This window comes from Juglans regia, chromosome 4 (assembly GCF_001411555.2).
Source record: "Juglans regia cultivar Chandler chromosome 4, Walnut 2.0, whole genome shotgun sequence".
Classification (NCBI taxonomy): domain Eukaryota; kingdom Viridiplantae; phylum Streptophyta; class Magnoliopsida; order Fagales; family Juglandaceae; genus Juglans; species Juglans regia.
In genome coordinates, this window is record NC_049904.1 from 8,641,409 (window position 1) to 8,713,497 (window position 72,089).

The window sequence follows — 72,089 nt, forward strand, 5'->3', positions numbered from 1 at the left end:
AGTATGTCATGTTAAGTTAAGTATGCCATATGTTACATGTATTTCATGTCACGTAATATTCACTGTCACATGTCATGCCATGTTACGAAATATTGTCTGTTACATGTCATGCCAACTTATAGAATATTGCCTGTTACATGTAAGTCATATTACGTAATATTTTCTGTTATATTTATGTTTCAAAGTATGTCATGTCTGTCGTCTTACGTTCATGTCACGTTACGCTACGTCAGGATTTCCGTCTTTTATGTCACGTTTATGTCATGTTCATGTTACGTCACGTTATGAAATGTCATGTATGCCAGTTAAGTTATTCATGTCAATCACGACCCTAAGCACTAGGATGGGGTAATATCCTAATGGAACTCTTTTGTTCACGTTGGAGTGTCTAAATATGTGTGAAATTCCTTGGGTTGACGAAGTACAGTCAACAGGTTGCGAATGGGGCCTAATTAGCTGGTCACCAGAGCGCGCCAGGCACTAACACCGATGGTACCACACATTATGTTACGTGTGTCCACAGCAAGTGTGGCACAAACAAATAAGTCATGGGGCCACAACAACTGTGGAACATGAAGTATGGGGGGGGCCACAACAACTGTGGAGCATACACTACGTAAGACACATCAATTGTGACACGTAGAATACGTGGGGCCACAACAACTGTAGAGAACGTATTAACGCACTCACAGCTGGTATAGACACCTGTGATGTGATGCGGTAATCGACAGGGACACACGGCTCAAGGGGACCTGTGTAGCATCCATATGGTCACTTTAATGATTAAGTCTATTGAATAAGATTCCAAGTTCACGTCATGTTCCACATTATGTTATGTTCAAGTTTACGTTCACGCAATCATGGTAATCCCATGAGACAAGAATATGTTTCAAGTTCATGTTATGCTATGTTTCAAGTCCATTTTATGTTTTAAGTTCACGTACATGTCATGTCACGTCAAGTTAAGTTTAAGTCCAGTTCAAGTTACGTCAGCTCCATGTTATGTCAAGTTACGTTATGTTTATTATTTCATGCCATGATATGTCAAGATAAGTTATGTTTTTCCATTGATTCAATTATGCATTTATACTTTTACTGCCATACATGCATCATTAACTTGTGTGGAAGTTTTTTGTTAACTTACTGAGATTTGTAATCAAATCTCACTGTGGTAGTCCCAACTACCATTCCTTCCGAATGGTAGATCTTGTTACAAGATCAGAAGGAGAACCAGGAGTTAACCAACTAGAAACGATCGACTAAGCAACAAGGCGAAGTAGATGTAGTTACCTTAGATTACTACATGTATTAGCATACATCACAGAAACAGCAAAATACCGAGAATCCATACTCAAAGAAACAGTCACATGCTAAGCATTATAGCTAATCACCGATATAAGCCTTCTTTCCACAACAACCAAAGTTTACCACCAACACAAAGATTAGAAAAACAATGCTCAAAATCCAACAAATGCTTCAGACTAACCATTCTATGATCATCTGCAAATGGTTCAGCTAACATAATAAAATTCAGATGTAATTTTCTAACCAACTTACACAACCTTCTCTAAGATCATCTGAGGCCTCGGATATTCCAAAACATATGAGTGCAAATCATAAATTCATACGAACGGGTTTGCTAGGAACCCGAGTCGAACTTCTGAGCAATCTTCCCCCTTTGGCTAGGTTTTTTCCATTTTGGGTATCACTATCTAAGAGATAGTCTTTGTTTTTGCAAAAATGTTCCCCACACTCTTTTTCCAGATCAGACCCACAATCTTCCTTTCCTTCCATTCTCAAAGAATCCAAACCCTCTTGTACCGGGTTTCTAGCATCCTGAACATCCTATGAAGGCCCTACTAACACATTTTCTACCACCACATCGTCAATCAACTCCTCAATCACAATATTACCATGACTTTTTGACATCACGTGGTGATCCCCTGCTTTGTTACCAACCTCAGAGATAGGCAGTTCCAAAACGAGGGATTGAGCTTCGGCATTGGCAAGAGCCCCATGATCACTATTCAAATTCTGATTACTATGCAATCTTGAAATATTTTCAGTTGTTTGGGCCTCTATTTCATGATTATCATGCACCCCCGCTACAACATTCATTTCAGGAACTGGCACATTTTCCTTCCCAAATCCTTATGTATTAACAACATCATTTACCTCTTTCGAAAAACTGAGTCCAGCTTCACCTTCATGCTCCAATCTCACCAAGGACCCATTCGACCCTACCTCAATTGCATGTTCCTCTTTATGGTCTTGAGATTTCGACTTCCAAACCTGCAACTGCTTATTACCTCCTTTCAAATTCTAATCCCTAACTTTCTTTGTCCCCTCCTTCCATTTACACAATTTCAAATGATGACCCTGCATTTTGCATCTAGTACAAAAAGCGAGCAGAGTTTCATATTCAACTTCAACATACCAACTCAATTCATGATGAGGGGTACCGATCCAGATCCCATGAGCAGGTTCTTTTGCAGCATCAATTTCCAAACAAACTCTAGCCCCATCGATTTTGGTAGCACATTTTGTAGCATTATAACGATGTAGAAATCGACCAACTAGAGTAGTAATATTTGTCAAGCAAGACTCATGGTAAAAGTTAAGAGGAAATCCTAGGAGGAAAACCCATATCGGCACTGTCGAGGGTTCAAATGCCTCATCAAAATTTGGTTTCCAATGAAACCCACAGTATGGCACTCCAACTATGTCAGTTGCTTCCCTTGAAAGAGCCTTCACGAAGTCAACTTCATTCAAAAATCTCATGAACACATTACAAGCCTTGCACATCGCCGAGACAGCAGGTTGAGAATCCAATCCCCATCTACTTCGTATGAACTATCGAATCACATCAAGAGAAGGTAACTACTTGAAGAATTTAAGAACCAAGGAGAAAATCACACTCAACTTGCCATCTATCAATTTGGCTGGACAAAAAGGTATATCCACCTCCGATAAGGGCTGCGGAGTCTACGCCACCATGTCAGCAAGGTCCACAGTTGCCCAGACGACGCCGATGGCCCAAAGAGACCCCCGGCGGCAGCCATGGGGCGCGCACAAGCAAACCCTAGCAAAAGCTAATCGTATAGAGAAAAAAAGGTAAAACCGTCAAACTATAAGTTCCCTACCCTGTTTGAAAGATTTCTGGTATATCAATACCCGAATTTCATGAGTACAAAGGAAGCCTTAAGAGCCAATAAGTGGCTTATCGACTTAGGTAGAACTTTGGACATCAATGGATGTACGTTGAATCAGAAGGTCCAGTATGCTGAACATTTACTTCAAGGGGAGGCTGGCATATGGTGGGACACAAAGATATAACTTTTAGCACAAGAACTGGGCGATATTGCTACTCTCACTTGGGAGCGTTTTAAAAGGGAATTTGATAGCTGCTTCTTCCCAGAAACAACTAAACAACAAAAGTGTTAGAATTCACAAACTTGACCTTAGGGAATATGACAATAGAGCAATATGCAGCGCAATTCATGGAGCTAGGAAGATTTGCTCCACATTTGATTAGTACGGAAAAGATGCAAGCTAAGAAATTCCAAGATGGATTATAGCCAAGGATTCGGAACCAAATTGCCTCTTTGCAGATTGGGAGCTTTCAAGAGCTAGTAAATGTTGCTTCAATAATAGAGGCGGAGCAGCAAAATCTGATTTCCCAAGTTCAAAACGACCGTAAAAGAGGACTTGCCTACTCTCTAGGGGAAATTTGGGTAAAAAGAAGGCCCCTTACACTCTGGATAAAGGAAAGGGGAAGGCAGTCGAAAATGTAGTGCCTGTTACATTGCCATCATGTCATAGTTGTGGGCGAAGACACAGTGGTGAATGTCGATTCACCATAGGAGCATGCTTTAGATGTGGTCAAACTGGCCATATGACTCAGGACTATCCACATCATGTGACGGGAGGAGCACCTACAGCTGGAAACAAAGGAAAGATTCCATAGAAGGCTAAAGTCTATGCAATCACACCAGAAGAAGTAGACCTGAAAGCTGAAGAAGCTACAGGCACTAGAGTAATTTTTGTTAATGATCTAACCTTACTATGGATGGTAGCTTGTGTTGTTAGAAATCCCTAAGTAATCCTAGTAACCTTTGTAGGTAAGATTAAATTGATGCAACAGTTGGTTTGTGCTCTATTTGACTCGGGAGCTCTACGTTCCTTTATATCATATGATTGCGTAAGAAGGTGTACGTTGAGTGCGGAATCTTTATCCCAAAAGGTTCTAGTGACTATTCCGGATGGGAAGGTAGTTGGATGCACTCGGATAGTTAGGAATTATCCGTTGGAAGTCTCAAGACTGATTTTGATAGCAGATCTAATTGTCTTCCATGTAATGGAATTTGACCTGATCCTAGGAATGAATTGGCTATCTAAGCACTGTGCTAAGATAGATTGCCGAAGAAGGAAGGTGATTTTTGAGTTACCTTTGAAAGATAAGATCTGTTATTTTGGGGAAATAGTGAAGTCGGTTCCATCAACCTTGACAGTAGGACGTGTGAAGAAGGCTCTGAAAGAATGAGCTAATGCATATCTAGTATTCATGACTAGTAAGGTAGAGGAACCTAAAGGAGTCGAAAGGATTCCGATGATAGAAGAATTTTTGGAAGTGTTTGCCGATGATTTGCCTAGATTACCCCAAATCGGGAAACGAAGTTTGTAATCAAGTTGGAGCCAGCTGCAGCCCCAGTATACAAGGCACCTTATCGAATGGCCTCGATTGAGCTAGAGGAGCTAAAGGTGACTATCAAGGAGCTTCTTGAGAAGGGATTTATTTGCCCAAGTTCATCACTATGGGGTGTACCAGTCCTTTTTGTGAAAAAGAAGGATGACACTATGAGGATGTATATTGACTATCGGGACTTGAATAAAGTGACTATCAAGAATAAGTACCCTTTGCCACAAATTGACGGTCTGTTAGATCAACTGCCAGGAGCGTCAGTATTTTCCAAAATAGACCTATGGTCAGCATATCATCAACTGAAGATTAAGGATCAAGATGTACCAAAGAAAACTTTTTGAACTCGCTATGGACACTTTGAATTTTTGGTAATGCCTTTAAGACTGACAAATGCCCCAGCAACATTCATGGATTTGATGAACCAGTTTTTCAGACAGTATTTAGACAGCTTTGTAGTCGTGTTCACTGATGATATCTTGATTTATTCCCGAAGTGATGAAGAGCACAAGGAGTACTTGAGGATAGTATTAAAGACCTTGGCTTAGAGAGGTGAAATTTTTGGAACATGTCATCTTCAGTGAAGGTGTGGCAGTAGACCTTGCTAAGATAGAAGCAGTGATGGAATGACAGAAACTAGCCAATGCCCACGAAATACGGAGTTTTCTAGGTTTGGCAGGTTATTATAGAAGATCCGTTGAAGGACGTTCTAGACTATCTAGTCCTTTAAAGGCATTGACGAAGAAGAATGCCAAGTTCGTATGGAATGAGGATTGTGAAAGGAGTTTTCAAGAACTCAAAAGAAGATTAACCACGGCGCCAATGTTTGCTTTGCCTGAGCTACATAAGCCGTATGTGGTTTATAGTGACGCCTCTAAGATGGGATTGGGGTGCGTTTTGATGCAAGAAGAACGAGTCGTCGCTTATCCTGCGCAACAACTTAAGGACCATGAGCAGAACTATCTTACTCATGATTTGGAACTTGCTGCTGTAGTTTTTGCTTTAAAGATCTGGAGACGTTATCTTTATGGAGAAAAGTGTGAGGTGTACACTGACCATAAAAGTCTAAAGTAATTGTTTAGTTAGAAGAATCTGAATATGAGACAGAAAAGATGGGTCAAAATGATCAACGATTATCAGTTTGAGATTAAGTACCATCCCGGAAAGGCCAATATAGTAGCGGATGCCCTTAGTCATAAGACCCAGGCCGACAGGCAATTGCTTCTGGCTGTAATGAGGGAACTACTAATAGGAAGGCCCCCAAGAGATGTTAGACTAGCAGTGGTACAAGAGATCGTGCCATTGACCGACGAAGAAGTCATCAAGGGACAAGGTAAGGATGACAAATTGGAGAAATTGTGGCATAAAATTCTGAATTCCGAAGGACCGCAACACTTCTCGATATGTAAGGATGGGATGTTACATTACAAGGAGAGGAAATTGATTCCTAATGTTCCTGAATTGAAGGAAAGAATTCTGAAGGAAGCCCATTGTACGCCATATACTACTCATCTTGGTAGCACCAAAATGTACCGAGACTTGAAGGGACAATTTTGGTGGGATGGAATAAAAATGGATAAGGCCAATTTTGTGGCAAAATGTTCAATTTGGTAGTTAGTAAATGCTGAACATCAAAGGCCAGCAGGAGAGTTACAACCTTTACCGATTCCAGAATGGAAGTGGGAGGACGTGTCTATGGACTTCGTGGAAGGTTTACCAAGGACATCATCAGGAAAGAATTCGATTTGGGTCATAGTTGATCGTTTGACCAAAAGTACACATTTCCTACCTATTGCTAATATAGATTTGTTGGACAAACTCTCGCGAGTCTATGTTAAGGAAATAGTCAGACTTCGTGGAGTGCCTAAGTATATAGTATCTGATAGAGACATGCGGTCTACTTCATATTTTTGACAAAGTTTACAGAAAATGTTTGGCACAAATCTAAAGTTTGGTAGTAACTATCATCCGCAAACAGATGGATAGACAGAACGAACTATTCAGACACTGGAAGATATGCTACGTGCTTGTGTAATGAAATTGAGTGGCGATTGGGAAAGTCATTTGCCATTAATAGAATTTGCTTACAATAATAGCTTTCAGGCTATACAATATAGATGGCACCTTACGAGGCATTATATGGAAGAAAGTGCAGATCTCCATTGCATTGGGATGAAGTAGGTGAAAGGAAGCTGTTAGGACCAGAGTACTTGCAGGATGTGCGGAAGCAAGTGGAATTGGTTCAATAAAGATTGAAAGTAGCTCGAAGTCGTCAAAAGAGTTATGCCGACAAGCGATGAAGAAATTTAGAATTTGATGTGGGAGATTGGGTGTACGTCAAGGTATCACCTATGAAAGGAGTAATATGGTTCGGAAAGAATGGGAAATTGAGTTCCAAGTATGTAGAACCATTCGAAGTTGTGGAAAGAGTCAGTGTAGTCTCATATTGTTTGGATCTATTAGTTGAAATGCAAGGAGTGCATAATGTCTTTCATGTATCATCCTTAAAGAAGAGCTTTGGTGAAAAGCAGCCTGTAGTGATGAAAGGCGGTAGTATACGACTTTAGCCAAATTTGCCTTATGAAGAATGGCCTGCTTAGATTGTGGATAGAAAAGAATAAGAACTGAGAAATCGAAAAGTATCATTAGTAAAGGTTCTTTGGAATAATCCAGCTATTCAGGAGGCAACATGGGAAAGAGAGGATTGGATGAGGACTAAATATCCTCATTTGTTTGTAACCTAGAACTTATGTATTCTTGAATCTTATTATGAATGCTTGATTGATTGTATCTTGTTTCTTTAACAATGACTGTCTCTGTGCTATCTGTGAAATGTTTTTAATGATATGTGTGTACCTACCATACTCGTGCATAGGGCATGGCTCGTAATAGGAATACCCCTCGTATGTCCGTATCTTTGGTAGCACAGATAAGAGCGAGATGTGAATGTAGTCGTCAAAAGTGACAAATAAGGATAGATCGAATGATGAGAGCTCATTGGTAGCAAATGGAAAGATTCAAACATCATCTTACTCACGTGTTAGACACGGATCTTCGAAACAATATCATTTTAAGGAGAGCTCTACCACATGAAGAGCGTCAACCCCCGCATGACCCATTGGTATGGAGAGAAGCTAATAGGTTATGTCTTCTCGAACTTAACCCTGAAGCGGAATCCAGTTGCGCCGTAGAAGCTCGCATTTTGAGACATGAGCATTTTGAAACCTTAGATATATTTGTTGATCGTATCTGTTATTGTGAAGAAGGAAAACCTAGTGAAGACACTGAGCTCGAGATTAAGTATAGGCTAAATGAAATGCAAGTAAATATGTAATATGACTATGACTTGGACATGATAGTTTATTTCTCAGAAGATTCAGTGACAAATAAAGAGGGCGAAGTGCCACAACCATCATCATCTGAAGAATCTACTGCCGCTGTGCAACAGGTGATAAGGAGAATGGTTTAATTTCCCTCGCAAAATTTTAGTAAGACTATGATACTAATTTCGAGGATGAAATCTTTTTCTAGGGAGGGGAGGATATGACGACCCAAGACTTTCTAGGCTTTTGTGTGATTTCTACTTTTATTTTTATTTTTATTTTTCTTTCATAAGCCCTTGAGAGTTTTAGCCTTTGTAGGAATTAGTGTTTTGAAGCCCAAAGAAATTAAGGCACACTCCCAACTTAAGTTCTAGCATGTTCCTTGTCATCCATAGAGCTATGTGAAGGGCTTGATGAATCTAGAAGGAAATGAATAGGATTATGTAAAAGTCAAACCTTGGGAAAGGCCAACAAGCCATGGACGGCAAAAGTGGAGAAAGAGGATTGCTTTTCTTTTTCCATGTGTCATACATACATAAAGGTAGGAAAAAATTTTTCTTGGTAAAGGGAAAGATCAAGGTTGGAAGAAAGGCTTACACGCCTAGTTAAAGTTCCCGAAAAAAAATTTTGCGGAGATTTTTAACTATTGCCAGAAATAATTCCTTTTCTGCGACGATTTTTCTTGCAGGAATAGGTGTTGAATAAAGTCGCAAAAAGCGTGCCAAACCATGGGTAACAACGCCTTGAATACCTTTTCCAGCAATTTTTCTCGCAGGAAATATTATTTCTGGCGATTGATATGTGCGGCAAAAGATTATTACCGGCGCTGTTTATTTTGGGAAATAGATATTTGTGGCGGAGGTAAGTCACCGGAAAAAAATATTTTAAAAATTAAAAAAAAAAATTATAAAATACGACCACATATGTACAACTCTCTCATTAATCCAAATACAACCCTCAAAGCATAAAATTGGTTGTATGTACTTGTACTTGTGCATCTAGAATGTAGATACTTATAAACATGCACTAGTGCTAAAAATGCAATGAGTTTTATGTACTGGTAGTTGCCAAGTAAACATGCAACTAATTCAGCTAACATGTTTACCAATACAAGCATATAAATTACTATAAAGTTCTACCTAAGGAGAGACCAACTAAAAAGAGTCAAGTACAGTACTAGTATATGCAAGAATGGGACTGGTTGGCAGCCAACAAAAGTTCAAAAAGCTTTCTAATACATGAGGTTGACTATTTGCAGATATATCATATGCCTCAAATGTTTCTAATATTTCAGACTCGCCCTCTATTGAAAGTGAAACGAAAGAGGTGAGAAAACATGTATATGATTACAAAATAGATGCAATAGTTAAATATTGACCAGCCCATAGGGTGTTTTAGACATCCCATATATTGATGGTGATGGGGATGGGTCAGCAGGCCAGAACTAGTTATAGAGCAAAAACTAGTTTTAGAGACCTAGACTACTAAAGAGGTAACTATTTTTCTCTTGCATATTATTTAGGAAGTAACATTCCTAAAGCATAAAAGACTGACACTAGTAAGTCTAGCATGAAAAGGCAGAAAAGACAAGATAGTATAGGTTTTTTCATGAATTAAATGCATTCCACATGTTAATAGACTTGATTCAACTAAAAGAAATAACAAATACAGAAACCATAGAGATCAGTTTTCCCAATACTTTTACTACCTAAAGCAGTCAAGTTTTCTAGAATGAAGAAATAATTGTTTTAAAGCATCAATCAGTCAAGGTTGGCTTATGGCCTACTCACTTGGGCTAACATGCAACAATTGCTCAATTGCTGAAAAATTTTGAACTAACCTTTAGAGTGAATAAGCCAAAGAGATTAGAGATATGTATTGAAGTTTTTCCTTCAGTGGTGATTTGGCAGTGTCAAGATTGTTGACAAAGAGCTCATAAAGACCCCCATTCCAAAAACTACAGCTGAGAAATCACAAAGTTACAAGTTGTAGCAAACTTTTTCTCATATTAAACTATAGCTAAGAAAGTTTAGAAAAAATAGAACTTAACAAAACCTTTCTTTATTCTACAATTCTAATCAAGATTATAACTTTTCCTGAAAACATGCATAATTAGCTTTAGAAAAAAAAACATTCATAATTAGCTTTAGAAAAAAAAAAAACATGCATAATTAGCTTTTCACATAACCTTTTCTGCAGAGCAGAAAAAGTCCTATAGGAATCCTATAGAACAGGATCTCAATACATTGCATATGATGTTTCCATCCATTTCTCAACCTAACAAGTTCAGCTTTTTGAAGATTTAGTAGTTGGAAAATTGTAACACCCCCTTCCCGTAGGCTAGGAGTATCACGTGTTTTTCATAAAATAAACCCGGCAAGAGATCTCAGATTTAATAAATGAAATTATGATTTATTTTATGAAAAAAATGTCTAATAAAACGTCTTTCAAAAATATTAAATGAATAAATTGAATAAAATTTGTCATAAAAGTAAATTTTATTCTAGAAGGCCTGAAACTAAATCAACTGCTCTTTCTAATCCTGGCATGCCTGTTCGTATTCATCATCCTCACCTAGGTGGTTAAAAACATGAAAACAAATTAAAATGAGTCGAAGACTCAACAAGAAATCCATCACAATGTAAACATAATAAACATAAGGTTTTCATAAAAGTTTTCATGCTGAAAGCTTAAAATTCATGTCTGTTTATACTGATGCTTATGCTATGTATGACTGATTTATCTGAATTAACTGACTGATATGACTGGCCAACACACTTAACCCTGTGTGCGAGGTTGTCTACCAGCCCCACGTCCCGCGGCTGCGAGGGAAGCCACTGATAGTATTATGGCATGCTATGGTGGACCACGCTTGAATCTGTGGCTTGCACATCCATCCTGATCTAAATTGCATTGGTACCATGCATCTGAATGGTCATCTAATTAACTGATCTGATAGCTTACATGTTTTTTATACACATGAGATGCATGACATAATACATACATAATTATAATTTCTGAATTTGAACATGATGTGGAATGACATGATCGTATACTATGCTGGATGACATGTTTGCATATGACATGAGTGGTGCATAAATAATGGTTGTCAATGAACTGGCTTGAATAATACTTATATATAAGCTGAATTGTGATGATTCTAATTTGTGATCAAATTACTTACCTCGCTGTGCTTCTTCTTGAATCTCACTTCGTAATTTGTCACCTATACATAGTATTAACTAAACTAATTCTGTCTAGGAACAACATGTACTAATATTCTACTTAATTAAATTCATAATCTAGAAGATAGTTGAATAAATCTTTTGTTTAACACCATAATCAATAAATCCTGATATTTTAAATTACTTAAATACTGATAACATATTATAATTTAGTAGAATACTTTGACTATTTTAAATAAGTCATAAAAAACCCCAATTCTTAAAATAGGTTTCCTTTGTTAACATAATTATTCAGAACTCATAACATGTTCCTTAATTTTTCTATTTAAAGTATAACATAATAATTTTATTAAAAATCCTATTAAATAGACAAAGGAAATATTAACTTAAATATTAGGCTCGGTAGTATACTTTAAAATATATTTCAAATTCTTTAAACACTTCCTTATAAAAATGAGGCATTGACTAATATATATATTTAAGTAAAACACCCACTTTTAAGATATTAAGCCCAACAAAATTACTAAAACAGTTGTTGAAATAATAAAGTCAAGCCCAGATTGAAATACAAGTTCATTTAAAGATCATTAGAATCTGTAAGAGTTGCAATCTGACCCATAATAATATTACTACATCAGTCCATCTGAATAAGCCCAGCACATGCACATAAGGGCTTAGGGCCCAAGGGCCCATCAAGAACTCAAGGGTTCCTCTGGAAAAAAACACACGGGAGTCGGGACTAAAACGAGAGGACTCGGGAGAGAGAGGCGTGCGATACTCACAGAGAGGAGGAGTTTATGCGCGGTGGTTCTAGCGACAAGCGGGGGTCACGGTGATGCAACTAGGTGGTCCTCTAGGATGGTGGTTCGACGCAGTGAGAGAGTGAGAGTGTTAGAGAGAGAAACTATTAAACAGAGGGGAATAGAGGGAGGCGAGGGTGGCGAATGACAGTGGGCTTACCGGAAGGGAGAGGGTCTCAACGGGGCTGAGCTGGTCGGTGATTTATGTGGTGGCCGAGAGGTGGTTCGACATCCCTTTAGGTGGTTGTTGACGGTAGCACAAGTACACAGCCAAAGAGCCACTGCCGATGAAGAGGGAGAGAGAAAACGATGGGGTTGGGCTGGTCGGCTTTTTCTGGGCAGCCGGGATAGTGCTCCAACGTCTTCTATGGTGGGTGGCGACATAACCTGTGATGACTCCCCGTGGTGGCTTCCGGAGTGAGACAAAATTGCTTTGTTCAATGGGTGCAAAACAGGGTTGCGTCCGTGCATGTTTTAGGCTCACAATGGTCGACTTTCAGAGCTGCTAGCGACGGAGGTTTACGTGCATGGCAGGGTGTCAGAGTTCTTCGACTACAGTTCAGATCACGAGTGGCTCACTGGGGTGGTGGTCGGCTTTTTCCATGGCATGGGTGTGCTCTGTGTTTTGCTTGTTCCATGCGACGGTGTTTTGTTGTGAAGCATGGCTGAGACGTGCATGGGAAGGTTTGTTGTTTTGAGTTGTATTTAATATAGAGGCTTCATGAGATTTGATAGAGGGAGAATGGAGGATTGATAATAGGATTTGTGAGTTTGTTTTCCATTAGGATGATCAATTAGGAGATAAGAATGAAGATGAGATTAGGATTATCCAATCAAGAGATAAGAATGAGGCATATGGGGGGAGATAGGGAGAAATAAGGTTCAAAATCAAAACAAAACTCTAATAGCCATTGCAAAAAAATCGGGTCATAATAAAATACCAATAATAAAATGATAATAATCTTATTAAAATTAACAATGTAAAATCTGGTGATAATAATAATAATAATAATAATAGTAATAATAATAATAATAATAATAATAATAGAATATTTATAGTTATATGAAAAATACATAAAACTTATCTTATGACCTAATTTTAGGATCAGGTTGTTACAAAAACCGACGAAAGAAAGACCTAACATATGATCAAACATTCAAGAGATTACATTTGGGTGGTAATATCCAGATATCATTCCAATCATCCATATATACTAATCAAGTCCATATCTGAAATGCCATTCATGCAGACATGGGAGATCTAGTTTTGCTAGATCGATATACCTAGTCATCAGAAGCAACTGTTAGCATGTGCAAAAGAAGGGGAAGAAGCAAATAATAGGAAGAAAAAGAAGAAAACTAGAATATGTAATAATAACAACAGAAACAATTACATGTAAACATATCTAGGCGAGAGAGAAATAGGATTGAGAGAGAATTTTTTCTTGATAAGTTAGCAAAAAAATAAGTAGGATTGAGGTAGTCTCTCTTCCAGGATGCGTGTAAGAATGACTCCCTTGAGAATTAGAATGCAAAATTAAGCTCATAAGAGTATTGGTGTATAGGTGAAATAATATATAGGAAGCAACTAATTAATGCTAATCTACAAAATAAGCATTTCATAGATAAGCCAAATATAATAGAAACAAGCCAATGCCCAAAGAGTTGAAATTGAAATTTAAGTGAGTGGTTGCCAAGAGAAGCTACATGCATTACTTCCACAAAAACCATATTCAATATAGAAATGTGAGTTTTACTATATGTAGGGTAGACAAAGTCTAATTAAACTGCTTGTCTTCTTAAAAATGTGTTTTTATCACTTTTGAGCCAAGGAATAATTTTTTGGCCTAGTGGGCTGTAGTCCATTATTGAAGTGGGCGGGGATGGGGCAGATGAGGGGTCCGGGAGTGAAAACCCCACCCCCCGCCCATGCAGGACAAGGGGGTAGGTAGGGGGTTACCCTGCCCTGTAGGGTGTGGCTAGCACCCCTATTTCTTGCTCGTCTAGATTCATTTTCAAAAACCACTAATCTTGTAACCATGTAACAATATAACGATTTAACAAAATAAAAAGGTTCCATTTCTCATTATTCACTTGTAATCTCATTCCATATAATCATGTAAGTGGAAATTTCATGGCTACCCCCAAGAACTATGGGCTTCTTGCTACTTACCACATCACATTGACAGCCCTTTGACCAGGTGTGAGTACGACTAATTCAATATGATATGATAGTTCACAATTTGCCGTCACCATATTTACAATATGATACGATAGTTCCCAATTCACCTTCACTGTATCATCAATGTGTTGCACCCACTAGCATCAAGTGCGGTTACTTCGCTCTATAATCGTTTAAAAAGAACGTATTCAAATTCCGTTAACTGTACTTCGTTAACGCAGGAGTTACCACTCCAATTTAGACACTCTAGAGGGACAGGAAAGTTTCATTAGAATATCCCTCCATCCTAGCATTGGGGTCGTGACACAAACCTTTTTCTTTCAATGCACAATCCAAAAACATGTGACATGTATTTGTGATGAAGCCATACAACTTTTCATCTAACAATCTCATGTATTTGTACTCAATATGCCAAGAATTGCACTACAAGAACGAATTCAAATAATTAGAACATTGAGACACATATGAATGGATATAACACATGATGACTCCAACATGGCATATATCACTTTCCAAAGCTCCAAACAAGTCATTTGAACCAAAAACTCTAACAAGTGTCATTTGAGCATAGAATGAATATACAGGGTATAAACCAATCATAGCATGTAAAAAAATATCATTTCATTAATTCAAGATAAGCAACCAAAATGCAAAGTTCACACAAAACAATTTTCATTGGTTGAGATTGAGTTTGATGATTAGATTCGAGCATTGATCCTATTAGTGTCATTGTCCAATAGTTGAGAGGCCATAAGGATAGCTGTGAGTAATTCTACCGAGAAGTGGAAGTTGAAGTTCGACGACATACGAGATCTAATCCTAGCTAAGGAGTTGAGGAGAAGAGATTCTGATGAGATCAAGGGTTCAGATTCTACCCTAAACATTGATATTGAGGATAGGGGACATGATAGATCAAGGTCCGGGATTAGGAGCAAGAGCAAGTCAAGGTATAGGCAACAAATGACTTGCTAGAATTGTGGCAAGATGGATCACATCAAAAGAGACTGTTAGAATCAGAAGACTAAAGATGATGCTGTGAACGTAGAAATACAAGATGCTCTACTTGTTGTGGTGCGTAGTCCTGTGCACTACATTTAAAAAAATGGATAAATGTGAGACCTACATGAAAAAATATGTTTTTTAGGGTGGGTTCTATTTTTTTAAAAGGAGAGCACGAAACTTGCACACTTTAAAATTGTATCTATCATTATTTTTCTTTCATCATGAAACATTATTTTCATAAACATAATCTTTTTCTTTCATTTTTCTCGTCTTATACATCTACATGAAGCAACATTGCTACAGCCCGTCAAACCGCGCATACTAGTGTCCTGGTTATGTCTATCGGATCGAAGTACATAAACCCCATGAACAGCCATTTTAACATGGTTCTCAGCTCGAGGTCCATATACCCTATCCATGTATCCCAATGTGCTTAACCACTTCTATTAAAATTATATAAGCCTAATTTACAAATCTCTGCCTACAAATCAGCATCTTCAGACTTTTTGTTACTTTTCGGTCTTCTCTCGTATTCTGTGTGATTAATGTGAAAATTATTAGTGCACGATTTTAATACTGCAAAAAGTTCTCTAAACCACTGGTTTTAATTTCGTATCATACCGGCCGATACGCCTAAAATTTTCCGTATTGGCCGTTGGGCCGGTACAGGTTCCATATATGTTTCGTACCGACCCAAATACTGGCCGATACCGGTCGTACCGGCCTCAATTTCAGCCTGTACCGGCCTATATTTCGGTCGGTACCGGCCGATATTTCGGCCTTCAGTTTTTTTTTTTCATTTCCTCAAATTACAAGCTTATTTTTTGACCCCCAATTCAGACTAGGTTATTTATAATTTATATAAATGTATATTTATATATAATTTATTCATATATAGACTATTATTTTAGAATATAATTTATATATATAATTTATTCATATATCGACTATCCCGAAACGGTACACGAAACGGTACCGGTATCGAAATATTTTGTTCCAGTGCCTTGACCAGTACGACTTCCAGTACGGCATTCAAAACATTACTCTAAACTTCAAAGGTAATGAAATAATATTTTTACCCATAAAGTTTTCGTTTATTTACGGTATTGCCATTAACATTTTTATTATTTGAATTTTGGCATCTAAACATACTAAAATTGCACACAAAGCTTTATCTTTACCATTTGTCATGAATCCTTTTTTTTACATTTCTTACATACATATTTCTTAATCTTATATCTTGTTAAGATTATACACCAACAGGGTTACAGGAGGAACAACCAACCTAGACAAAATATGTATTGTACAAAACAATCATGAGAACCAAGAGAATGGAATGTGAAAAAATTGCCAACATCTACATAGCTAGTAGTAATTCTTGGTATGACTACTCCTGTAACTTGAAATTGTAGAGAACCACAAGCCAACATACCCAATTAAGGGAGAGCAGTAGTACCAAGGAATGTCACGCTAACTTGAGTCTTCGCATGCATTGAACCTTGAGGATCACTGCTTATAAGATATAGTCATGTCTTCAGAAAAATAAACATGTAAAAGCTCAGTAAAGCTCCTATTGAAGGAATTTACATTAAATTACTTGTGAATGAAAAATGATATATGCTAAGGAAGGGTAATTTTGTATTGGCCTAAGTGATATGCTACTGCACAACACCGATGATTAGGGCTATATATAAACTGACCAAATCGGCCGTCACCGACGCGAACCGGCTGAAACTTGCAAAGAACCTATCGGCCGACCGGTGGTTGGAAAATGTTAAAACCGACGTCGGCTGGTTCAGTCCCGATTCGAACTTGGCTCAAACCACCAAATTGGCCGATAATATATATATTTTAAATTATTTGTATATAAAACGACGTCGTTTCACTTAAGTGAGTGAAATGATTACGCCCAAATAATAATGCGGTAGTTGCATCACAGCTTTGGGGTGTCGATTCCACAGAGAGACAAATTAAAAGAATTGTAGAAGGAACAAAGAAACTAAAGAAATATATTAAATAATTAATGAAGAACAAAGATTAATTTTAAAAGCAAATTAAAGTGAAGCAAAGTGACTAACGGAAAATGTACTCAAGTTTGACAAACAGTAAAGCGTCAGGAATCCCTTGCACAAGTCTGGTATTTTAATTATTCTTAATTCATTGAATAACTCAATTGAGAACGCAATTTCCAAAATTCTCAATCGAAAGGTATAGTTTTATAAACCAAGATTAAACCAAATGTAACCCTTTGAAAAAGCACTCACCACTTTTAAAATACGTAAATTATTATCACTATTGAGAAAATCTAACAACGACAATATACTCATGAAGCAATATTGCAGCAAAGAATTAAATCAATATAGAAAAAATAATTGATCCAAACATAATCAAAGAGCCAATCCATTCAATAGAAAAAGCATGACTGAATCTATAAGCAGAATAAATTCTATGATTATTCTGAGAATAAAATATCAACAATGAATTGAGAATGATGAAACAAATGTGATTTAGTAATTGAAAATCAAGTACATAAATTAAAAATATCATCTAATGTGCAAGTTCATCCATATCCCTACTTGAGAATTTAATTATCCATAAATATAATGGACAGCAAAAATCTCCAAAGAAAAATAGAGCAATTGGCAGCCATGGCGATTGGTTTTTTTTTCAGATCGCCCCTCTAGCGTACAACCACCCCCCCAAAAGAAAAAAACAAAAAAGGAAGACGAAGTCAAACCCAAGGTTTCTTGCGTCCACCCCCAAAAAGGAAGTAAAAAATCATTCAAACTCTTCCTTCCTTGCGTTACGCAGCCGCTTAAGTTGAGGAGCTTGATTTTCGACGTAGTAGTTAGAAACTTACCGCGGGTGGTTGGTTACACTTCATCCCAGAATTAGTTCAAGTTTTGAAAACAATCACCCTCCGCTAGCATTCCATCCATTTACGCCAACTTCAAATATTCAAAGCTCCATGCAATCCTTTCCACAACAAATTGCTTCTCACATCCAACCTTCATCTTCCATCAATCGTCTCAAACTCAAAAGATAAAGTGCCGTCTAAATTTGCCAGCCGTCCAAGAGGAATAAAGCTGCTCCGTGTCTTTTTGTCACACGTCCAAGTCAAAATGCATGCCCTTCAATTTATGAAATCTGAAATTAAATATAAAAAAATTTGTGCTTTAAAATATCTCAAAATAAATAAAAGAATAAATTTAATCCTATAAATTAATTCCTATAATTTCTACTCATATTTTAGCATTTTAGTCTAATAATAGGATATTTAGAGTGTACTTTCGTTCACTCATCACACCCCCCAACTTACTCATTGCTAGTCCCTAGCAATTTTCATGTCAAAACAACGAAAAAGACCAAAGAAAAATCACACAAAAAGGCCATGTAACACCCCGTCCCAGAGGGTCCAGAGAGTTAACTCATATCACCTAAAAATCATTTCCAAATAATACTTTTAAAATAAACCAGAGACTCCATAACATATTAACATATTCATTCAACACAAATATCCATGTTCTTACATAAGGGTACATCAGTGGTGTCTCATTGATATACATAAACCTTTCCACAAAGACTAGAAATATTCATTACTCTACATACCAAAGTCACATAAAATATCAACGCTACCAAAAGACTCTCCAAAAGTCATTGTACCCTAAGGCACTTAGTCTTCTACGATCCACAAAACTTGCAAGTACTCCCTATTCCTGATTCTCGGCTGTTGCATCAAAATTATCTGAAACACATTAAGGAGATAAGGGGTAAGTTATCAACAACTCAGTAAGCAGAGAACATATACTAGTATGTAAACATGAGCCTTTTCAGAAAGTTCAGTATGCAGAAACAAAAACATTTTATTTTTATATGCAGATCTCAGAAAAACGTGTTACTAGAAAATCAGAGCGACTTTTCAATCTTTTCATACTCAAAATCAACAATTCATATTTAAGGATCCATTTCATATTCAAAAGCACTTTGGCATAACATAACTGAACATCTGCATTTTATCATATCATATCATATACCATGTTTAACCCCCGTGGTAGGGTTGTGCTATCCCCGGTGGCCAAACCAGGCAGTATCATGTGGTGAACTTCCCCTTTTTCAATCTCGGAGCCCCGAGTGTGCACACAGGAAAGAACACGTGAAAAGACCACTTTGTTTCCAAAGTGGGTGCACTCATATCATATCATATCATGGTGGTACCAACCATATCACGTGAACCAGTATCATCTCAGAACCATATTCAGAACAGATAAGTATGTCAAAGTTTTATCATATCCATATCATATCAAAACAGGTGCGAAACATATTCATATCATTTCCATTTAATCAAAAACAGATCCAAATCATTTCATATCACATGCATAAAAATCTCAATGATATCATATTCGTTTTTTTGCATAATTCAGAAACATGTCAAATATTGCTCATGTCTACACATTTCATGTCAAAACATTTCTTTTCTCTTTCATACGTATCTCATGAGGGAATGCGAAACATATATTGAGGTTGTTTTTCACTTTTTCTTTTTAAAACAACATGCACATTTTTACAAACTAGCCTCAGTTCATTTCGTTTTATGCAAATCTAGCATAGGAACCCAGCTTACCTGGGCTTCTTAATTTTTCGAAAATTTCCTTGAAAGTGCCGAACAAAGGTTAATCGTCACCTATAAAATAATCACATAATTTTTTATAAATTTTCAGTCGATCATGTACTTCGATATTTAAGCCTAAAATTTTGGAATAACCTATTTTAATTCCTCATAAACTTAAATTTCCAATCTCTAAAACATCATCATCACTTTCTAACTTATCAATATCCATCTTAATAGCTTCGACTAAAACAACATTTAATTCTAACTTATTTACAATAAAGATCTGACTATAATTTATAATACTAAAGAATATAACTATATCGAAATTGTCATAAGTAGAAAATATCATACTTTACAACCCACGTATTATACTCACAATTTCAAACCCAAAGTACATAATATAAACTCTTTAAACTAAATACCCGAACCAATAAGTCTAGAGTCATATTTTAAGGGGTAAAAAGAAAGACCAAAACACCTTCATTTTACTGGGTTCACCGATATAAATATCTACATAAATACTATCTGCTTCCTTTTAACAACTAACAGTAACTAACAACAATAAACACACAAGACTCGAAATGGAGCTGCGATAGAAGCTCACCAATTAAGGATCGAGATAGTGGCACTGTGGAAGTGCAACGGAAGTTGGGCTGAGGTGGTGGTGATGCCTTCGACGGCGTCGCACTGCAAGGGAGGGAGAGAGACCTGAAACCGAGAGAGAGAGAGAGAGAGAGAGAGAGAGACGGTGAGGAAACGAGAGAGACCGAAAGGCAAGGACCACCACTAGAAGTGGTGCGAGCTCACCGTGGGATGAGGCAGTGTGCGGGCGGACCCAGGGATGGAAGGTCCTCGCCGGCAGTTTCTATGGGAGCACGGCGCGGTGTAGCTCCCGATGGAGCGTGACTGCAGCAGCTTGGATGTTGCTCTGTTTTAGGCAACTAAAACAGAGTATTCCGAGGCTTCTAATGGAGGCTACGGGGGCATTGGGAGGCGGCTACAAGGCTAAGGTTCCGCGTGGGCTAGGTCCGAGGGAAAGGTGGCGACTCGTTGGCTGGCTGTTGCTCTGCTTTTTGGTGGTGCACTGAGATAGAGTTTACACGATGAGGATGGTGGTGCACGGCTTGAGGAGTGTATTTTGTGTGTCTGTGGAGGTGATGACCGAACGGCTTGGGAGGCTGCGACGTGAAGAGAACAAAGGAAAAGCAATTAGGGTTGAGGAAAAACTTAATCTATATATTGGCTATAAATAGAAAACAGAACACTTAAAACAAAGGGAAGGAAAACGTGCATGAAGAAAAAGGAAAGATGGTGTTATTCGTGTGACGGAAATGAGAGACGTTATTCACGTACGTGAGTGAAGCAATGAGTCGGGTTTTACAGGCCACCAAGTCACACTTTCCAGATTCACTTATCAAAGCAATTTTAGGAATTGAATAACCCTATCACAAGCAATCCACCTATAGGAATCCATAGAGTGAGTGAGTGTGTGTGTGTGTGTTCCAAGCTATATCCATTTAATCAAATGCCCTGACACATGCAACATCAAAAACATCTCAAGTGAAAGGTTCAACTCCATAACTCACGGGTATAAAAGTGTTTCGTATGAGGACTCTCCATGGAGTTGACAATGGATGTACACACACTCTAATGGAGAATTAGGCAATTATATAGAAGCAACAAGCAAACATTGATCTTATGATAGGAACACTAACAAATGAAACTTCCACCACTCTTTCCAAATTCTTACTTAGGATCAGAACAATCAACACAAAAGGTTGTAACGTGGCTTAGGTTCTGGGCTATATAAAAATAAAGGATGAAAATGATTCAAAAACTTTCAAGTACATAAAAAGGGAATCTTATTAAACATCTCAATAAACCACATTCCTCACTTGATGTACTCTTCAACCTTTCAAATCATAGAATAATGCATCTTTTTTTTTTTAATAATTTGGTAAACAATTATGCCACACTCGTATTTTGCTATTTCTACCCAGTCTTGGTATTTTTGCCTTTGAAGCCCACTCACTTGAATACCTTGTAACTCATGTTCTTTCCTTTCCTCTCTCTCCCCTTTTTTTTTTATTCCGTGCAAAAAAGAAGAATTCCACATCTAGTACACACTTGGAAGTAACAAGGGTAGGGAAAATCAGTGTATAAGTTATACTCCAATGTGGAAAGGTATGGATAATGTGGGCATATGAAAAGAAAAAACTACATGTGCTTATTGGCTCAAAGTTGGCTACTAGGGGTCTATGATGAAAAGGGTTAGCTTGAAAGGCTCAAACGTTGATCCTAAGTCGACCTTCGTCATATCCCAAGTATATCTACCATCTTACCACAAACCATGTAACGATATTCTCAAAAGAAGTGTCCAATTCAACATATCAATGAACGCTTATCACAATTTACTACATTTGTAGTCTTTCAATCATCTCCAAAACTCACATGAATACTTAAGCAAAAGAGTTCTCTAGCTATATGTGTCAAACCACCATCTTACCACAAAGCTTGGATGAGTGCATTATGGGTTCTGTGAATGCTTTAGCAAAAACAATGATTATAGTGGGTTTGGTGAATTCACGAAGATGACTATGAATGAGAATGAGTGTACACATGTGAAAAGAATGCACATGTGATGCAAATTAAAAAAAGAATTGAAACATGAAAATATGCCACAGAGTTCCAACAAGCATTTTAAATATTGAATTTGCACCACCACCCCCAACTTAAATGAAACATTGTCCTCAATGTTTAAAAATCAAATTTGAATGGAAAGTAACTAAAATGGGTAGAATACACCAGATGAGTGACGTGGGTAGCTCGCTAAGCACCAAAGATGATAAATTGAAATAAAAAAATGAAACTAACCTGCAAACAAAAAAAAAATAACAACAAACAAAAAGGAAATGAAAGAAAATAAGAAAAAACAAAAATAAAACAAAAGAAACAAAACAAATAAAGAAAAACATACCTGAGTGGTGTGGTCAAGGTTGATAGACCAGATCCACAAGTGGAATGTCTTCCACTTCCAGAACTTGCCTATCAATTAATATTTTAAGGCGTTGACCATTTACTTTAAAGATCCGACCATCCTTAGGATCCTCTATTTCTACCACCCCATTTGTAAAAACATTCTTCACTACAAAAGGGTTGGTCCACCTAGATCTAAGTTTTTTTGGGTGCTTATGGAGTCTAGAATCATATAAGAATACTCAATCATTAGGCTTAAATGTTTTTCTCAAAATATTTTTATCATGAAATGCTTTCATTTTAGCCTTATAGATTCTAGATTTCTCATAACCATCATTTTTCAACTCCTCTAACTCGGTCAACGGAAATTTTCTAAACCTACCTGCTTCTCCCAAGTCAAAATTGAAATACTTGATGGCCCAATAAGCTCGATGCTCGAGCTCCACAGGTAAGTGGCAAGTGTAACACCCTGTATTTTAGTGTATTTTTATTTAAGGATTTATTATTATTAATTCAGAAATTTATTCTCTTGTTTTAAAATTGTTGGATTTTTAATTGGATTATTTTTATGATTTTAATCTTGCAAAAATTATTTTTGAAGTGCTTTCTTAAAATTAATTATTGTTATGCATTTAAATTTCTTCTCAAATTAAATTAACTTATTGTTGGGTTTAATTATTTATTTTCATTTTAATCACTACATTTGAATTATTTTATTTTACTTGCTGTTTTAAAACAGTTTCCAATGGATTATTTTTGTGACCCAAGATGTGGGGATTGGACCTCATTTCTTTCCCTCCATTTTCTCTTTCCTCTCTTTTTCTTTTCTTCTTTTCTTTTCTTTTTCTTCTTTTTTCTTCTCCCTCTACTTCTCACCCGCGCGACGCCCCCTCCCTCTCTCTCCCCGTGCGTTGCTTCTACTCCACCCAGCCCGCCGTCGTGAGCCACCGTCCTGCGACACCGCCCAGCCCGTTCACTCCCCCATTGGCCGGCGACCCCACCCCTCCATTTCCAGCCCCTCCCACGCCACCTTGAGCCCCCACGCGCATCACCAAGCCGTGGCCTTCTCTTTTCTCGCGCGCCGCCGTCGCGCCACCTCCGGCCACCATTTTTTCACCACTTCATCCTTGGCCTCCTAGCAACCCAATGCACCCAACCCCAGCTCCGATCCGCCACCGGTGAAGTGAAGTACATCCAACTCCATTTCCATTTTAGGTATTTTTGTACTTCAACCACCGTCCACGCCGCCACCCAAGGCCAACCACCACCACCACTAGCTTCACCGACATCCCTAAGTCCTACCCTATCAATCTCGAGTCTTCGTTTACACCCGTTCAAAAGTGGGTCTTTGATAACCATGGCCATAGTGCATTTAGCACTGTTCTGTAGCTGTGTTGTCACTTCTTGCAGCTTCGTGATCCCTCAGAAATTATTATATAGCGCTGTAAGTATTTTCCAAAGAACTCTTGTGATTTAAATGTATTTTTGCACTAACTCATTACACTGTATTGAATTATTGATTGGTTTTGCCGGACTGAGTCCGAGGAGTACGAGGGTCGGATGGATTGGAGAATGAAGTTGTTTGTGTGATTGGATTGTGTTGACATTGTTGGTTGTTGGTTATTGTTGTCATGTTGTGTTCATTTCATTTGCACGCATGTTCATGTTTGTAACTGAAAACTGGGTTTTCGCATGATTGCATGCATGTTCATGTGTTTATTTGAAAACTGAATTTTCATGTGAGAAATGATTTTGAGTATGTTTGAAATGTTTGGATTGACTGGTTTGAGAAAAAGGGAAAAAGACTATAGGGATGGTGGTAAGCAGGGATGGTGGTAGAGTCTCGCATGCGATTCCCGCCTATGGTGCACGCGGTAGGGATGGTGGTAAGCAGGGATGATGGTTGTGTCCTGCCTGTAATTCCTGCCTATGGTGCATGCGTTAGGGATGGTGGTAAGCAGGGATGGTGGTAGAGTCCCGCCTGTGATTCCAACCTACAGTGCTCTGATATGTATTCATTGTGTGGAAAGGAACTATAGGGTTGGTGGTAAGCAGGGATGGTGGTAGAGTCCTGCCTGTGATTCCCTCCTACGGTCCACGCGGTAGGGATGGTGGTATAGTCCCGCCTGTGATTCCAACCTACAATGCCCGAAAAATAGTTGGGATTTTGTGTAGTGTCCGATAAATGGTTGGGATTTTGTGTAAACCATTTCCTGGGAAAATTTCTGATTTTACATTTTGGCTAAAAATTTTAGCGTGTGTTGGAAAATACTCATTTTCGGGGAAAATGAAGTTTTGGGATCTGTTAGTTGGTTGCTTTAATGAGTTTATATCTCGAGGGTTGTTTGGATTTCTACTTACCTACGGTACCATTTTATGATATCGCAGATTTTGATGCAGATGAGGATGACGAACCTTAGGCTTGGGTTCCGTTGGAGGAGCGAATTGGGGTTGTTCTCATGTATCGAGTTTTGCTTTATTATCTGTTTATGTATTTTCCCTTTATGATATATTTTGGGATAACTGTATAACTTTTAAAAATAATTTATTTTGGATATTTGTATTAAAAAATTCTGATACTTAGTTGACTTACTTATATTATCCGCTGCGACTTTTCTTGTGCACTTTTTCATGTTGCACACACTTGAGCACATTTCGTTGGGATGCGTGACTCGTGTTGTCATCATCTCGACGTCACGATTTTCGCGTTCCTATACGTGGGAGTCGGGGCGTCACAGGTGGTATCATAGTTATTCAACTCTGAGTAAAACCACATGTCTTGTAGGTGTAGTACCATAAATTTTTTTTTTAAATTGTGATTTGAAATTATTTTGTTGGAAGTATTTTATTTTAATTGTTTTATTTATTTTATTGTACGTCACCTTGTTTGTTTATTTATTTTATTTTATGTTATTTTATTTGATTTAGTTATTTTATTTTATGGTAGGTTATTTTGTTTGTTTTAAATATTTTATTGTGTACTACTTCATTTGTTTTATTCATTTTGTCTTATGATATTTTGTTTAGTTGGTTTTATTCTAGTTTATTTATGTTATTTTGTTGTATGTTAATTTATTTTATTATAATTATATTTTAGTTCGTTTTAAGTTGAATATGGGGTTAAGGGTTACGCTATACAAGAAGATGGTACGACCAAGAAGGCCAACTAATGAGCCCGATGATGAATTACTGTGGGGCGATGGAAATTACACCATGGCAAGGGTGTTAAATAGGATGACGGAGTTTCTCCAACAGAATTTTCGGCCACACCAAGGTGATCAGTATAGAGCGGTGCAAGCCAGGTGCACCTATGAGCGCTTCCTAGCGCATAGGACCCCTACCTTTACTGATGAAGAGGACCCATTAAGAGCCACGAGGTGGATTGAAGATCTTGAAAGGAAATTTGAAGGTTGTGGTTGCACGGAGGCTCAGAAGGTGTTGTATGGAAGTTATCTGCTGCAAGGTGAAGCAGCTAATTGGTGGCAGACAAAGCGGCAACTCCTAAAGATGGAGTTGGGATCTTTTGCGACTGTGTCTTGGCAGCGCTTCAAGAAAGAGTTCGATGACCGTTTCTTCCCTTTTTTGTGAGACGGCAAATGGCACGAGAATTCAATAACTTGGTCCAAGGGGATTTGACGGTTGAACAATATGCAAAAAAAATTATAGAGCTCGGGCGATTTGCGACTCATTTGATAGCCACTGAAGAGTTGCGGGCTGAACATTTCCAGGAAGGGTTGAGCCCTCAGATCCGCAGGCAGGTCACGTGCCTGGAAATCCAGAACTTTCAGAGGTTGGTCAAGGTGGCCTCTATTGCTAAGAGAGAGCGAGGTGTCGTGGTAGGCTCCCCTCTGGGTAAGAAGCGATTGAACGTTGATGGAGAATGGAGCAGCTCCGGGTAACCACAGAAGTTTGTGCAAAGGACCGGGGCCCAAGCGCAGGCAGCCTCCGGTATACGTATTGGGGGCCGAGCTCCAGTTTGTGGCAAATGTAATAGAGCTCACGAGAGCGAGTGCCGTCAGGGTAGGAGCCAGTGCTTTGAGTGCGGTTAGACGGGACACTTTGAGTGCCCTAGTCAAGCCCAAGGGAATCAGAGTGGTCATCAAGGTGGTAGAACTAATCAGAGCCAAGTAGTTCAGGCTCGGGTGTATGCGGTGACTCCTGGTAGTGCTGGCGATGAGGTTCTAGAGACTCAGGATGCTGGAGTTATGGCAGGTATGGGTCTAATCTTACATTTCGTAATGGATGCCATGTGTGGTTTATTCTTGGGTTTTGTAAAAGTTATGCAAGTTGTACCCATGCCCGTTGGGTGTTTGAGGTCATGTGTTTTTCTTAAGTGTGTTCTGGTTGTATTTGGCATCCTGCCTTAGCGTGATGTTTGGCTCTACAAATTTTGAGGACGAAATTTTATTTTAAGAGGGGATGTAACACCCCGTATTTTAGTGTATTTTTATTAAATCATTTATTTTTATTAATTCAAAAATTTATTCTCTTATTTTAAAATTGTTGGATTTTTAGTTGGTTTATTTTTATGATTTTTAATTTTGCAAAAATTATTTTTGAAGTGCTTTCTTAAAATTAATTATTGTCATGCATATAAATTTCTTCTCAAATTAAATTAACTTATTGTTGGATTTAATTATTTATTTTCACTTTAATCACTACGTTTGAATTAATAATAATAAATCATTCAATAAAAATACACTAAAATACGGGGTGTTATAGCAAGGCTTTCCAAAAATAAACCTATAAGGAGACATACCTAATGGAGTTTTGAAAGCTGTACGGTTGGCACAAAGCTCATCAACTAGTCTCGAAGACCAATCTTTATGATCCGGGTTGACTATTTTTTCTAAAATTTGCTTAATTTCCCTGTTTGCAAGTTCTACTTGTCCACTTGTTTGGGGGTGGTAGGCAATAGAGATCTTATGTACCACTCCATATTTTTTCATCAAAGCCTCAAAAGAACGGTTGCAAAAATGTGTACCCCGATCACTAATGATAGAACGTGGTGTACCAAATCGAAATAACACATTCTCTTTTAGAAATTTAATTACCGTCCAATTATCATTGCTCCTGCAAGTTGCTGCCTCTACTCATTTTGACACATAATCTACTACCACAATAATATATTGATATCCAAAAGAATGAGGAAATGGTCCCATAAAATCAATGCCCCAACAATCAAAAATTTCGATCACTAAAATTGGGTTTAAGGGCATCATACGACGACGGGACATAACTCCTAACTTTTGACAGTTTTCACATGAGCGACAATAGATGTTTATATCCTTAAACAAGGTGGGCCAATAAAATCCACACTGCATAATATTTGCAAAGGTTTTCTTCATTGAAAAGTGGCCCCCACAAGCTTGGGAGTGACAAAATTCCAAGATGCTAGCAATCTCTTTATTAGGGATGCAACACCTTTAAATTTGGTCAGGGCAGTATTTGAAAATGAAAGGGTCATCCCAATAGAAATTATGTACCTCACTCAAGAACTTCCTCTTGTCCTGAGAGCTCCAATCCACTGGTATCTCACCTGCAGCCAAATAATTCAGAATGTGAGCAAACCATGGTAGAGAAGTAATAGAAAGTAAATGCCCATCGAGACAATCATCCCTAATTGGCAGGTGGTCAGATGTGTCCTCAAATGTGAGCCTCGAGAGATCGTCAGCCACTACGTTCTCCACTCATTTCTTGTCTTTGACGATGACGTCAAATTCTTGCAAAAATAAAATAGACCGTATTAGTTGCTCCTTAGCATCCTTCTTTGTAAGAAGGTACTTAAGGGCGGCATGATCTATGAAAATAATAATAGGAGAACCAATCAAATAAGCACGAAACTTATCCAAAGCAAACACAACAGGTAGCAACTCTTTTTCAGTGGTGGAATAATTCATCTGAGCACTATTTAGAGTTCTACTAGCATAGTAAATGACAAAGGGATTCCCCTCCCTTCGCTATCCAAGAACAACACCTATAGCAAAGTCACTAGCATAACACATGATCTCAAAAGGTAAAGTCCAATCAGGTGGCTGCATTATGGGTGCTGAGGTAAGCTTGCCAATTAGTGTTTTAAAGGCCTCTTGACAAGTTTGTGTCTACTTAAATGGGACATCTTTAGCTAAGAGGTCACAAGTGGTCTAGATATGGTGGAAAAATTATGTATGAACCTCCTATAAAAATCCATATGACCAAGAAAGGATCTCACATCCTTTACTGTCCTAGGTGTAGGCAACTTAGAGATTAATTCAATATTAAATTAATTAACCTCTATCCCCTAGAAGAAATAATATGCCCTAAGACAATACTTGAAGGTACCATAAAGTGGCATTTCTCCCAATTCAAAACCAATTCCTTCTCCTCACAACGAGTCAACACTCTCTCTAAATTCAGTAAGCATGCACCAAAAGAAGGTCCAAAAACAGTCAAGTCATCCATAAAAACTTCCATGCAATTTTCAACCATGTCACTAAAAATGCTCATCATGTAATGTTGAAAAAAAGCAGGTGCATTACACAATCCAAATGGCATTCTACGAAAAGCATAAGTATCAAAAGGACAAGTGAAAGTGGTTTTATCCTGGTCTTCTAATGCAATTTCAATTTAATAATAACCAGAATAACCATCCAAGAAATAATAGAAAAGATGACCAGCCACACGCTCAAGAATTTGATCAGAGGGGAAAATGGTCTTTCCGGGTGGCAGCATTCAATTTTCTATAGTCAATGCACATCCGCCACCCAGTCACAAGTTTTGTAGGGACTAACTCTCCCAGTTCATTCTTCACCACAGTAACACCTAACTTTTTAGGAACAACCCGTGTAGGACTTACCTATTTACTATCAGCAATAGGATATATCATTCCTACATCTAATAGTTTCAACACTTCATTTTTCACCACCTCTTTCATAGTAGGATTAAGCCTACGCTGGGGGTCTCTACGAGGGCTAGTTCCTTCCTCCAAATTAATTTTATGAGAACAGACCAAGGGACTAATACCTTTAATATCAGCAATGCTCCAACCTAAGGCCGACTTATGCTCACTTTGGGTCTGAATTAATTTCTCACCTTAAGACTGAGACAACTCTGATATGATAATAAAAGGAAAAGTATCACCTAGACCAAGGAAAGCATGCATTATACCCTTAGGCAGAGGCTTCAATTCAACTTTGGGTGCTTCCACACTTGAAAGAATTTGTTTTTCACCTTTCTCAGGCAACTCCTCAAACTTCGGTTGCCATGCCCGAGTGCTATAATCCTGAGTTCTATAAAAAATAGCACAAATATCAACTACATCAGATGGATCACTGATAGAATCAAACTCAGAATTAATAAGAAAATACTCAAGGGAATCAAAATCATGAACTATAGAAACTCCCCTATCCATGAGTGAGTCAATCATGTATGTCTGGTGGCTCTCGTCGTCATCTTCTAGCTGTTTTGCAATATGGAAAAAATTCACCTCGAGAGTCATATTTCCAAAAGACAGCTTCATGAGCCCATTCCTACAATTAATAAGAGCATTAGCAGTGGTAAGGAAAATGCCTACCTAAAATCAAAGGAATTTTAGAAGTAGTATTAACAACAGAGCTAGTGTCAAGGATTAGGAAAGCAACAAGATAATGAAATTTGTCAATTTGAATTAAAACATCCTCTACCACACCCCGGGGTACTTTGACTGAACAGTCAGTCAATTGCAATACCACAATCGTTGGTTTGATTTCTCCCAACCCCAACTGCAAATAAATAGAATATGGCATTAGATTCACCCTAGCTCCTAAATCTAGCAAAACTTGCCCAAACTCATGATTTTCAATGCTGCATGCAATGGTTGGACAACCAGGATCCTTGTAGTTGGGAGGAATCCATTGCTCAATTAGAGCACTAACTTGCTCTATCAGGAACGATGTCTTCTTCATATGGTGCTTTCTCTTAACCGTACAAAAATCCTTGAGAACTTTTGCATAACTAGGAACTTGTTTAATCACATGCAACAGAGGAAGATTGATTTTTACCTGCGTTAGATTCTCTAGGATTTCATTGTTAGGATCCAAAGTTCACTTGCTTGATTTTAAAGCTTGAGGGAATGGTACCTTAACAGGACTTTTTCTCACCTCAGGTTCCTTGGTCAACTCGGCATCACTACTATCTTGATCTTTTTCCACATCCTCTGATTTGTTCGTTGTTGGGATGTGTAATGACTTACCACTTCCTCCTCACAATGGCATTTACATCTTGCAAATTCTCTTGTGCCATGTGTTGACCATGGGGTGCAGACTGAGCTTGAGAAGGGAACTTACCTCGTTCATTCATACTCAAGGAGCTCATCAATTTGGACACTTGGCTCTTTATCTCCTTATTTTCTTCAACAACATGCGTAGTCAAAGATTCAAACTTTTGGTTAGTCTTACCCTGTGCCTCAATAAAAGCATGCAAAGTGTCTTCTAAAGGACTCCTAGAAGATGAAGGTGCATGGTATGGTGCATGATATGATCTAGGGTGTTGTGCAGGCGGCTGGTTTTCAAACTTCCAGCTAAAATTAGGGTGATAGCACCACCCCGGATTATAGGTATCAGAGTAAGGTGTAAAAGGCTTCTTGTACATACCTAAGGCATTACATTGTTCCTCATACATCCCTTTCATCTTAGCAAGTGTGGGACACTCTTGGGCAATGTAATCTACCACACCACACACAAAACATAGTCCAAAAGACTCTGCTCATGTGTTAACTTTAAGTCCTTAGTCTTTAACACATCTAGCTCCTTAGTGAGCATCTCAACCCTAGCCTTTAGGCTATCCTCTTCCCTGAGATGGTAAATTCCCCCACCATTTGGGTTTCCTGCAGGTCGTGACCTATTTGTGCCCTCAGTAGCACTAGGTCCAGTCCAGGTGTGAGCTTTTTCAGCAAGCTTATTGAGATATTCTATGGCCTCATCATGATTTTTCTATAAGAACTCACAATTACACATCATCTCCACAAATTGGCTCTCTCTAGGTGTAAGTCCCTCATAAAAATAGCTCACTAAGCGACAATTCTCATACTCATGGTGAGGACACATACTCAACAACTCCTTAAATCTCCCCCAAGACTAATACAAAGTCTCATTATCCTTTTGTGCAAAAGTGGAGATTTGCCTTTTTAAAACATTGGTCTTATGTTGAGGAAAGTATTTATTAAAGAAGACCTGAGTCATCTCATTCCATGACCCAATAGATCGTAGTCTCAGTGAGTATAGCCAACTCTTAGCTCTATCCTTCAAAGAGAAAGGAAAGAACTTAAGTCTCACAATATCATCAGTTACATTTTAACTTTGAAAAGTCACAACTACTTCCTCAAACTCCCTAATATGCACATAAGGATTTTCATTTTCCAAGTCATGAAAAGTAGGGAGCAACTGTATCATCCCTGTTTTAAAATCCAATTGGCAAGTATTAGTTGGAAACGTGATGCATGATGTGTGGTTGTGCGTGTAGGGTGGAGGTAATCATGAAGAGTTCTAATGGGTTGATTTTCGTGTTCACTCATTTCCTCGGGACTAGATGGATTGTCAAATAAAAGATTTAAAAAACTTGATTCTGACTCTTCCACAGGCCTACAAGCAAATATACCCAAGGTGTCTCTATATTTTGTGCATGCAAGTTAACAAAATACTAAAAACTAAAACTACTATGAAAAGAAAAAAAAAATAATGCAGCAAGCTAAAAGAGGGAACGAAGTTACCGCCTTTACAAACTGCTGAAATAAAAACCTACCTAGCAATTCTTCTACTGTCTCCCTAGCAACAGTGCCAAAATTTGATTACGCCCAAAGAATAATGCGGTGGTTGTAGCACAACTTTGGGGTGTCGATTCCACAGAGAGACAAATTAAAATAATTGTAGAAGGAACAAAGAAACTAAAGAAATATATTAAATGATTAATGGAGAACAAATATTAATTTTAAAAGCAAATTCAAGTGAAACAAAGTGACTAACGGAAAAAGTACTCAAGTTTGACAAATAGTAAAGCGTCGGGAATCCCTTGCACAAGTCTGGTATTTTAATTATTTTTAATTCATTGAATAACTCATTTGAGAACGTAATTCCCAAAATTCTCAATTGAAAGGTATAGCTTTATAAACCAAGACTAAACCAAATGTAACCCTTTGAAAAATCACTCACCACTTTTAAAATACGTAAATTATTATCACTATTGAGAAAATTCAACGATAACAATATACTCATGAAGCGATATTACAGCAAAGAATTAAATCAATATAGAAAAAAAATTGATCCAAACATAATTAAAGAGCCAATTCATTCAATAGAAAAAGCATGACTGAATCTATAAATAAAATAAATTATGTGACTATTCGGAGAAGAAAACATCAACAATGAATTGAGAATGATAAAACAAAAGAGTTTTAGTGATTGAAAATCAAATACATAAATTAAAAATACCATATAATGTGCAAGTTCATCCCTACCCCTACTTGAGAATTTAGTTACCCATAAATATAATAGACAACAAAAATTTCCAAAGAAAAATAGAGCAAATTGCAGCCATGGCGATTGGTTTTTTTTTTCAGATCCCCCTTCTAGCGTCCAAGCCACCCCCCAAAAAAATAAATAAATAAATAAAAAAGGAAGGCCAAGTCAAACCCAAGGTTTCTCCAAAGAAAAATAGAGCAATTGGCAGCCATGGCGATTGGTTCTTACGTCTACCCCAAAAAAGGAAGTAAAAACTCATTCAAACTCTTCCTGATCCCTTGCGTTACGCAGCCGCTTAAGTTGAGGAGCTTGATTTTCGACGTAGTAGTTAGAAACTTACGTGTGGTTGGTTACACTTCATCCCAGAATTAGTTCAAGTTTTGGAAACATGATGACATCACCCTCCGGCCGCTAGCATTCCATCCATTTACGCCAACTTCAAATATTCAAAGTTCCATGCAATCGGCTCCACAACAAATTGCTTCTCACATCCAACCTTCATCTTCCATCAATCGTCTCAAACTCAAAATATAAAGTGCCGTCTAAATTTGCTAGCCTCCCAAGAGGAAATAAAGTTGCTCCGTGTCTTTTGGTCCCCCGTCCAAGTCAAAATGCCCTTCAACTTATGAAATTTGAAATTAAATATAAAAAAATTTGTGCTTAAAATATCTCAAAATAAATAAAAGAATAAATTCATTCCTATAAATTAATTCCTATAATTTCTACTCATATTTTAACATTTTAGTCTAATAATATGGTATTTAGAGTGCACTTTAATTCGTGCACTCATCATGAAACGACGTCGTTTTACACCCAAAGTTTAGAAAAAAAATATATAAAACGGTGCTATATATTTGGTTTAATCCAAACGGCGCCATTTCTATCTAGAGTTTAATAACCCCACCCCCTCCCATCTTCTTCTTCCTAATTCTTCTTTAGATTTCAGATTTGGGAGCACAATCAGATGTCACAACTAATGAAGATTGAAGACTAAAGATCAAGAATTGTTGCAATTTATTTATTTTATGTTTTTCAATTGCATTGTTGCTTAGGATAATTTGTTTTTATACGTAATGTGTATTAAACATCTAGTGGAGTTTTTATTTTTAAAGTTATATAGTAATTAGTATAGTAGTATATACTTAGTACTTACGCTATCATGGCATTACTATTTTACTATTGCTAATTATTTTTTTTTAACCGAAGGCTAACATTACTAATGATATTAAAATTAAAATGAAACTTGAATATTTAAAATAGGCTTTAAAAACTCAGCAAATTAGGATTTGAAATCAACTCAAAAAAGGTCCAAATCGACCAAACCGGCCAAAAACAGTCCTATCAGTTTCCCGCCTCTACATCCGTAAGTTTTGGCCGATCTTCTCTATGTAAAATCACTAGTTGATCGGTTTCAGTTTTGGGCCAAAACCGAACTGACTGGCTCAATTTTCAACCCTAATGATAGTATGGAGTGCAACCACTTGTCCATCACCAAACCTATTTACTAGGTGGTGGGCGCCTATTTATTTTACTGTTAATTCAATTTTATATATGCACTCTCTCAATAATATCGAAATTCAAAAAAATCTTTGAAGTTGAATATTTAGAGATGCAAATAAAGTTTTAACCAAAATTTTAATAAAAATAATAAATAAATATGTTTAACTCAACCTTTTTCAAAATGGTTGGGTGTATGTTTTAGAATTACAAGTTCAATTCATGAGATATGTTTTGAAAGTTTACATGTCAACCTTTACACTTCTAATTACCTAATAGTAGTTAATTTATTATGATTAAATGCTTGCTCCGAGTTTTCTATACTTTATTATCATCATTACATGTCAACTATTCTCTCTCCGATTGGGGTGTTGCAACCTAATTTCCAAAATATTGTGGATTTTTTTATATCAAGTAATGCTAGAATATCATATAGACTTAAAGCGTGCAAGTTTCGCATATAGTCCGTTTTAAAAGCAGAGCCCACCATGAAAGAATAATTTTTTCATATGTTTCTAGATATACTTCATTTTTTTAAAAGAATCACACGAAACTTACTCACCTTAAAACTATATAAATTATTTTTCGTTTTTAATTCCTAAGACTTAATGCACAAGAGAAGTAATAGAAAAATGGAAAGAAAGTCAAAGTAAAAGACAATAATTTCCCGTGTGATCTTCGAAGATTACCTATCTTCACCGTAACATGCAAGAATGTTTCAGCTAGTAGAAAAATATTACAATGATCTTCAGCCTCCCTATGGACATGGGCTCTATTTATAGGTAAGAAAACTAAAAAGAACACTATATATATATAGGTTGCACAATAATTTTAATCGGTTTGTTTTCTTGACAATTCTAAAAGAGTTTTAATGTCACAAAAACAGGCCGAATATTAGTAATTACTCATATTCTTAATATCACTCTCATTAGATTAGCTAAAAGCTAAATCCAATGAGTATTTAGTTATTAAATAGTAAAATATACTCACATTAGATTAGTCAAATTATAAATATTTGGAATTTAACTACAGTGACTTTCAAAAGTTTTTTCAAATTTGAAGGTTACTGTACATACATCAAATATATATTTTATTAATTATTTCTCTCTCCCTTTCTTTCTATCACATATTTTATCACAATTAATATATTAATTTGACTTAGTGATATATTAATTTAATAAGAACATGGTTATTAATTAACATATAATAAGTAGAATAATAAAATATGATAAAATTAAAAAAAATAATAATTAAAAAAATTAAATATTTTTTAAATTAGTAGTTATTCATTACCATATAATGAATAAATGTATAATCTAATGTGGAGATTTAATGTGAATAATAAAAACCAAATTCATCTTATATTATTTTATTATTATATAATGAAAAAATAGCTATTCCAATGTAGAGATTTATGTGAGTGGAATAGTCAAAAGTTAAATTTCTCTTACAATTCATCAAAAATGTCCTTTAACTTTGATTAATCCAATGAGAGTGCTCTAAGTGATAAATTGGGATGTACTGAATCCCAAAAGGGTTAGGGTTTTAGGAGATAGAGTGAATTCTAATTTTAATATCAAACCATGCACACAGGGACGAATATTATAATGGGGGGGAAACATTTTTTGTAAAGTATTTCCCAGATGCATGAGACTGTGCTGAAGGTTTTGTTCGCCTACAAAAAACCTGGCCTCTCCTACATTAAAATCCTCGTTTCATCCCTGCCACACACGCGCACGCACACACACACACTATATATATATATATATATATATATATATATATATGTATGTATATATATGTATATAGAGTAGGCAATACTCTTAGCTACGCAAAGAAAATACGTACATTCCTGAGAGAAAAAGTAAAACTCCCAAATCTAGCTAGCTAGTTCATTGGGCTGTATAATCGTACTTTTCAAGGAAGATTAATTATTTAAAGTTTCCCATCCTATAAGAAACGAAACTAGGATTTGAATGATTCGTGGAAAAAAGAGACAATGTGATTAATTTCATGCGCCGAACAAGTAATCTGATGCGTGCATGGACAAAAACTACGACGTCAGCATTAACGCCTATATAAACGCATCAGATATCCTTTACTTTTGGCATTATCTCAAGTAATTAAGAGTTGCTTTCGATCACTAATCTGCCTTTTAATTAGGTTCTCTTGAGACACTTGTTTTGGAAACATGAATAAGTACAACATAAGTACCATCTTCAGTTGTTGGCTTCTGTTGTTTCTTTCTCAGCACGCAATATGCACTACAGCTCAAGTATCAGATGGTAATGCATGCCAAAGATATATATACATTACTTTTTTTATTTATATAAGAATTATATACTACTATTAATATTATAGTTATTATACCTATCATTTCAAATCATGGGGGTTGTAAGTATTTTCTTTCTTTTTACTGTCATTATTGAGATCGATGTTGATATCATGATCGTCTTCGTCGATATTTAATATTATTAGTGTTATTACTGCGATTATTGCGATGGTTCTGATATATATTGTGGTTGGAAATCGTGGGGGTGGGCAGAGGTTGAAGGTGAGTTTGAGTATGACCCAGGGAGCGAGAGGGGTCCGGAATGCTGGGGATTCCTTAGGGAAGAATGGGCAAAGTGTAGGACTGGACGCAGGCAATCTCCCATAAACATTGTGAATTCGATAGTCAGAACAGTCCCCAACAGAGGGCAGCTAAAGTTCAATTATAAGCCTGCTAATGCAATCGTACGTAATTCAGGTCATGACATCGAGGTAAGAGTAATGTACTCTGGATTTATAATGATATTGAGCATTGTTTCGAACACTGGGGAAAGAACTCGTGATTTTTATTTCAAAATTTCAATGATCTTCTGTTTGTTGCGTTTTGTTTTTCTTTTAAAATTGTAAGACACCAGCCTCTGTATTTGCCACTTAAAAAGTCTCTTCATTTCAAGTTCAATATATGGATAATATGATCTATTGAATATTAGTGTGTGTATGTGTGTGTGTGTGTGTATATATATAAATATATATATATATATATATATATATGCTGATGAGTTGATCCTATCCGTTAGTGAAGTTATCAAAATATCTAATGTTTTATATTGAATTAGTACTACTAGGATTTTATCCCGTTTGCCACACTGAATTTGGTCTTAGTACTGAGATCTTAATTAATTGAGTGCATGGTCAATCTTGTAAGGAATTATTGCGGAATGAGATGAGATGAAAATTTTGTAAATAGTAGTAAGATGATTTGTGAATAGTAGAGAGATGATTTGAGTTAATTATTTATTACGCTTTGAAAAGGGTGAGAGAAAAAGTTGAGTAAAAAATATTATTAAAGTTAAAATATTATTAGAATATAATTTTTATTTTGAGATTTCAAAAAGTTGAAATATTTTTTATTTTTTATTTAAAGGTTTGAAAAAGTTGTAATGATTAGTTCGAAAAAAAGTAGTAATTATGATCAAAATATATTCTTAATGCATGTTGTACTTTGTTAACAAATTCTGGAATATTAAATATTATATATAATTAATAGTAGTTTCGGGAGAGATGAAGTATTCATCCGGTATAATAATAAAATGTCATGATCATCATCTAGATTCAATGGATTAATGGTAATGCCGGATCAGCTCAATTCAATGGCGTTAACTACTCCCTCGTACAATGCCACTGGCACTCACCCGCCGAGCATCTCATCGATGGCAGGAGGTCTCTCTCTGATCTCTAGTTTATACACACATGTTATATATAAGTTAATTCATGTCTTGTGTCAAAAAATATTATTTAATTAATTAAATCGGCATTAATTTGCAGGTATGACTTGGAGCTACACATGGTTCACACAAACTCAAGCGGTATAGTCGCTCTTGTTGTTGCTAAGCTATACCGAATTGGCCGTACTCCCGATCCATTCCTCTCACAGGTTGGAGCAAAAAAACAAGAAGAAAAGAGTACTACATGATGTTGTGAAACTTGAGTTCAAACTACTCCAGTACTTTTAAGTATTTGGCATTTAAATGACAAATGTTTATATATATATATATATAATATTGAATCGAAGCATTTCGGAGAAAAAAAAAAGAACAGAATTCAAAGATCATCATATATATGCTAATTACAAGAACTACTTGATCTGAATGATGTTATATTGATCTAAAACTATAGTACTCTGATTAATTGCTTTATTTATTAATTAATTAATTTCAGTTCACGGAGGAAATAATATCTCTGATTAACCAAGTGGGAAATAGGACAGCGGGCGTGGTCGATCCAAGAAGCGCAAGAACGGATTCTGCCAACGTGTATTACAATTACCTTGGCTCTCTCACAACTCCTCCCTGTAATGAAACTGTCATTTGGATAGTCAATCAAACGGTACGTATATTATAATTTCTGCCTCTGATTTCTCCAAATTAATTAAAGCATGGATTCTTCAAAGTAATTCCAATGTCGTATCTGTTAATTATTTGTTATCGATCCTCAGATAAGTACTGTTGCAGCAGAACAAGTAGAGCTGCTTCGTGAAGCTGTTTTCGATGTACGTTCCCATGATTGCACTATTTATAAGCTCAATCAATTTGTGTTAAATATTGTTTCTACCAGCTGCCTCCCTTTTTTATTCTTGATCTTATTAATTTAATTAAGAGTGAGATTCTCTCTTATTACTTGATTAAATTTATGGATAATTATAATTTAATTAAAGAAATAGGTACAACTTTAAGGAGCGGTTTGGATAGTGAGTTAAGATGAGATAAATTGAGATTAAAGTTAAAAGTTAAATAAAATATTGTTAAATTATTATATATTTGTTTAATATTATTATTATTTTAAGATTTGAAAAAAGTTGAATTGTTTATTAAATTTTGTTTGAAAATTTTTAGAAATTATAATGATGAAATGAAACACTTCTTATATCCAAACGGAACCTTTATTTATGTGAGGTTTACACTATCCGAAAATTTTATAGAGGGTAGGCCGTTTGGGGGCTGAGATGAAAATTTTGTGTTTTGTTTGAGAGTTTAAAGTATTGTGTTTTAATATTATTATTGTTTTGAGATTTGAAAAAGGTGAATTGAGATTTAAAAAAATTGAATTGTTTATTATATTTTGTATAGAGATTTAAAAAATGTGTAATGATGAGATGAGATGAGGATGAGAATTTTGTGTCTCATCCCACCTCCAAAACCTGCCCTAAATGTTGTATAGTGCATATATACGATGTGTCTATTTCTCTTTAGAATTGGATCAATCATCTGATTTGGTTAGAAAATTTGAGAGGATCACAATACTATATATTTCCATCAAGATATTTCTTACTATATACGTAAGTAAATTAATTAATGCTTTGCTTAATTAATTGCAGTATGCGGAGATGAACGCAAGACCAGTGCAACCTCTCAATGGCCGGGAGATCCTCCTCTACCACTAAGAATTAATATTGAAGTTGCGGATCATCAACTGTCATAAATTATTAGGCAGTTGGGGAATAAAGCAGAAGGCCAGGAATAAACAAGAAATCTACTAGCTAGCTAGAACAATAAAAACTTGTATTATCTTTTTATAATGTCTAAAAACTTCTGTTTGTATGGGTATTGCTTGCATTCGCTTTCGCCTGCATATACATGCATGCTTCTTTGCATGCGGTAGTACGTAGTACTGGTTTATCCAAAATCTGTGTCGTATCAATTACCAAAACGGTGTGCATATTTGGATTAAATATCCGAACAATTAAACTAAATGAACTTTTAATAATTTGTATTGATAAACCCTAAACCCTAATCCAAAGAAGCATATATATTTTTATTAATAATTTGTAGGTTACCCTTAATAATATTTGGGAGTCTACTCTATTGATTGTTACAAGAAAAACTTTAGTCAGCAACCATATGTCTTATTTTTTTATATTTTTATTTTTTTCTCTCAATAAGTACTGTGTGGCAATGTTTTGAATACTGTTTCGGTCGAGACATTAGAATGAAATATTTCGATGCCAGTACCGTTTCAGATACCTTTTTAGAATAGTTTATATATAAATAAATTATATATATAAATATATATATATAAACTATATTCCAAAATAACAACACCATAAGAAAAAACTTAATAATACTTTCCAATACAAGTTATCAATAATTTTAATAGAATCAATTCAATCAAATAGCAAGTTACAACTATCAATCTAGTGTATTTTCAATAACCTATATAGTATTTTAATTTTTAAATTTAATGACCCATATAGATTTTGAAATGTGAATCTAATTTGAAAAAATAAAAAAGTAAAAAATCCCTTTCACGAGCCTAATAGAAATGGTGCGTAGAGAGAGAGAGAGTGAGAGTGAGAGAGAGAGAGGATCTGAGTAGTTGAGGTTTTGAAAAAATTAAAAACCGAAAAAGCCTTTCCTTTTCAGTACATCTTAATGGAAAGCCTTTGTTAACAAGTTTATTTACAAAATTGCCATCCACTAATATCACGATTCACGTTATTGGATTTTACATACCAGTCGAAATTCAAATACAGGCCGAAATATCGAAAACCGGCTTGTACTCTTTAAAATAGCCAGTATTTGACCCAATATGAAATATAAACTTCCTCCATGCTGATTATTATTTCGGAATTATATATTTTGACCGTACCGATCAATACCATAAGATTTTTAAAACTTTGTTGTGCGTTGTAGGACTAATTAATAGAAGTGTCTGGTTGAAATTACAGACAATTATGACGTGTTTGATTCTGCAGGGAATCTGGATATATAAGAGTCAATCCTTTCTTAGGTCATTCTTTAATGCGAAGTTTACATTTTACGGGTTTGGGTGCTCATCTTCTGATTAAAAAAAAAAGAAGACATTAATACCTTAAATACCGTAGAACGGCTGACTGTATTTTCCAATAAAGTAATTACCTAGCTAGCAATACTACCAGCTATAGTACCAACTAACCAAAGGAATGACAAATTAAGAAGCAAACTGCATCATATGTTCTTTAATTAGACTTAATATAAAGTATTTTGGAGTCTATTCCATTAAGTCATTCACACAATTAGGGGTTGTGTTTGATCCTCTACGGAATGTTAAGGGTACTTGACTCATATATATATATATAAATATATATATATTTGTTGGTGAAATTCACAATAATATAATAAAAATTATAATTAAAATAAAAATTAAGACGAAGTCAGTTTGGACTGAGGCATGAAAATATCGCTCTCTTTAAGGAGATTCAAGCCATCTGTGGTGTACAAAGTCTCAAATTAACCGGTGCAGCAGAAATCTTCTTGACTTGACTCCTCCAGGATACAACAGCCCAACTGATCGTCGTATAGCCCGAACCAACTCTGCACAAGCGGTTGAGCCCAAAGCTCCTCTCAAAGAACACCTTTCTTTTAACTGAAAAGTCTCTCAAAAATATATACTCACTAAGTATATTTTTATTTATCACACTTTTTGTCAAATATTCAACACACATCCCTTACGTAAGACTATCCATATATATATATATATAAAGTGTATTCAAAACTTAAAGGATGTAAACGGAAATAACATTTACTAAATAAGCCAATATTAACAGCTACAAGCCCGTTAAGAAACATTGAAGAAACCGTTAAAGCAATAAATTTCATAAATCCTAATAATTATTTTTTAAAAAATATCAACATTCCCCCACTATTTTTTAAAAATAATATAAATAAAAATATGAGAGAGATACTTCCAGATGAAGAAGAATTATTATGCATCATGAAGGTGTGCTCTGCATTGAACCCTTACTTAGTGAAATAACAATCTTTACTCTAGAGTCAGTAGTGGTCTAAGACTTGAACTATGACTGCTTAGGGGAAATAAAGAATTATTACTCACACATAAAAATCCAGGTGTTGACATAAGTTTTATTAGCCAGCACATTACGGCCTTGTGCTCATCCCGGTTTCATGAGTGTATTTGAGAATAAACCTAAATCTCATAGAGAGCGGCCCCACTCTCACACTCACATAGGTGAAATCTATCAAGGGTGTTCCTGTAATTCTTACACCCTACTCATAAGAGCTACAGAATTTCATTAAGAGTTTCTTTCAAAAACTCATCCTCCACAACATTACAGGATAAATGCACTCACATCATAGGAATGAGAAATAAAAACAATAGTACATTTCTTACGATCATCATATAATTCGTTTTTCTCATTGAACCCAATTCTCAGGATCTCCGGTCCCCGGGTTGGGTATCCTCATACATGGCTCTTGAATTATGGGTTTTAATCTCATTTCCTTCGATGTATTTCAGATCATTTCTCTAGTCAAAATTTTGTATAGTGGATCCACATTAACAACACCATCAGTAAAGAAATCTCACAGTACTGTATTTTTCTATTAAATGATCTGGATTTATCATTATAATAATAGTTTTGTACTCTATCAATTATAGTAGTACTACCACAATAAATTAATTGATTTTTTCCTCAAAGGAATAAATCTCTCAACAAAATTGCTTCCTCCTTGAAGCCAAAGCAATTCAACTCCATAGTTGACTTAACAAAAATACGGCAGCGCCAATACATGCAATAAAGCACTTCAATTTTAAAACGGCTTGATATTAGAATCTGAACGTTAAAAACTTTTGGTTATGGCATTAAATCCAAGATTAATACCATATACGTTTTAAAGAAAGCTAACGGCAGCGAATAATAGTGGCAGCCGACGTAAATATAAAATCACCCGGAAAAAATTCCGCTCAACTTAAATGCACTGAACAAACGTGAACGTACATTTAATATAAAAAAAATTAAAAATATTCGGCTTTACTCCCATGAGCTCAGGAAAAAAAAAATATGAAGAAAACGTTGGGGCAAAATCTTTTGAAAACAAATATTATTTTCTAAAAACTTAACCCCCACTAATTTTGGATTTTAAAAATAAATTTTCTTTTCATAAAAGAATACATCTTACTCAAAAAACACTTTATTCCAAAATGAAGAAAAATAAACTGCTATTTTTTATTCCAAATCTGAGAAGTACATAAGCAAGTGTGCCAAAAAAAAAATGCACATAAAAGAAACATACTATGCTTTATTCTCAATATTCAATTTAAACATCCCATCACAAGCATAGCCCTTGCCCACAAAAACTCTATTTTTTGTAATAACATACTGATCAAATTACATAGTTTGTTTGAAGCCCGCTTTGTTGAGTAAAAAACTCGACATCAAATTCTTCCTCATAGACTGTGTATAGAGAACATCTTTTAGCATCAATATACGTCCAGAGGTGAATTTTAACTCAACCTCACCACTCCCAAGAACTTTGTTTTTACTTGAATCACCAAGCATTATAGTCTTTTCTTCTTCAAAGGGAGTAAATTTTTTGAACCAATCTTTATCATAGCAGACATGCCTATTGGCACCAGAATCTGCCCACCACCCTTCAACAAATTGAACCATGTTAATGTCTGTGATCATTGCTACAAATGACTCCTCAGTTACATTAACTTGAGGATTATTATCTCGCTTTCGAAACTTACAAATTCGAGCAAAGTGCCCAAATTTGCCACAGACAAAACATGCTTGATTTTGTGAAGGGGGTCATTGGTTCTTATCATTTTGGTTTTGAAAACCTATTTTGTGAGGTCTACTAAATTTTTTGAAATCTTTTCTTTGCGGCTTCAAAAAACTATTTCTTGAATTTTGACCTTTAGGCAAGCTACCATTTTCAGAAATTAAATTTACCTTTGTCATGGTATGCTCATTATCATTTTGAAATACCAAATCATCTTGGCCTCTTGCTTCCTCCTCTACACGAATACGTGTGATTAATGTCTCCAAAGAGGTCTCCTTTTGTTTAAGGCGCATCGACTTTTGAAACTCTCTCCACGAAGGTAGTAATTTGTCGATGATGCCACAAACAATTAGATTATCTCCAATCTTAATACCTTCGGATCGAACTTCAGCTACAACCATTTGAAAATCTTGTGCTTGCTCTGCAACGAATTTTCCATCTACCATTTGATATCGAAAAAAGCGACTTGCTGCATATTTCTTCGCTCCGGCTTCTTCCGGATAGTATTTACTCTGTAAAGCTTTCCAAATTTCCTTCGCAGATGTGTAAGTAGTATTGTAGTAATCATAAAATTGATCAGCAAGACAATTTAAAAGATAACATCGACATTTATACTCATCTTTGTTATATTTCTCAATCTTTTTTTCATGAACTTTCACTTGTGCTTCAGTCATGTTCTCGGTAGTAATCTTGCTAGGATTCTTTGCAGTGAGAACATTGGAGACGTTGAGAAGGCTTAGATAGAAGAGCACTTTGCACTTCCATCTCTTGAAAGAAGCTCCTTTGAACCGGAAGGGCTTGTTAAGATCTCCAATACTTTCCGTGGATTTTTCAATCGTAGACTCTATTGTTGATGAAATCTCCTTAAAATTGTTGGTAAAATTCACAATAATATAATAAAAATTACAATTAAAATAAAAATTAAGACGAAGCCAGTTTGGACTGAGGCACGGAAATATCGCTCTCTTTAAGGAGATTCAAGCCCTCTGCAGTGTACAAACTCTCAAATTAACCGGTGTAGCAGAAATCTTCTTGACTTGACTCCTCTAGGATACAACAGCGTAACTGATCGTCGTATAGCCCGAACCAACTCTGCACAAGCGGTTGAGCCCAAAGCTCCTCTCAAAGAACACCTTTCTTTTAATTGGAAAATCTCTCAAAAATATATACTCACTAAGTATATTTTTGTTTATCACACTTTTTGTCAAATATTCCACACACATCCCTTACGTAAGACTATCCATATATATATATATATATATAAAGTGTATTAGACAAAAAAGTGACCCAAAACTTAAAGGACGTAAAACGGAAATAACATTTACTAAATAAGCCAATATTAACAGCTACAAGCCCGTTAAGAAACATTGAAGAAACCGTTAAAGCAATAAAGCTTCTTGAAAACCAAAACGGTATGATCACTTAACTCTCTCCGTTCCGCTACTGGCAAATCAAGAGAGTAAAAGCAAGTTTAAAACCGTTAAAGCAATAAATCTCATAAATCCTAATAATTATTTTTTAAAAACTATCAACAATATCTTTGGAGCATGATGTGCTTTAATTTATTTATTATGAAAGCAGACTCAAACATGATATATACTGTAGTGCTAGCAGATTATCGCTCAAACATCGTCATGCGTATGATCATGAGGATAATGTTTTATGTTACATCATATGATCAGAGTTCGTTAGAGCTAGTTTGTTTTTTGTTTTTTTTTATATTAGCTTGGTTACTTCTAGTTTAGTGCAAATATCTAATTATATGGTTAGAAAAATTAATTAGAATGTATTTTCTACCTTGTATATATATATAGATATTCTTTTTTAATCTTGATTTCTAATACGATCATTAGATTTTCTAATTAATTTATAACTAATATCTCTAAAAGATTAGAATTCTACTTGATTATTATTTCTAATATAATTAGGATATAATTATAGGATAGAAAGAAAACCCATTATTCCAAAATATCAAAGGTGACCTACATTCAAAAACTGAATCCTTCGGTCTATGTTAATATAATTAACATATAGTCATGAAGTAAATCAAAACTTTAAGTACTTGATTCTATATAATGTCTTGCTATATAGCTTGCTTCCAACGTCAGAGAATACTGAATCATGGCTACAGAGGTCATCCGCTACCTTTCCTCACCTATTTCTTAATTAATTCCATATATATATATATATATATATATATGACTAATTATGATCAACATATGATTAAAATTGTATCATTTTTAATTCCTTGTGTAGCTAATCGATCACTATATAGCTCATTAATTAATGAGGTTTCTAACATGCTCAAATATTATTTTGGATTCAATCACTCAGCAAGGTTGCTATATATATATATGACGATATGCACACTACAACAAAAAGGCTCTTTAGGGATGAAAGTTTTCATCCCAAATTATAGCCATTTCATCTCAAAATATTTTTTGGGATGAAAAAAATTCGTCCCGAACCCGTTCCAACAACACTGTGCCAAAAGATATATTGGAACAAAAATCACCATTTTGTCCTAAAAAACATCACGAAATGACTCTGTATAGTCCAAAAACATAAATGCATGATCATACTCAAAATATCATTGCAAAAAGGATTCAAGTATGTTTATCATACAATGTTTCTAGGGATAGCCCATTTCCAACTTGAGGTTTGGTTTTCAAACTCAAATTGAATTCTCAAATCATTGATTCCCACATTTCAAAATAGAGAGGCTGACTTAAAGCTAGATAAAATCCTCTGGTCATTATAGAATGATCAAACTGTATTTATGAGTGCTAAACAAGATACAAAAAAAATTCAGAACTATTGTTGTACGAACACCATTTTTTGATCACATGTTTAGCCAATATATGAACAATATACCATATATTGTCACCAGCATCAATCCAGTATGAAATATGACATAAAACTACTTCATATGTGAACAATGAATATGCATGACAACTCCAATATATAATTTCCTGCAACCACATCCCATTCGAATTGAGGGTACATTATTACATATATACTACCAGTATTCCATGCAGCAAGGCCATCCTGAAGGCCACCTCCGTTTTGCTATACACATGAAAGACCAGAGTTGCTTCTTGCACAATCCTCATTTTTAAATATTGAAAGCAAACCGATCTTAAGTTCTAACTTTATAATTTTTTTCCTTTCTTGTTTCAATCGCCTATATATAACTCAAAAATGTATAAAGATGTAAAATTTACATACTATACACACCATGTTAAAAAAGGAACCACGTCAAGTTTTTTCACTACAAAAACTTACTCTTATCTTCCACAAACATCAGAACCACCTATTAATTCCAACTACTTATTCTTTCAATACACCAGTCAATACCAAAACAGGATCTATTTTAAACAAACATTCATCTATCCCAAGTTCCATATGCTAACATCATGCACTATGATTACGAGTACTAATAAACAAGAACAGATAAATTAAGCATATACCATCATTACTGGATTTGGAGCTCCTATCCATTTATATTTTTCACTTCTCTTTGTGAACTGGATTTCATGTTCAATTGTGATGGAACAGTTGTCATATACTAACAGAATTGTACACTGTTGGAACCATTCAGACTCTGCAGCTACCTACAGGCATGCAACAATATCCCTGGATAAAAAAACAAAACTTGATCATTGTCAACTGTTCCCACTCACGTAAAGAATATACAGAGCCATACAAACCATAATTATCATTGTATATGAGAAGATACTCACTGATATTGCTGGTGAAAACCATTACCTAATGCATTCCATCACCAAACATTTGTCTTAACCTACTTCCATGAAGAAACCAGGTTACGATGCCCAATACAAAAGCCCACTTATATAACCACCTCCCACCCTTTCTATCAAAACACCCCCAACCTGCCCACAATACACATCTTAACCATTGACATTAAACACACTGCCATTTCCATAGGGGGAACAAAAAACACAAAAACCCCCAACACTCAAAAAATCTTAACCATATTAGAGATGCCTAAGCATCTCCTGGAGTCTCTTGTTGAGACTCCCTATTTGACTCCAACTATGAGTTTATCGTGTTTAGTTGTTTTTCATGCTCAAAAAACTGTTTGTGCAAATAAGCCATATCACCCAAAAGTGACTCTAGTTGAGTCTTGTAAATGTCTGCAAAAGTCTTGTTTCATACATTCTCCTCTGCCAATCGTTTAAATGATTCGTTCTTTTGCATAAAAGGGGAGGGCTCAGGAATGACTAAGTGGCCCTGCCCTTGTGCATAGCCAGATTTATACCCTAAAACCTCTTTGAAAACAACAGCAGCAACATCAGCATCTCGAGCCTCTTCAGTTTCTTTCTCATTTAACCTCTCTACTATCAGATTCTGAAATTTCATAAAGAAAAATATCATTGCAGGCAGGTCAGCCATGCATAGTCGAACTAAATAATTAGAAATCATCATTGTATCAGCTAACTCACATAATTGTGTTCACTTGCTACATTGATGAATTTTTCCTTCTACCTAGACCAATGTGTTTCCTTGTAAAATGCAATCATATTCGGTGCCTCCTCCCCTTTCATGGATCAATTTATGTTAATTAAGGTTTAAAAGCATTGTATGGACAGAAAATACAGAACATTCACTTTAAACACTACATATCTTACCCTCTCTTCCATAATCCTAACAAATGATTTCCTTCCACCAGTATGTTTGACCTTATGTTTTTTCCTATTATTTGTGTTTCTACGAGACTGCTCCTGAAAGAATTCCAAATATTTATTGTCATGCACTTAAACACCGGTGCTCAATGACAAAACTAAATAGATATTGATGACACCTATAAGAGCAAAAATAAAACAATACTCAGTTTTCCCAACATGGATATAACACTATTCATACTTACCTTGAATGTCACGCTGGCCCACCTATCACATAGCCACTCCCAAACATGTGGCTCCACCGACTCTCTCCGACCAGCTAGTGCCTCCTCATGTGATGCATATTTAAGGAAGTGCTTGTGTAGTTCATAATGGTACGCATTGTACTTATCAGTGAGTGCGTTTACTACAGCCTCCCGATGATTATCTTTTCACCAATCCAAGACAAAATCACCCTGCAAAGCATTGTACAAGTTCACATACACGTTGTCACTCAAAAAATCGCATGCATAATCATAAATAATAATGACTAGGCATATATATTAAACCCCTACTCTAACATAATTGATAAGCTCATGCTTCTCCTTGTCGTCTACCACACTCCAACTAGCATGTCGCATTTCAGCATGTACTCTTGTAATCCAGCTCACTCGACTACTGAATATAGTGGCATTTTCGCATGATAGACCCCTATGCCCATCCTTTATATTTAAAGGGATTTTACCAAACTTTCTCAACCTTTCAAATGATATACCCTTTGCAGGCCCTCGTCCTCATTTTTTAATGCGTGGAATTATATTAACGAAATTAATAAACTTGTTAAATACACAGAATCATGGCTAAGGATTATAAACAGCAAAACTTGTAAAGATACGTGTGGTGAACATCATAACCTTTACCTGCCAAGCCTGTGATGTTATCCCCCTCATTGCCATCATGTTGTACATCGTGATTGGACTCTTTTATGCCCACCTCTGGTATTGCTTCAGTTGAGGCATCAACTATGGGATCCTCCTCATCTCTTAGGCTCCTTGTCGAAGGCACCAATTCAGGAACTTCATCAATAGGGCTTGATACGATTAGCAGATGTCTGTGTCGGAGACCCCAGCCTCTTTTTACTCTAATCACCATTGTTGTATTTCCTGTAATTACAACACAACAATCAACATGGAATATCTAACATAACCACATATGACTAGTTATCAACACTATACCAAGTTGTGTTAGCTTTTTCATAATTACTATCTACTCCTAATTTCCCACCAACATCATTGTGTAAGTTAACATCACTATGTGAATGTGCCTGAAAATAAACATGGCATCCTCAGGTTACAAAACACTTTGCTATTGCACATAAAGTCACATTTTCAAAAAAACAGCAACATGTTTACAAATTTTCCAGGGCGCTAACGCACTCATGTCATCTATTCTGAATAATTGGTAATGACATGCCATCTTAGCCTACCCATATAGCATAAAGATACCTATTGTTCACGAGTCACCAATTAATACCCACTTATCACATGCAAATCCAATGAACACTCTTGCTTCAACTTATGTTCAACCCAGAGACGACATTGTATAATCACATTATCTTAACATTCTGGCCTCTTCATCAAAGGAAGTGAATTTAAAAAACATTAAGGAAGTTATCACATTTTTTTCTCTTGTTAAAAAAAAATGACTTATCACATTTAAAAGATGTGAAAACATAAATATCTTATCTGAAGCCCTCTACATTGACAAAAAAACATAAAGTAAAATATCGGAGGACTTTTTGAGGTATCCTCTATTGGTTAGTTGTGCTTGAGGCCCACCTAGATGCATTACATTTAGGGCACTCATCTTCATCAGCATGATCCTTCCAAAACAAGGCACAATCATTTTGGCATACATGTATCTTTGTGTAACTAAAGCCCAAACCACATTGTAAGCGGCGAGCCTCGTTATATGAGGCAGGGAATAGAGCATGTGGAAATGTTGATTGCAAAAGCTTTATAACCATGTCAAATGACTTCACAGTCCAACCACCAACTATCTTTATGTGAAACAATTTGACTATGAATGATAAATTTGAGAACTCTGTGGAGTTTGGATAAAGTGGCTTTCTTGCGTCATCTAGCAACTCGTCGAAGTTAGGGTGTATTGGAGTATCAGAGGTGGGTCGTGAAGGCCCTGCGTCTCAATTAAATTATGTTCTACCAGAATTATCCATGAAGGATCCCACACGGATGTCATATAACATCTCGTTTACATCATCGTAGTCATTGTAGCTATAGGCATCATCACCTTCTTCATCCGAAAATGTGGCGTCTAGCAAAGTTACCTCCTCACCAGGGAATATACATTCCATTATAAGATGGATCAATACCTACAATGAAAAAGTGATCCTCAACCATAGCAATAGGATGGAAAGTTCAATTTCGGCATCTCCTATATGGACACCTTATGCATTCTTTACCCAGTGCATGGACCTTCACCATATCTATGTAATGTTTAACGCCAATTGCGTATTCATTGGAATGCAATTTATCTTCAATATGCATCCAAGCCTTATCCATCTAGTTGAGTAACAGGGAATTGTACAAGTTAATAAGGATACGAGGAAATTCTTGGTAGACTAAAGATACCCTTGAAAGTTTGTAATGGGTTATCACGAAACTAGTTGAAGGAAGTCACTAGAGTATTGAAGGTAAAAAACTATTTAAAGGGAGGCTTCTAGGCCAGACAGGTAAGAAGTGTTATGATTGTAGGGTGTCTCTTGATGATATGCCCAACTCTCTACTTCCAACTAAACGTATATTAATTTGAATTGAACTTTGGTCAATTAATTCTTACATGGAAAAAAAAAAGACCATTTGTCAATCAGTTCAACATTCCGAGCTACTTTCTAGTAATTTCCATACACCATATACATATGAGCAACTCAAAGAAATTAAGAGAATATATATGAGCAACAGATAGAAATTAAGAGAATTAAGAATAACTTCTGCTTTATACATGATATAGGTGAGGTCATGGCCTATATATATATATATATATATTTATATATGCAAAGTATTAAGAGTTAAAAGGAACTGCTTGCAGCAAGTAATAAATATGAAATGTACATTATTAATATAAATTATAAATATTAATAATACAACAAGAGAGACAATTCCCAAGCGGATTCCCAAGGGTTGGGAACCATGCATTAAAAAGTCTAGAGGGACTAGTTAGGCAAAGGTTTTCGGTGCATTAATAAAAATTACAACCTCAACAGAAAACTCTATTAATTTACACAGCAACAAATATTTTGTACAAGTTTTTTCATTGAGAACAAAATTATTTAATTATTCAATACACCAAGTCTTAGAAATCGTATGAATGTGGGTTTGACAAATAGGGTCATCAGAATTTTAGGACTCAAAAAATCAGTTGACATACCTACAATTATAACACCAAGGGCTCAACAAAACTAGAAAGTGTAACCAATTCGAATGCTTGCCATTTGGTGCGGGTTGTAGAGGAAACAGCCATTGTATGATTTAACCACATAGGCGATATCTATTACTTTACTATAGCTTTAAAAATTATTCTTCAATATGCACAACAAGAATGTTAAAAGAAAAATTGGGACATTGTTAAATCTAGAAACTGTAATGTCCATGGCATGATTTCTACAAAAAATTCTCATCGCATACTAACATCAGTGCTACTTTTTTAAACACTTTTCATATTTATGATAAAGTATCAATATTTGCATATGGGATGATATCCCAGGGTTTAGTTTATGCATTGCAATGTAGGCAAAATAAATAAATATTCAAAAAGAAAAAGAAAATATATGGCATAGATAACTCAATATAAATTGTTTCAAAAACGTGAAGCAAAGGTGGCTTTAAAGAGTCTCACCTCTGTGTTGCAAAATAAACAAGAATTGCAACAGCAACACCCTTAAAAGCAAAAATAGGGAAGAAAGAAATGTCTGGTTAATAAATGGTAATTAATCGATGCGAAGACAGGTTCGGTTTCCAAAACCAAGGGAAATTGAAACCAGAATTTTATTGATTTTAGCTTAATATCATGTGTTATGAAATAATTACTATTGTTATGTTAGGTAATTACTATTGTTAGCTACGTGACATGTGGTTAGTTAGAGCTCAAAACTTGAAGCAAATCATTAATTTTGTGATTTCCGAAATCTTGATCACACAATGAAGTTTCCAGTTGCCAGAGATAGGAAGATCTTACAACAATGGCTAGTGGATTTTAGCATGTAAAAGTGACATTCCAATAACTCCACTAAGCTCAGTACCATGATACTACTTTTCATGGACCAATCTAATTACCATTCTAATTCTATATCATAACCGAGAGCACTAACCGACCACACCAATCATAAATGGTATCTGATAGAGGTTTCTAGGAAGGAAACAATTTAAAAACAACACTTTCATGGACCAATCAAATTACAATTATATTCCATAACATAATTGAAGTTGCATCGAGATACCCAAATAGAGGCCATCTAAGAATGATTGAGAACAGTTTACACCTACAGTCCAAAAGAATGTTTCCTAGGCAATAATGATGCAGATTTAGAATAAAATCGGTACAATCTAAACACATCAATTATAAGCAGGATAGAATAACTGAAATTTTTATAAAAGCCCTATTTTTCCTATCCAAAAATAAATGCCAAAGCCATATATGCATGCACTTAGACATTTTGATATTGCAGACTCGTTGCCAGATTATAGAAGGGTCTCTATTTTACCATGTTCTACATATCAATATTAAAGGAAACTTCATAAAAAAAAAAACTAGTTTTTTTTCACTAAACCTTATCTCATGGAGTTTCTTTGATTACTTTACATAGTCTGATTAATTAGTTTCACAAATTTTAATAATCATATCGATATTCTCAATTTTTGCTTGCTAAAGTTCACTAAAACCCCTGATATACAGAAGCCCAATTTTAGCCTAAAAATACATACCCTGTTTCAAGTGAGCTCCTAATTTCTAAAGCCTAGCTTTAAGTAATGATTCTCACATATGGAGGCAAACAGTATACCTTTCTTCTCAACTAAAATAAACTTACTAAACTGATGAAGGAAGCCTCATGCAAGAAGTTATTTTTTTAGGTTACTTTTTTGCAAGTAATAGTTGACATCATACTACAGACATGTTAATTCTAGCACATGAATGAAAAGGTATGTGAATAAAGTTGTTTCATGGTACTTTCAGTCATTAATGATCACTGCTAATAAGCACACACTAAGTAATTCTAACATTGATACTGTTCACAGAATTATTGCGAGCTACAATGATCTCTCTCTCACTAATCAATGATTCCCGGGGGGAAGGTTCTCATCAAAGCAACTACAACCAATATGCTTATAAACTTAAGACAATATGAGACAAATTAAAACATTCATGCATGCCAAAATGGCTACTTATGAAACCAAAAGACAGGTATAATCAGCTCTTATTCATCTGGTGGGATGTAAAGGATTGATCCATAAGTTATCAATATAACAATCCAGAATTTGAGAGCAGTTGGAAGTTTAAAATTCATGTTATTCATGGCAAGTGCAAGCATCTGAAAGAACTAATATCACTTTACACAATATAAACAAGCTAATGAAACAAAGAATACACACATCTGGAATGTTGTATAGTGCAGTGGCCAAGGCTAAGTTGACACCAACACGAAGACCCTACCAAATAAGCATGGCTATGTTCATAAAAACTATATTCTGCAAAACTATGCAGTATTAATTCAATGAAATTTGGGAGCACACATTCAAACTCTTAGCATACTTGCACACCAGGTTATATATGATCACAACATCTAGCCTACTGCATAATAATTAATTTATCTCCCTAACCTTTTCCCCTTAATCGGTAGGTAATATGCACCCTAAACAACCCTCCAACCCCACCTAATCACAACATCTAGCCTACTGCATAATAAGGCCCGTGTGACTTTATTCTGGAATCAAGCCATGCTTCCACCCAGGGCTAAATTTAGCCCAGAGGATAATTAGCCTGGTCAGTTTTTGCATATTTAAAGACTCATGATGAAATATGACATGGGCAAACAAAGCAGCCGCATTCAAGTATTTGTTTGTAAAATAAGCAAACAAAGCAACCATATTCAAGTAAAAAAAACAATTCATACATGAAAAATAGCAATACATGACTAGCAATGCAAAAATTGTTTATTATTGCACATCATGATAATTGGGTACTAAAGAAGATTTATTACAAACATGCAACAAAGGTAATGGGCGTGAAGTCAAATAGTTCATATCTGTTAAGATGGACGATGTGTAAGAAAATAGCGTAAGTAGTATCGCTATCAAAATAGAAAAGACCAAAGTGTATTTGGCTTAATATAAACTAATTAAAAAGTACATATTCAAACAATAAAGAATAAAAAAAAGGACTGGAAAGCTGTTTGGCTGTGAAGAATGTACTATTTGTGCTGTGAAGAACTGAAAGGCTGTAAGAAATCAGTTTCAAAGGCCTGACTTGTTAATTTTTTATCGGAACTAGCCCAACTAAACTAACCCCCCCAACAAAAATATATAAATAACAGCAATAAAATAGATGAATGGCAATAAAAGATAAATGTTGAACATGTGAGTTTTTATTTCCATTAGGACCCTTTCTCTCTGCAGTGAAGAAAATTTGCACATAAATATACCACTAGTATACAAAGCTGCATGACAGCTAACTAATGAGGGTTGGCCCGTAACATCCACATAAGGCACTAACCATAATTCCAGAATTTACACAGCAATGTGATACAAGTATAATGAATAATGAATAAGAATGATGTTGAAGCATGGATCATGTAGTCGTCTAGCTAAACATTCCACATATTTCACAAATAGAAAGCTTCATGTTCTTATCCTAATTATTACAAAAGAGCTCTATCGTTTCAAAATTACACAGCATAGAAGATCATATGACAAAGCTAGCTTGTGAGACACATCCACGCATAGAAAGTCAGTAATAAGCTGTGACTTCACACATGTAGACTGTCAATACATTTGATGTGAGCCAAATGTATATGTTGGTCTCCCAAACTCATGAATTCAATCAATTCAAACTATTTTACAAACCGACCACACCTTGAAGGGGTAAAATTTCATAACTCAATAATCTTTAGCACATAACATTCTAAATTTAAAGGCGATGAATCTAAATGTAGGAGTTAAAAGAGTTGGATTCACAAGGTATCAGAACCAAATTACTGGGATGCAAGTAATTTTTGAAATTATGTATATTTGTGGCTAAACAAAGACAATGAAAACTGTGAAGAAGAAACCAGGCTCATGAACCAGAGATACACACACATAGAAGAGGCAGCAATAGGTGACAGATTTACTAAGGGGAGAGGGAGAGACATAGATTTGAGAAGAGAAATCATCAATAGGCAAAGATTTGAAAGAGAGATGCGCCTTTATTGGAGTTCAAAGTAATCAACGCCCTGGTCGTGAGTGGTGGGAACTGGAGGCAATGAGGTTGAACGGGGTGGAAACCATCGGTGGTGAGTGGACGTCGAAGGGCGGCAAAGCAAGGAAACCAACGTCAATAGTGAGGTTGCAAGATGAAGGCAAAATCACTAGTTGAGGGCAAGAAATTGCGAAGCAATTAGAAGTGCGATCCATGGAAAAAACTCTTGTATTAGGGCAAGAAATTAGTAATTCCTAAAACCTTTTAACACGAATGAAATCTCGTCGCCAAAGGTCATTTTTCGCCACGGGTTTTCACTCGACACACGAAATCTCGTGTTATATGGCAAAACATATTGCGATGAAAGGATTTTGTGCCATAATCCCACTATTTTCCACTAGCGGTAGACATGGAGGAACAAATCGTGGCAAAACACAGTATTTCTTGTAGTGAAATTACTTACCTCGTTGCGCTTCTTTCTGAATTCACTTCATAGCTTATCAACGTCACTAAATCTGTCTAGGAAAACGTGTCCTAATATCTCACTTAATTAAATTCATATCGTAGAACATAATCAAATAAAATTTTGTTTATCACAAAAATGAATGAATACTAATATTGTAACAGCCCGCTAGAAATTCATTCGTGGAATTTCTATTGACTTTAGGAATCTCGTGAAAACTCCATAAGTTTTTACGAATCGACCAATCACACAGGTTTTAGTTTGTCAACATAATATCACTCACTACGGTGCTAGAAATATGAGTTTAATTATTTGAGGTAGTTAGAAGTGTCAGAATGCGTTATGATCTACGCCATTAGACTCAGTGGATTATTTAGGATTTTATGGCGCAATAGCCTATTTTCATAATTCCGGACGAAACTTCTGTTGAAAATTGTGAAATTATTTTTAGGGGCACTTCGGGGTTGAATTTCGGTGAACGATTTTCACTATAGGTTAATATGAATATTTAGAATTTTTTAGTTCTAAGTTTATTATGAATTTTTTTGAGTGAATAGTAACCTCGATAAGCGCACCCAGTGCAGTATTTTCAAAATCATAGTCTGAAATGTCCAAATTAGGTTAGAAGAGTTTATTTGGACACTTGGCAAGATCTTAGCTACATATAGTGAATAGTATTAGACACTTGGCACCATGAGGAACCATTAGATGGATTTGTGAAGGTGAAATTATTTTTAGGGGCACTTCGGGGTTGAATTTCGGTGAACGATTTTCACTATAGGTTAATATGAATATTTAGAATTTTTTAGTTCTAAGTTTATTATGAATTTTTTTGAGTGAATAGTAACCTCGATAAGCGCACCCAGTGCAGTATTTTCAAAATCACAGTCTGAAATGTCCAAATTAGGTTAGAAGAGTTTATTTGGACACTTGGCAAGATCTTAGCTACATATAGTGAATAGTATTAGACACTTGGCACCATGAGGAACCATTAGATGGATTTGTGAAGGAAGTCAAGGTGTGAGATCGTGTCACCTAAGCAAAGCTCTATTTCATCTGATCAACTAAATTGTGCCTGACCAAAAAGGGTTCCGACCCTAGCAAAACCTAATTGGCTGGAATCCAATTGAAACCCCAAAAGCTTGGTTGAAACCAAAACCCTAAACGGTTTTCTCAAACCCTAAAGTTGGCTTCCAAACCCTTTTTAATCCGATTTATAGCATTGTGTTTAATCACTTGATTAAATTACTTCCACATGCTATTAATTAATCAAATCCTTGTTATGACATCATTATCCAACCTTTTAAACCTTGAAAATTTGATTGGGCCAAGAAAAAATTAGTTTTGGGCTTGATTGCATCTCAAACCCTAACCAAACCCCCTTTAAACCCCAAATTGAAACCCACTTGGTGGGGCCCACCAAGGCCCACAAAATTGGCCACCTTGGCAAAGCTTCTTGGAGAAGTTTCCTCTCCCACATGGCAGACCATCCACTGTCATTGGCTGCATCCAATAGTGCCTTGATGTGAAGGAGAAATCCACTCCATCAACCTCCATCTTTAACAACTGCTGCAGGCAGTCTTTGCACCTCACTATTCTCCATTTTATGTCACATAGCCACCTCCAATCAAGGGTCATTCCAGCCCACAACTTCCCCCTCCAGAAGTCTATAGTCGTGCAAGGCACTTTTCATTCCATTTTATCACTTCCTTTCCCCCGTTCTTAGAGAGAAACCCAAAAGAGCTCTCTCGGGCATATTTCTGGGACATATTGCGTGGCCATTTACGACCCTTTGTAAGTATTTTTGCACGATGATTCCTTCACATAAGTTGTTCATCCTTGAGTCTAGTTTCTGTGGATATCTTATTAGTCTCATTCCATGCTCATTTGATCGGTCAAAAGTATTTTTAACCATGAAAGGTCATTCTGCACGATGATTCCTTCACATAAGTGGGCTTCAATTTGGGGTTTAAAGGGGGTTTGGTTAGGGTTTGAGATGCAATCAAGCCCAAAACTAATTTGTTCTTGGCCCAATCAAATTTTCAAGGTTTAAAAGGTTGGATAATGATGTCATAACAAGGATTTGATTAATTAATAGCATGTGGAAGTGATTTAATCAAGTGATTAAACACAATGCTAGAAATCAGATCAATTAGGGTTTTGGCTTAGGTGGCTTGATCTCACACCTTGATTTTCTTCATAATCCATCTCATGGTTCCTATGGGTGACAAGTATCCAATACTATTCACCAAGTGTGGTTAAGATCTTGCCAAGTATTCAAATAAAATTTTTCCAACCTAATTTGGACATTTCACACTATGATTCTGAAAACACTGCACTAGGTGCTACTATTGAGATTATTGTTCACTCTGGGAAAGTGTAGAATAAATTTTACACTACAAATCCTAAATATACATACTAAATTAACCGTAAAATTTGTTTATCGAAATTCACCCCGAAGTGCCTCGAAATAATCAAAACACATTTTCGAACAAGCATTTCGTCCTAAAATTAAAAAAGGGACTATTATGCCATAAAAGCCTAAATAACCAACTGAGTCTAATGGCGCAGACCATATCGCATTCTGACACTTCTAACTATCTCAAATAAATAAAATCACGCTTCTAACACCATAGTGAATAGCAACACTGATTAGGCGGACAAACTAAAACCTACGTGATTGATTAATTCGTGAAAACTTATTGAGTTCTCACGAGATTCCTAGAGCCTAAGGAAATTCCATCACTGAATTTCTAGCAGGCTGTTACAAGTCATCCTAGATATTTCCTATCTTTGGATTCTTTCCTCTAAACGTCTACAGAATCTGTCAACTTGGCTCTGATACCAATTTCTAACACTCCTTCCCGTAGGTTAGGAACATTACATATGTTCATAACATTATGTCAAGTAAAGAGATTCCATCACATAAAATGCCTTATCTATTGGATCATAAAACTAATTTGGCATGTCAGTCTTCCATAACATAAAAGTCAAAACATAAAAGAAATGATATAAACTAATTTTTTGTGATACTAACATTGTTTGAATGTCTATGTCATACACTAAGTCTTTGGAAATTCATTCTACTTCTGGCACTCCTGCTCTGTATCCATAAAATTCTCATCTAGGACAATAAAACATAAAAACAGAGAAACAAACAAATGAGTCGAAGACTCAATAATAGCATATCATACTATAAACTTAACTTAGTTTAACAATAGGCTTAATTTTGAAAACTTACATACATCATCACAATATACACATAACATCGAGATCATTCTTTAGCAGCATAAGTAGAATCCAACCTAATTATGGAAATACATGTAACATGGACGCATGAACGACTGATCCATGCATTTCCTATCATTCGTACATGACTTATTCATCTTGTCTTTCACTTATTTAGTGGCCATACTAACATGTGTGCAATGGTCCAATTGTTGTTGACCGTATAGAACATATCATAACATAGGGTGATCCCCACTTGGGTCCTGGCACCGTATAATGTATCAAAACATGTAATGAAACACATTTGTGTACGTGTTATCACGTATCATATGGTGAACCATGTTTGAGTCCGTAGCACTGTGTAATGTATCATAACATGTAGTGAAACATGCTTAGGTCCATGTTATCACATATCATATTGTGGACCACACTCGAGTCCCGCATAACATAACCTATGATGAAACATGCTTAGGTCTGTGTCACCTCAACATCATAGCATACATGTGGTGGACCACGCTTGAGTCTATGGCTTGCACATCCACCGATAACATAAGGCCGATCTTAAAGCTTACTTGTCATTCATGTGCATGTGAACATGTTTGACTTCATGAAATTACATAGCATGACATACTCTTGTGCAAGGCACAACATTAAACATGGCTTATTGTAACACCCCGCTTAATTAACTTTTGATTAACCCTTAAGTACTCTAGTTAGGCTTTTAATAATGGCTTAATCACTTTCATTAAGGTTGATAGTGAGATTAGCATTAATGTTGGTACTTAGTGTTAATGAGCTAAGGATTAGAGAGGCAAGCCCATTAGTAATTTTGGTGAGGCTTTTTAGGACCCAAGTACATTCATGGGTAGTAATTTTGGTGAGGCTTTTTAGGACCCAAGTACATTCATGGGCCTAGCCCAAGAAAAAAAAAAACTTGAACCAAGCCCTTAGGAAATGAAGGCTAGTCTTGGTCCAAGTATAGGAAGGCATAAGCCTTTTGGTGTAGATTGGACCCTTGGCCCTTTTCAATGGCCCATAGCCATTTTGGACTCATTTTACCATTCAAAGACCAAAGGCCCAAGACCAAAGGCTAATGAATTTGGGATGTTTTAGTTATTCTGGCATATTTTTCACCTTAACCTTTTATTTCCACTGCGATTATTGCATACTACTAGTTGTATACTAGGATGCATTGCATATTAACTGTCATGAACGGGGGTATGTAACCTTGTGTTGCATGTCCCGATGCTCTAGGTCTCCGTTCCATCCTTAGCGGGGATTGGAGATGTCACACTTATTAACATGAGTGTTACACACATAGCATAGCATAGGCAAGGCATAACGTGATCTAAACATTACATGATCATTAAATGGCATACATGTGATTTTCATAAAATCTCATCCATCTAACAAGAATCCATATCAACATAGCATGCATAGTCTTATTCACAAGCATATCATCAAAATTTATCGAGGTTCATGAAAAAGGGCTAACCTTGAATTGGCTTGTAGCTTAGAGTAGGTAAACATCACAATTTTCATGCAAAAACATGATATTTATAGCACACATAAAGTTATGATCATGTGTCTTACCTCTTAGTGCCGCTTCCAAAAATCACTTTGTAGCTCTTGACTAAGAGAGAGAGAGAGAGAAGAACCACTACTACAGTGGGTCTGGGTGGCTGGCCGAGGGTCACGATGGTGCAACTAGAGGGTCCCTTGGAATAGTGGAGATTCAATGGAGTTTTGTTGTGCGGTGATTTCTGGGCAGCGTGGGTTGTGCTACAACATCCTCTGTGGTTGACGGTGGCAGCGACATCTTCTGTGGTAGTTCCTGGCGAGGTGGCGGTTTGGTATGGAGAGAAAGTGTTACGGTGGCTTCTATTTTTGACGTGAGGCTTGCTCGTTTGATGGAGGAAAAGGAGAGGATTTATGGGAGGGTTTTTTAGGTTTTTGAGGTGAGTGTTGGTTTCCAATCAGAAAACTATTCAAACTAGGAAATCAAACGAGAGGGATATATGTGCGTGCATAGAGGAAAATCCCAATTCACCACCAGAAAATGAAAATAAAACACAGATTTTATTAAAATACTATAAATACTAAAACTACTAATTTAGTAATAATAATAATAGAGTAATGTTATTCATCATCCCAAATCTCATCATCCTCTTATCATCCCATGATATGACATTAGATAATTGGAGACTATTTATTATATTTTATTTGTGAACTTGTTGTCTAATATAACATTATGGGATGATGAGAGGATGATGAGAAAATAGATGATGAAAAGATTTTTTCATAATAATAAGCTTAATTCTAAATCCTAAATTCATACCTGTATGTTACATTGTTAAAGCATGATGTTTCTTAGGATTGACTCATAAACATGTTCAAAGTATGTTTATGAACTTAAGGAGTCCTTGAAGTTTATTGGAAAGGAAATATTCAATTTTCATCAAAGAGTTATTTGATTTGGTGTTTTAGCATTTTCTTAGCATGATGAGTTTATGCTTTTTGTAAAATGTATGTTTTATGGTCTTAGCACGATTTTAAACATAGGGTATGATTTTTATGAGTTGCATATAATGATTTTAGCATGAAAGTTGGAGTTTGAAAGAATCGCAACAAAGTATTGATCTTGCCCTAGAGTGGTTCGGCCGTAGTAAAGTACTTCTAGTTGTAAATTGTTTTAAATTTTTCTAATTAGATACTTAGTATAAGGACAAAATTTACATGAGGAATGTAAACTTTGGTGAGCGTTGAAGTTAGAATGCAAAATCCTTTTGTTAGGGGTAAAATGGTCAATTCCCTACAAGTAGAGGGGTAAAATGGTAATTTTTATGGAGTCACTACTTTTATATATCTGATTTTTTTTAATGAGGAGTTTCTAACTCTTAGAAATATCTCCTTTCAATTCACATTATTTTGTGCTAGTTTACATCACACTTCAATCATTGTAAGTTAGCCTCTAACTTACTTTGAGGATATTGCGTATGTAAGGTTGTAGGAAACCATCATTCATGATCATTGTTGTGGTAACTCCGACTTAGCTAGATTTTTCATCTGTATTTCGTTGCCTAAGTTTTATTTTTTTAAAGTCATGGATTAGGCATAGAGTGATTAAGGCCTTGGGCCTCAATATTATGCATTCAAAGCCCAAGAGAAGGGCCACTTAAGCCCTTGAATTGTAAGCCAACTAGGTGGGCTTAAGCCCAAAAGCCCTAAAGGATCATTGGTCACACCCAACACCATGTGGTTTGTGCCACTAGTCGCGCATGCACAGCTTAATGTATCTGAACGTGATAGTGGGCTAAGGGCAGAGAGAATAGGGTTTCAAGAAATCCGAGGGACGCTTGCACGCCTACTCTAGTGACAAGCCATTGGTTGCCACTTGTCATCCATGCATGGAGAGTCTAGAAGAAACATCATGAGATACACCTAGGGGAGGCCAAGGGCCACTTGGCCAACACGCCACTCACACTCCCAAGCACCTCCACCTCACGCCACTTGTCTATGTGAAGAGTCCCAAGAGATTTTTTTTTATTTTTATTTATTGCATGGGGAATGCCACTTTGGGAAGAGCAAAGGTTGATCTTCCTAAGGATTTGCATGGGGAACACAAAGGGGCATTTCAGATTCTTAGGCCACACGACCACCAAAGGGCATTTCCAGATCATTATGCCATTTGTCACTCATTGGTGGAAGAGATATTCTAGAAGATATTTCTTAGGGAAATTGAAAGAGGCACCACACGAAATTACCCTCCTAACCCTAGGATTTCGGCCACCACACTCACCCAACCATCCCTCACTTGCCACATGTCATGTCTATGGATTCTAGAAGACTTTGGGGATTGGGGGAAGTCACCTAGGGAACACACATGGGGAAAAGGAAGAGACACGCACGGAGAAGAGGATGGATCATCATGGGGAAAAGAGAAAGGGGGTGGCACACACACACCCTCTACATGCCAATGCCACTTGGCATGCATGCACACAGTCCTTCCTGGGAAGATGAAGGGCCCTTGTGTCTTTTTATGTTTATGCACTTCAGGTACATTGAACTTGGATGGTTTAGAGAAGGGCAAGAAGGAGTTTTTGGGGTTGACCTAGGGCAAGGCACACACCACTTTCCAAGGTCGTCTTTGCTAGCTTTGCACTTCCCAAAGCCACCCAATGATGGAGGATTTCGGCCAAAGGGTAGAGGGCAATGCCACTTGACCAACATGCATTGTCCCTTGATCCAACAATCGGATTCATGATGAAAAGGCCATGTGCCACACACCCATTCCTTTTCTCTCTCGCCATTTTCAAATTTCAACCATTTCTCTCTACACTCTACCTCTCTACATGAACACTTAGTGATGTTCTCACTTTCTCACACTTTCCTTCCAACCAAACAACGACCAAACACTTTCCACACGCAAGAAAGGCCATGGCTCCAAGTAAAGAAGGAACTCCACGGTGAGATTCTTGTTTGCATCATCTTTCTCACAAACACATAAACTCCTACACCATGAAGATGAAAATCTCGAATGGGATGATCACCTAGAAGGGTCATTTCATCTTTGAAATACCCTAGGATTCTCTAACGGGAGGAGACTGAAAGTTTGAGGACTCATATCCTCAAGGCATTTGACCATGACACACACAAACTACTCACATGTTCATCACCTAGACACGATCACATGAACTTGTAGATCTTTTTGTTCTAAACCCTTGAACCGAATGTTTGAACCATCACTTTGAACAAATGACAAACCCTAGCAACTCCATAACCCACGCACACACAGAGTAGGGTTAGACCCTTGTTCTAATAAGTCGTATCAACTCTATTACATCTTGCAAGTGAAAATTTTGAAGGATTTTTTGTAATTAAACCCTTAAACTATTTTCTGTTAACATATGTACATACTTTGTGTGAATCTTTCATCTTGTTTGGTATTGTTTATGCTTGTTATTTCATGATTTTGTGAACAAATATCTTGTTGTAAGTTATATAAGGACATGGCATGATTATATGTTTTCGTTCGTATGATGCCATGCAAAGACCGCATGTGTATTAGGGTTTCGGTTTGCATGATGTTACACCATGATTTTATGTGATATAGGGTTTTGACCAGAGATTAGGGTTTCGGCTTGTGTGATGAATTGTCATGTTTTCATGATTCGGATTATGTGATATATAGTCTATTGTGTTTCCATTTTAGTTCATGTTAAAGATTAATTTCACTTGGTAATGAAGCGTATAAGTTTCAGCTAAGCATGTTTATGTATGTTTGGTTTGAGCGTTTTGATGTTTTATTTGTAATATGCTTCGAATATTGCCTATGTATCACGTTATGCTCATATATTATCATTCCACGAAACCAAATGTGATATGCTTGTTCATGCATACACGACATTTCATACGTCACATGTCTTATGTAAGGAAAAAGAACATCTTAAGTCTCATATCACATACATTTGAGTAAATGATATTTTCAAAAGTCAAGGGCATGTTTTATCATGACCACAAATGCTAGGACAAGGGAATGTCCTAGTGAAACTCCTCTATCCACTCTGGAGTGCTTCAGAATTAAGTGGTAAGTCCTAGGTCGACAAAGAATTGTCGGCATGCCTCGAATGGATCTTTTTGGAAAGGATGCCGAAGTGAGATAGCACCTAACGCTAGTGGGTGTCAGGATTAAGGCAAATAACTCGACAAAATATTGTTGTGTTATAATGACTATGAATAAGACGTATTGACCACGATGTATAGATCGTTAGTGGTGCGGTAACTAGCAGGAACACGCGATGCTTAGGGGAGCCGTGATGTGTCCACCATATGTTATATGAAATGAACAAGGCCATGAGCTCACATGAAATGATATGATATGATATGAATGTTTAATGATCAACATGAAAATGATGTCAAAAGATATTTTTCTAAAATGTCTAAGGATCTCTGTCTCATGTTTTGAAAAATGTCAAGTTGCATAACTCAAGTCTTATGTCAAGTACATGTCCATGCACGCATTTCATGATTTACCTTTGTATGCTTATGTTAACTAATGTATGTTGTATGTCTGCTTGCTGAGATTTTTCGAAATCTCATTGTGGTAGTTTTCTCTACCATTCCCCACCTGGAATGGTAGAAGCAGTGACAGGTACCTAAGATCATGGACATGATAAATAAGCTAGTAGGAGACGAGTTCACGATAGAGGCCAGTTATAACTATGGCGCCCTCGACCCCTGCGTGTGATTTGGTGGCAGTCAAGACATCGGGGTGATAACCACTCGAGTCACACACCCCATCACCATGTACAAGTGTGTGCGAACATTCAATAAGTGTGCAATATATAATGCAGTGGAAAAAAAATTAAAGAAGTCAAAAATAAGTATCAAAAAAGTTTAAGCAAATACAACTCAACAAAAGGTCCTCCAAGAGGTTAATACAGTCATCTAGCAGTATCAAAGAAAATGAATAAGAAGGTCAAACAACAATGACGGGTAAAGTCCAAGCCATCACTCCTGAGGTAGGGTCAGTCCCTCCTGCTCATACCCATCCTCTACATCAAAGTTTAGAGTGAACTGTAGGTATGAATACCACAATGAGATTTCATAATCTCAGTAGATAAATAAACAGAATAACAATCAAGAGATTCAAACATGAAGTTATACAAGTAAACATGTTTAGTAGTCATGAAAGCAACTACCCAAAAATATCCATTTTTACAACCTTCCAAAAAACCATTTAATTACAGCCACTCACTCCAAAAATTACATTTGTACCCAAAACACAACCATTTATTACAGTGTACGCCATGGTCTCCCCATGTGACCACCCGCACACCTTGGCTCCTTTCATCACACCATGGGTAACAACCATGTATGTGACTTCGTTAAGAGCGACACCCAGCTCTGCGCCCGGCATGTAACATGACCAGACATCCTCTAACCCCCGCCAGTAGAGGAGCTTCAGAGTCATACCAAGAGCGTTACCGTCTTGGCCGAGGCTGCTGTCACTCTGCGACAATCCAGGGGACGACACTCAGTTTTACATGCTCCCGAGTGACTAGAGGAGCTCCAACAAGTTAATACCCCATCTCGGCTTGCGGTTGTCACTCGCATGCACCCACACAAAAATATATTTCTGATGACGCCAAAAAACTCAGTTTTCAGATTACACAACATAGCATAGACCACAACACAATTGAATAAGTCATGGCAGATATTAATAACAATTAATATGCAGATGCATAACAAGCAGTCATTGGATGGCATGGCATGGCACAAAGCAGTCAACCACACAACAACACAAAAGTCAAAATTCCATAGTTTCACAAATCCCACGATCGAGCATGTGCACATGTCATGTTGTGGTGTCTAGAGGGGCGGAGCATGGCAGCGGCAGAGGTGAAACTAGGCAGAACATGGGGCCAAAATGAGGTTCTTTTAAAAAGGGTGGCGGATCTGATGTGCTAGTAGGTGGGGCAGTGGGTACGGTAAGATTTTGCTCACGGGTTGGATGGAACCAGGGGAGGAGGAAGGCGGGAACGGGAAAGGGAGAGGACCAGGAGGTGCTCGCACAGCCAAAGAACACTGCCAGGAGTGGTGGCTCACGACGACACTAGGGCAAAATCACTCATAAATGCTACGGAGGGTAGATCTGGAGGTCAGGGAGGTGATGGAACATGATTTGAAAGGAAGAGAGGATGCTTGAGGGATGCTTTGGGGTGGAGAGACTCTGCCTATTTATAAGTCGAGGGTTGGGGGTCGGTGTTCGCAGCCGTGGCTGTGATTGGTGGTGGGGGACAGTGTGGGCTTCATGAGCGTCGCACACATGGCTTGCAATGAGTGGTGGGCATCATCGACGAGCAGTTGCACTGGCCTCACGGGTTGCAAGTACTGAAGGGCGTGGGTTGGGCAAGGCACACGGTGGAGGCAGATGAAGGATAGGTGTTCTGACCGGCGAACACACGGAGTCGAGATGGTGGTGGAGGGGAGCGGTGCTGCAGGTCCCAGGGAAGGCATAGGGTTCACGGGTCAGTAGGTGGGAGAATGAATAAGAAGGAAAAAGAAAAAGCAAATAAAAGAAAGGGAAAGGAAGGGTCCTGCGGCGCAGGGGAAGGGAAAAAGGGAATTAGGGTTTTTACCCTAAGGCTCTAAAATGGCATAGTTTCAAGTGGGGGAGGGGCTGGGCTTACAACGCATATGGGTTGGGCTCGAAATCTCTCTATCAAGCCTAAAATTCGGCCCAACACTTACAATAGATAAATAAAACCACACACAACCACTTAGGTTCAATGTTTCTCTTAAAGAAAAAGCACACACAAAAATATTGGGTTTCACAATAACTTTACGGCCGCTCTTTTGAAAGTCACGGCCCCAACGCCATTAGGACCTTTTGGAAGCACTCAATAAGGACGGAGATGAAACCAAGACCAAAAGAGCCTCTACAATCAAGGACCATTTGGACTTTGTAACCAGGTATTTAAGTCAAGCAAGAGATTCCTCGGTGGAGGCTAATGGAATCATTGCGAGTTCGGGACTTCTGGAACGCGAGCGCATACAGACCAAGGGATTATTTTTTACCCTCACCAAAGAAGGGGGCATAGATCTCGTGCAAAGGTTATTATTGGAGGTTTAGAAACCACCTTTGGAAATTGGTCCCATGTTTTGGGAATCAGACTTATATTTTGGGAGACGAGAAAAATATTATCTGGTGCTTTCTGAAAAGCATGTTATGTTAAGACAATGTTTGGGTCATGTTTAGTCTTACGGTACCATGCACTAAGGCAACTGTTTTAGGCGTTGCTTAGTTTTACACGAACTTTACATTTTTAGCTGCGATATCTATTGCATATTTATTGCAAAAGCATGTTATGTGCATTTGCATCTTATATGTCATGTGCAAGGGGTATGTAGCCTTGGGTTGCATGTCCCGGCAATTCAGTCTCCGTTCGAACCCAAGCGGGAACTAGGGCCACCACAATTGTGCTTATTATAAATGCTATGTTATGCCATGCCAATTTATGGGTGGCAAATAATGAAAACGGGTCATGCTCGTGCCATGTCAGGTCATGTGTATTATACCATTGGGTCAACTCGAACACAACCCGTTAAGCTTAACATGTCAGATTTTCAAACCATAACACGACCCATTAAAATAACGGGTTGACACGACACGATCCGTTTTAACTTGTTATGAATTAAATAAAAATATATCAACACGGTATGACCTATTTCAACCTGTTTATGTAAAGGGGTTGGATTGACCCAAATAATCCATTTGACCTAGTTAACATAATTTTACATAAAAGTTAAAATCACAATATATCCCAAAATTTAAAACTAACTGCATAAAAATTACAATCCAAATAATAAAAACACCAAAATTAAGAGAAAGTGTGAGAGGTGGTCGTGACTCGTAATAACTAACTCAACTGACAACTGAGAGAGAGTGAGGATGCGAGAGAGAGAGAGAGAGAGAGTTAGGAAACACGAAATAGGATTAGGGTATTTTTGTTTTTAGGTTAAAAATGATATAATTGTAATTTTGAGTAAAAAATTTAACGGGTCAAGCAGGTTGACCCGTTAGTGACCCGTTAACGAATCGTGTCTTAATGGATCAACCCATTTTGACTCGAATCCATTGACATCAAACTCAAACTAGCTAATTTCGTATTGTGTTAGTGTTGGGTTATTTCATGTCATATCACATATGGTCACCCCTACATGCCATGATGTTATTTCTAGTGCACACTTATCTATTACACATTACGTCATGTTAGGCAATGATTATCTATTACATGTTATGTCATGTCGTATAATGTTTATCTATCACATGTTATGCCATGTCATCTATCATACATATATATCACGTCATGTTATGCCATGTCAATTAGTCACACGTACATGTCACGTCATGTTAAGCTATGTCATCTGTCATATCATCTCACGTCACGTCATTTTCCAATGCATACTGTTGTCACGAAAAGTAGTATTTTCTCAGTCAGTCATGCATGGGATACTCATGGTGTAATCACTATGATTGTCTGAAGAGTGGTGCTATAGTCACAGAAAATGTGTCCCGAAAGATGTCCCGAACACTGCATTTTATTTTTTCATTTTTCTTTTCATTTTTTTCATGTTATTTTTTAATCATCATAAATATTTTTAAAAAAAATAAAAAATTCACAACATCATTAAAAACACTTCCTTAATCACTACGTAAAAAAAAAAGGATTTGAGAGAAATGTTCGGGACCCATTTTCTAGATCCCAAGCATTTCTGTTGTCCGAATATCTCCTTTGATAATTCATGCAAGCTACGTATGGCATAATCATTATGATTTTTATAGTACATATACTAAAATGCTCATGGTACATATACTTATGTGAAGGAATCATCGTGCGAAAATACTTACAAAGGGTCGTAAATGGCCACGCAAAAAGTCCCAGAAATCTGCCCGAGAGAGCTCTTTTGGGTTTCTCTCTAAGAACGGGAGAAAGAAGTGATAAAATGGAGAGAAGTATGTCTTGCACGACTTTAGACATCTGGAGGGAGAAGTTATGGGCTTGAATGACCCTTGATTGGAGGTGGATATGTGACATAAAGTGGAGAATAGAGAGGGGCAGATACTGCTTGCAGCAGCTGTGAATGATGGAGGTTGATGGAGTGGATTTCTCCTTCACATCAAGGCACTATTGGGTGCAGCCAATGGCAGTGGATGGTCTGCCATGTGGGGGAGGAAACTTCTCCAAGAAGCTTTGCCAAGGTGGCCAATTTCGTGGGTCTTGGTGGGCCCCACCATGTGGGCTTCAATTTGGGGTTTAAAGGGGGTTTGGTTAGGGTTTGAGATGCTATCAATCCCAAAATCAATTTTTCTTGGCCCAATCAAATTCCCAAGGTTTAAAAGGTTGAATAATGATGTCATAACAAGGATTTGATTAATTAATAGCATGTGGAAGTGATTTAATCAAGTGATTAAACACAATGCTAGAAATCGGATTAAAAAGGGTTTGGAGGCCAAATTTAGGGTTTGGGAAAACCATTTAGGGTTTTGGTTTCAACCAAGCTTTTGGGGTTTCAATTGGATTCCAATCATTTAGGGTTTTGCTAGGGTTGAAACCCTCTTTGGTCTGGCACAAATTGGTTGAACAGATGAAACACAACTTTGCTTAGGTGGCATGATCTCACACCTTGATTCCTTCACAAATCTATCTAATGGTTCTTCTTTGTGTCAAGTGTCTAATACCATTCACTAAGTGTGTCTAAAATCTTGCCAAGTGTCCAAATAAAACTTCTCTAACCTAATTTGGACATTCCACACTGTGATTTTGAAAACACTGCAATGGGTGTGCTTATCGAGGTTACTATTCACTCCAAAAAAATACATAATAAACTTAGTACTAAAAAATTCTAAATATTCATATTAACTTATAGTGAAAATCGTTTAACGAAATTCAACCCCGAAGTGCCCCTAAAAATAATTTCACAATTTTCAACAGACGTTTCGTCCGAAATTATGAAAATAAGTTATTGCGCCATAAAATCCTAAATAATCCTCTGAGTCTAATGGCGTAGACCATAACGCATTCTGACACTTCTAACTACCTCAAATAATTAAACTCATATTATTAGCACCATAGTGAGTGATAACACTGACTATGTTGACAGACTAAAACCTATGCGATTGGTCGATTCGTAAAAACTTATGGGGTTTTCACGAGATTCCTAAAGTCAATAGAAATTCCACCAATGAATTTCTAGCGGACTGTTACACGCGGCCTCTTGTTGATGGATAAATGTGGTTAGAAAATCTTGAAGATAATAATGTGGAGACTGATAACCCATATGAGTTTTGAGCCAATCTATTTTTTTAGAGGGTTATTTATTCTTCTACTCTAAATATTCAATTGAAAGCGTAGAAAAAAATTGTTGTTTAAGTCTCATTATTTCTTCTTTTGGCCAAATGCAAAATCAATTTTTTATGCCAAATTTTAATCCCAAAAGGTCG

At 36.5% G+C, this 72,089-nt stretch overlaps 1 protein-coding gene and 1 non-coding gene across 2 annotated transcripts; both read left to right on the forward strand.

Moving 5' to 3' along the window:
• Positions 1 to 31,818: 31,818 nt before the first annotated feature.
• On the forward strand, positions 31,819 to 31,926 carry LOC118348361. Its single transcript, XR_004801455.1, has one exon. It is a non-coding gene; the product is annotated as a small nucleolar RNA R71 (small nucleolar RNA).
• Positions 31,927 to 36,851: 4,925 nt separating this feature from the next.
• LOC108986700 (alpha carbonic anhydrase 7-like) lies at positions 36,852 to 40,507 on the forward strand. The gene is made up of 7 exons (XM_018959409.2): positions 36,852 to 37,030; positions 37,291 to 37,508; positions 38,347 to 38,456; positions 38,562 to 38,670; positions 38,955 to 39,122; positions 39,232 to 39,285; positions 40,111 to 40,507. Exons 1-7 carry the CDS (start codon positions 36,937 to 36,939, stop codon positions 40,174 to 40,176), a joined length of 819 nt encoding a protein of 272 aa, XP_018814954.1. The 5' UTR covers positions 36,852 to 36,936; the 3' UTR covers positions 40,177 to 40,507.
• Positions 40,508 to 72,089: the final 31,582 nt, after the last annotated feature.

What these genes read in the sequence shown, in the direction of transcription:
- LOC108986700 (XM_018959409.2), top strand. Translation starts at nt 36,937, where the DNA reads ATGAATAAGTACAACATAAGTACCATCTTCAGTTGTTGGCTTCTGTTG. An exon ending in TACAGCTCAAGTATCAGATG is followed by an intron (nt 37,031 to 37,290) that starts GTAATGCATGCC and finishes GGGGGTGGGCAG; the next exon opens with AGGTTGAAGGTGAGTTTGAG. An exon ending in TTCGTGAAGCTGTTTTCGAT is followed by an intron (nt 39,286 to 40,110) that starts GTACGTTCCCAT and finishes AATTAATTGCAG; the next exon opens with TATGCGGAGATGAACGCAAG.